This window comes from Pelobates fuscus, chromosome 1 (genome assembly GCF_036172605.1).
Source record: "Pelobates fuscus isolate aPelFus1 chromosome 1, aPelFus1.pri, whole genome shotgun sequence".
In the NCBI taxonomy this organism is placed as follows: domain Eukaryota; kingdom Metazoa; phylum Chordata; class Amphibia; order Anura; family Pelobatidae; genus Pelobates; species Pelobates fuscus.
Window position 1 is genome coordinate 95840281 of NC_086317.1, and position 60948 is coordinate 95901228.

The following is a 60948-nucleotide window of genomic DNA, read 5'->3' on the forward strand; positions in this document are numbered from 1 at the left end:
ACACACACACTAACAGACATTCACACACTCACACACACACACACACACTAACAGACATTCACACACACACACACACACACACACACTAACAGACATACACACATACTCACTCACTCACATATTTAACACATTTTTTTTTTCAATTTACCCCCCCCCCCCCCCGCCTCCTTACCTTTGGGAATGCTGGGGGGGTGGGGTCCTATTTCTCCCTGGTGGTCCAGTGGCTGCTGGGCGGCGCTGGCAGGCGGCTGGCGAGGGAGCACTTCCTCTGAGCTGTCTGCTCAGCTCCCTCGCGCGCCGCACAGTGAGGCTGGGAGGCGGAGCCGGAATACGACGTCATATTCCGGCTCCCAGCCTCACTCTGCGGCGCGCGAGGGAGCTGAGCAGACAGCTCAGAGGAAGTGCTCCCTCGACGGCCGCCCGCCAGCACTGCCCAGCAGACCGCCCGCCCGCCCAGACGGCATGTCAGTTAGCCGCAAGGCTAACAAGGCATTTGCCCTGGGCGTTTGGGGGCGCCTTTTTTGCCGCCCCCTGGAAAATGCCGCCCAAGGCAAATGCCTTGTTTGCCTCGCGGCTAATACGCCCCTGGTTATTCCTGGTGTCCAAAGACAGGGAGGAAATGGAGAAGCTATTTATTTTAGGGATGGGCATATAAACTGCGTAGTCTGCCATAATGAACAAGAGGTACACCAAATGATGTGGGCTGTTTCTCTTGTCCAATCAAAAGGTGGAGGAAGAAAAACAACAAGACTTCTAAGCAGGTTTCTTCTAGACACTTTTACCTTTGATATCGATGGAGACAGACCAGCAGACAGGGATTGCCTGGTTTTATCATTGTCTTGCCTATATGGGAGTGGGAGTCTATGTCATGGACACTGGTTTAATTATTTTGAGAATATGGCAGGTTGCTGTTTAACTGTTTCTACAAAGAAAATCCTTTTTTTCTTTCAAAGTGTGTTCAGAGTGTGCTGTGCATGTGCCCCATGCGCAGAGTAATATTCCTTAAATGTAAATACAGTAATATTACAATATTCATAAATCCACAAGCAGCAACTAATTTTTCAATGCAAACCTCTATTTGTCCTTATTAAAGTTGTGTTAGTTTACACACAGTGATATCCCAATTTATTTTAATAATTAGAAAGGTTTTGCACAATGAACATGATTTTGTCCCAGCATCGCAGGGGTTAACCTAAGTTGACCATGTTTTTTGTTTGGCATCCAGAGTTAACCCTAATTCTCTTCTCTTTTTTTTTTTGTGTGTGTTTCACATTTTTGTCCTTGTCATGAGGGAAATCCCTGTTGGTCAGAATAGCATTGCTGGGCTGTGTGAGGTAACACATTCACAGATAACCCCAGCTGTGTCTGCAGTCATAACTTTTTGAGTCTTAACAGATGAAAATCAAGTGCTTTGTATCAAAGATTTGGCTTCGCATCAGTAATCTAAATGAATCAGTTATCATAAACTGGTCATGTGGGCGGACTCTGCTCCTCTTTGTCTCTCTTTGTCAGCCCCAGTCCCACTGTGTGTCTCTTTGTCTCCGCTGTCACTTTGTGGTCTCTCACTCCCTCTGTCCCTTTGTGGTCTCTCACCCCTACTGTCGCTTTATGGTCCCTCATCCGCCCATCCCTTTGTGATTTCTCTTTCGACCCACTATCCCTTTATGGTCTCTCCCCCAGTCCCTTTGTGGTTTCTCTCCCACTCCCCCCTGTGCCAGCTCACCTCTCATGTAGCGTGGCAGAGCCGCCAGGGCCGGACTGGGGATACAAAGCAGCCCTGGAAAAAATAAATCTATGCCAGCCCCATAAGTCATTGCGCCATGTATTGTCGCATGTAATATGTTAGGCTATGTCTTGTCACCCCAGATGATTGAGTAATTTTATATATATATATATATATTTGTGGTCGGTTAATATCGTATAGTGAAGTACCTTATTATTGGAATTAAGTCGGTGTGGTGTGCCGGAACCGACGTAGAGGGTAGGCCTGAAAAAGAGGGCCCCCCTGAATGAATTGTATAAGAGGGAGAGGTGGGTGGGGTGAACAGCGTGCGTACGGCAAGGTAGGAAGGGGGGAGTAGCGTTTATATAGGAACGCTAACTCCTCCCACAAATACAGGCCTTACGGCCTTAAAACTTGTGGTCGGTTAATATCGTATAGTGAAGTACCTTATTATTGGAATTAAGTCGGTGTGGTGTGCCGGAACCGACGTAGAGGGTAGGCCTGAAAAAGAGGGCAAAAGGAAATGCCAGAAAACACACTTATAGCACTATATAAAATCCATTGTCTTGCTACTCCTGCGTTTGGGAATGTTCCTGTATAATATATAGCTGATTCCTAGTGCCTCTAATTGTTCCGGCGTACTGCTACTGGATGTCGTTCTTAAAGAATGGATGTGAAAATAGAAGCCAGTGGTCCTACTTACTCTAATGACAGGAGTGTGAATGTAGAATCGTATTTAGAAGTAGTTAGGGAATGATTAGTAGGTCAAGTGTCTCGATTGTCTGGTTCGAACGTTGACGTGACGCGGTGTAGTGTTTGTACCATCTTAAATTTTCCTTGGGGAGACATGACTTACCTGTCTGATTAGTTGTGATCGTGGAGTTGTAGGGTTCCCGAACCCTTGTATGGTTGCAGGCACATAGATTTAAGACCTGGTTGTGTGGCGCGAATGCTGTTTAGGGAGTCTGATACTGCCCGGTATTCCCATCTGTGTACGTACGTTACTGTGAAGCGATAACCAATTATCTTTGATATCTTGTGTAAAAAAAAATGGGGTATGGTTTGAAAGGCTTGTCAGAAACGTGTATGTCAGTTCGGAATAGTGCGATCATGTACGTATGAAGGTTTGAATAAAAGGTGGCAAAAATGTAGAAAAGACTACAGGGTGATCAGTATGCCTGTGGAAGTCCTGCTCCACTGCTACTTGGAAGAATGTCACGATTCTGTTATATGTATCTTAGAGCAAACGAATAATGTTCTAGATGATAACTTGTGTCGAGCCCCAACAGCCGAGTGACCGGAAGGGGATGCCAAAATGCAGATTATGCCTGAGAGATGTGAGTTGGGTGAGGTACGAGACTGAGCGACTCATGGATAGTCGGCCCTAATAGACACGAAAATGCTGCAATCCCTCGTCTGACGTTGCGTATGAAGGGCATCCTGAAAAAGAACATGACAACAACAATGAACTCAAACAACAACAATATGGTTAAGTAAAATAGAACTGGCTGGCTAACTAGTGCCGAAGCGAAAAGCTCACTACCCCGTGACAAGTGAGGCCCTGCTAGTAGCCAAGCGGCTGGTGAGAGGCTCTACCTATGATTTGGGCGTGGGGCTCGAGCCACTAGCGTGGTGGCGGGGTGGTGGCCTCTCGGTGACAGTAAAGATCCAAAACGTGTGGCCGTGTCAGGTGAGGCCCTAACTATAAACCCGATAGGTGGGTGAATGCGAGGCACTAACTATGATTTGGGCCGAGGGGCGAAATCTCTGTGTTGAGATTGGGGAGTTGGCCTCGCGGGACCAGCTACGGTGTACAGCTAAGGCCAGCTCCTAACCCTAGATAGCCAGTTCTCTGACCCTAGACGGGGGCTTGATAAGGGGGTAACGTAACGTGCTTGGAAACCCAAGTTGTAGTAAATGATAGATACCCGGATATTCCCAGATAGAGACAGAGGAAACGAAGGGAGAGAAAGGAGGAAGAAAGAAGAAGGAACTGAAGTCGAGGGAAGGAAAATAATGTGCAGTATAGTGAAGTACTATGGAGATATAGCTGATAGTGCAGTATCGATAGACCCCGAGGGTGCTGAAGATTCTCATGATGGTTACTATATAAACCTGAAAGGAGATGAAATGAAGGCGTTGTGCCAAGAAAACGTCGTAGCAGCTGACGGAGAGAGGAGGGTGAAATTAGCAAGGTAGTGAGTAACAAAACGATTGTTACGGGTAGTGAGTACGAAATGAAGAGTTGTGGAGTGGAGCCGTGGCCTGACGAGGCAAGGCAGGAATCAAGCCCCCGTACCCCAACATGTAACAACGTGGCCTGGTAGAGGCAGTTGTTAGGAAACACAATGAAACTAAACCTGATAGAAACAGGTGATAATCGTTTAACAAAGGCCAATTGTGTAACAATTGTAGGAAATGTGAACGAAAACACATTTATACCAGATAGAAACAGGCGGCAATAGTGAACCAGTAATTGTCTACTGCTAGCAGATGACAAAATGAAACAAATAGTAACTGTGATTGTCGGTTCGATACCTCATCGTGTAACAACGTGGCCTTGTCGAGGCGGTTGTTTGAAGTGTGGATGAAACAAAATTGTACCTGATAGAAATAGGCGATAATAGCGACCTAGTGACTGTCTAATGGTAACAAATGACAGTATGCAACATTAATAGAAATCAGCGGGGAATGTCAAATGGCGGTTACGCCTGAACCTGAGGTAATTCGATGCATGTATAACAGGAGATGCGTAAGTGTAAGCGTAATCTGGGAGATAAAACAAATCCAACATATACACAGTGTTTAGTTAGTTAGATTAACTTGACCCAATAAAATAGTACATGCATAGCGTCAGGCATTAGTGTTATTACGTTGGATGCACCAATAGAAGAATCACCATTAACAACCTGAAAACAGGACGGCAGAGAAGCTACACATTATACAGAATAAAACAGCAAATACCATCAAACCACTAGGTGGAGATACCAGCCGAATGACTAGGACTTTGCACTGATACGTTAAAACATAATGGAAAGTATGCCCAAAACCTCCAATTTAGAAATATTGCGCTGATCTACGAAAAACATTATGGAAGTAGGAGTGAAAACTTACGTAGCCAATATGTCGTGCATGATATAATAAAATTACTGGCATCCCTTCCTTTACCCCCTCCGTAGAAAAGCATAGCCACTATAACAACATGAGTCTGAACCCAAGTGGATTAATATATAAATAACCACAGCAAGATTAACGTTTGGACCGGAAATTAATGAGTCCGTGAAGGGGTGAGGGGGGGGGGGTGTAGGACCCCGACCCCCCCAGACGGGTGATTGAAAGTGACCGCCTAGGTGTTGGCGAGAGGGGAGCGTGGGTGGTCCCTGGTAAGATTTATGTGACTACCAAGTAGCAACAAATTCATAAAATACAACCTAACCTTTTAGCATAGATTAAGTTGACAAGACTGTTGTGCATTAACCTTGTTTGGTAATAACTGGCCACCTGCATGCACAGTGAATTCATCAGGCCGGCAATGGGTTAAACGGCTGGCAAGGAGCCCAGTTAGCTGCACACAATAGGCGTTAATCCCTGGAATGATAGCAGGCAATTCCAATGGGTTTTTAAGCATTTAGCCCTGAGCATACTGGGAATGTGACAATATGTAGAAGTGATCTACAGTGCATATGAGACAGCAATTAACACAATAAATCACAACCACTTAGTAAATTCAGTTAAAACCTTAACGCACAAAGATACTGTAAAATAACCGACAAATGTTCTCACTAAGTTCACTCTGTACAGTATAAAGCAACAATGTAAAAAGTTAAATGACTTAGACAAATGGACAATGACCACCCATGCATTATGTAATGTTTATCGAGGTTCCTCGTTTAAACGCTGAGGAAGGGGCATAGTGTAGGTGACATACACACAGTAAGTGACACAAAAGGCACAGGAGGCAAAGCAGAACAATAAAGCAATGTCCCCTTCTGAGATCACTTAGGTCACAGGGCTTTAACCCACGGAGAAGCACTTTATATAATTTGTATGCACTTTAAAATATTTTTATTGCCTAAAAGACACAGCACAGCTAGATATATAGTATTTGCATATGTGTTCCGGTCCCCCATGAGACCACAGCGATGTGGAGGGGACCGGAATGAGACTCACTGTTAGCAGGCAAGCCGGACCGCTGATAATACGGCTGGAGGTTTGTCGAACAGCAAATAGCCCGAGCGCGGCTATTTGCTGATTACCTAGCATTCGGATGTTAGTTGCCCAAAAGGAGGAGCGGGGGGAACGGAGAGGAAGCCGGACCGGAAGAGGAGAGGACCGGAGGAGCCCGAGTGAGGACCGGAAGTCTGGCTGTCACTGAGTGAACAGCGTGCGTACGGCAAGGTAGGAAGGGGGGAGTAGCGTTTATATAGGAACGCTAACTCCTCCCACAAATACAGGCCTTACGGCCTTAAAACATATATATATATATATATTGCTTTTTCTAATATAAAATATTGGTCCTTTCAGAGTAAAACGTTTAATTATACAGTAAGCATACTCACATGCAGACACAGACAATCTCACTGACACACACAAGCTCATTAATACACAGCCTCATAGACAAACAAGCTCACTGATATACATAAGCTCATTGACATAAAAACACAAGCTCACTCACTAGCAGGCGCACGCACACACACAGCTTAATGTAGTGGTTCTGGTGTCTATAGCCTATCCCTGCAGACTTATCAATGTAAATACTGACTTTTCAGAGAAAAGGCAGTGTTTACATTGCTTCCTAGTGACACCTCTAGTGAAAGACACTCAGACGGTCACTAGAGGTGCTTCCTGTGTCAGTGCGGATTGGTTGAGATCATCAAGCTTGATGATCTCAGCCATAAAGGCAGGGCCAGTCGACATGGGGGGAAAATAAAGGTGGGTAAAAACACTATACAAAAAGAACAACGTCTACTGGTAGTGGTTGTCTAGAACCAGACTAATCCACTAAACCAGTAGAAGATAACACCTTAGTAGACACTCCAGAGGTGTCATGGGGCATAACCCCTAAATCTAGAAACTACAAACAAGATACTCAAAATACTGGATCCAAGAACCATATATTTGAGTATCAACTGGAAATATAGTTACTGAAAAATAATGATGAATATGAATAGATAAAGGTGATATGGGTAAATAAGTTCAAACAATAATAATAATAATAATAATAAATGGTCAGAGAAAAGGAAAATACAAGCCAAATGGCTAACCTCCTCTCCTAGTGTCTCTAGAGCAGTGATGGCGAACCTGTGGCACGCCGGGCCCTCTCTGTGGGCACGCGTGCCACAGGTGGCACGCCGGGCCCTCTCTGTGGGCATGCGGCCATGGGTTCACCATCAATGCAGAGTAGGCACCTGCCTGTCCGAAACGGCAGGCGCCTACTCTGCTTCCGGGTCGGGAGGCAGGGGGAGGTATCTGTGATGCAGCTGCCCTGTCCTCCCGCGCGATGCTGTGTGGAGCGTTGTCAAGCGTTACCATGGCAACGCTCCACACAGCATGGCGTGGTGTTGACAGGGGAGCTGATTCACAGATCCCTCCCCCTGCAGTGCTTACCACCACCGGACCACCAGGGATGGCTGTGCCGCCCCCCCCCCTACTTCGTTAAAGGTAAGAAGGAGGGGGGGTGAACTGACACACAGCACCCCTACCCCCCACAACAGTACCCCTACCCCCCAAACACCCCTATCACCCCAGCAGTACCCCTCCCCCCACAGCAGTACCCCTACTCCCCCACAGCAGTACCCCTACCCCCACAACAGTACCCCTACCCCCACAACAGTACCCCTACCCCCCAGCACCCCTATCACCCAGAAGTACCCCTACCACCCCCCAGCAGTACCCCTATCCCCCCAGCAGTACCCTTACCACCCCCAGCAGTACCCCTTGCCCCCAGCAGTACCCCTACTCCCCCAGAGCAGTACCCCTACCCCCCAGCACCCCTACCACCCCCAGCAGTACTCCTACCCCCAGCAGTACCCCTACCCCCACACACAGTACCCCTACCCCTCCAGCAGTACCCCTACCCACCAGCAGTACCCCTACCCCCCAACATGCACCCCTACCCCCCACAGCAGTACCCCTACCCCCCACAGCAGTACCCCTACCCCCTCACAGCAGTACCCCTACCCCCCACAGCAATACCCCTACCCCACACAACAGTACCCCTACCCCCCCAGCAGTACCCCTACCACCCCCAGCAGTACCCCTACCCCCCCAGCAGTACCCCTACCCCCCCAGCAGTACCCCTACCCCCCCCCACACAGTACCCCTACCCCTCCAGCAGTACCCCTACCCCCAACATGCACCCCTACCCCCCACAGCAGTATCCCTACCCCCCCAGCAGTACCCTTACCCCCCCACAGCACCCCTCTCACACACACACATTACCCCTCATACACACACACACAGAACCCCTCTCACACACACACAGCACCCCCCCCACACACACACACAGCGCCCCACACACACACAGCACCCCGCCCCCCACACACACACAGCAACCCCCCCACACACTTACACAGCACCCCCCACACACTTACACAGCACCCCTCATACACACACACACACACGCACCCCCACACACACACACGCACCCCCCCACACACACACGCACCCCCCACACACACACACACATGCACCCCCCCACACACACGCACCCCCCCCCACACACACACACACAATTGCCGTGTTGGCACTTTAAGGAAAAAAAAGTTGGCATGTATTGTGGTTTGGGCACTCGGGCTCAAAAAGGTTCGCCATCACTGCTCTAGAGTAATCTCTAATACTCTCAGTCTTAGACTTTAATGTGATACTAGTTATGTCAATGTCTGAGATTAATATGAGCTACAAATCAGGATAGATGTAATGGGAGACCTAGGAAAATGCCTTAACCCTATGGTGTTCAGAGGTACTCAGAACAGCATGACTGTAATCAAAATATCATACAGCGTAATGCCACTTTTAGTGGTCTGAGTGCACGAATCACCTTGATGGGGTGAATAGGAGTATTTAGCAAAATTTAGAGCTATGTAAAAAAATATTAATGACAAAACATCAACTCAATATGACTAGGCATTGGATAAAGAATAATCGATTTTATCAAAAGATGATAACAGAACAGCAACCCAGTATAGTAATACGCTGGATAGTTTGCAATCAGCTTAATCTTAAAGACTGACAACAAAACAGTAGCTCAGTATAGCCAAGTGCTGGATAGTTTGTAATTGGATTGATAAAATGTATCCAGAATGCCTTTAGTTACAAATGAGGGAATGTCAGAGAGAATTATATAAAGGTAATGTAACCAATTATGCTCCCCTCATTTATAAATAGCAGAATGCTCAAATAGCTCCACTCAAATAAAGTATAAGGCAATAACGGAGGTAGAAAGAGTGTTAAAATAAAAGCGTGCTACTGTGCAGACCCATACTTATAGTGTTGTTTGCCTGCACATAGTGATAGAGTGCCCTGTGAAGTGAGAAAGTGAAGGAAAAAACCCTCAACCCACGCGTTTCGGTGCATCACTTAGGCACCGAAACGCGGGTTGAGGGTTTTAACCAATTAATGAGGTTACAGATGGGAAAAGAGTTCTAAATAAATATATATTTTTTTTAATATATAATATAGACTTTGTTTCCTCACATAGACTATAATCATCTCACCTACAGTATACATTGTCCAAAATAAACTCTGTTTTCAGTTGGGAATATGTGTGTTTGTAATATATCCCTATGTATATTGTATATGTTGCCACATTACCATGATATTTTCCATATCATATTACCCTCACATTGCAGTCATGTTACAACCCTGATACATGCATACACACACACACACACACACACACACACACACTGATGTACAGAGACACACAATGGCACACATGCATACATTCACACAATCATTGTGTGTCTAGCAGTGTTTATTGGTACCTGTGTTTGCATGTCTGGCATTGTGTAGCATGTATGTGCCTGAGAATGTATGTCTGGCAGTGTGTATCCTTGTGCATCTGTAAGTGTATATGTGTGTATGTGTATCCATGACTGTGCCTGCAATGCATGTCTTTGTCTGTGAACCTCTGTCTGTAAGTGTATGTGAAGAAAGAGCTACTTGAAGTGTGTTGTGTGTAGGGAAGGGGGGGGGCAACTTGTGGTCTTGCTATGTGAGAAGTGTTTATGGTGAGGCTCTATTGTGTGTGTGTGTGGGGGGGGGGTTGTTTGTGTGAGTATGAGAGTTACTGTCTTTGGGTGGGGCCTGTACCTAAGGGTTCCTGTGTGCTTGTGATTTTGACTGACAGGGTGGTTGTGACACAGTAAGTGTGACATGGTGACTTGTATGTGAGGAGTAAGTGTGGCGGGTGAAGTGGCATGGTGACTCTGTTAGGAATTAAAGTGTGGGTTAACGTGACATGGTGACTTTATGGGGGATGATGTGACAGGGTGACTGAGTATGTGTTTGGGTGTTGATTTGACAAGTTGGCTGAGTGTGTGTAGGGGGATGGTGGCTTTGACAGAGCTCACAGTCAACCCCTTACAATTTCCCATCATGAAATACCTATGTAATGGGTAGATCACATGGGCACTGTAACAACAGATGGACTGTTTCAGGTATCCAACAGTCTTCATGACTTCACATATATACTTTGGCTGCAGGAGTTAATTGCATGTCATTCATACAGAAACCTCTCCCACAGTTACCTGAGAGAGGCTATACAACCTTTCCAGTCTCCTGCTGGAAGTAATGAGGATTGCCTAGCATCCCTGCTCTGGTACTTCTCTTAACCCTCAAATGTCTTCCACCTCTGCAACAGGAGAAGATGCTGACTGCCACCTCTAGAATGTGAGCTCATTGAGCAGGGCCCTTTACCTCTCTGTTCCTGTACATCCAGTAGTCTGGTTACAATTACATGTCTGTTAGTCCACCCATTGTACAGCGCTACGGAATCTGATGGCACTATATAAATAATAAAATAATTATAATCTAGCTCTTTAAATTATTTTAGTTTCATTAGACCTATGTTTTTCCATGTGATTACTGTGTTAACTTAATGACTAAAGAACCTTTTGTATTGGAAGGAGACATTCTGCGATAAATGTGGAAGGTATGCTTTATAAAGATATTCCTATTGAACAAGAAGAAAATGAAATGCATACATCTTAAATGGTCAACTTACTTTTTTTGTACTTACAGCAAATGTGGACCGCTGTCAATATTACCAATTCAATTGCAGGCAGAGACCATCTTAATGATGCCCAGGACTCCATTCTTATGCATCAACAGAAAACAAACAAGACAAGAATTAAGTGAGTTGAACAACCAGAGAATGTGTTTTAATTTAATCTGTCTAGAGCAGGATAGGCAATCTTTGGCACTCCAGAGTTTGTGAACTCCATCTCCCATAATGCTCTTACAGCCATCTTACAGCCATAACGCAGGCAAAGCATCAAGTGAGATGTAGTTCACAACATCTGCAGTGCCGAAGGTTGTCAACCCATGGTCTAGAGTTTAATCGTTGGCGGAACAAACTGGAAATGATCTAGGGTAACATTTTCAACTGTCACAATCAATTTTAAAGGAAACTTGTTTGCTTAGCAGAACACAGAAACATGTTGCTGTATGCAGTGTGCTGTTATTATGGATGTTGTAACTGGGAAGATGTAGGTTAGACCCAGATATTCTTCTTTCTTAGATGTATTATTCTAATACATGATGTCTTAATGTCCTGATGTGAGTTTGAGATGGAGGGTTTGTGAATCAAATTGCTTTCAGATCCCTTTAAAAAAACTCTTTCAGACCACCTCCAAATGTGCAGTATGGTTGACTCCCAGCGATCTGCGGTGCATAGCTTAGATACTGTTGGTCAATTTCCAAATTTCTCTGCTTGAATGGCATCCAGCCTAAGCCACCGCAGATGCGTGTGTGTGTGTGTGTGTGTACATGGATGTAAAGTGTTCACACTGACTTGGCCTTATCCTGGCATGTTTTTTTCTTCTTAGGGTCCGCTAAAATCACCTATTTTACTTTAGCTACCTAGGACTAGCCAGCAATGCTAAGGACACTACTCCCAGTCAAATGACCTCGATCTAGTGCACACAATGACCTATAGTTTGATATCCATGACATTGGACATGTTTGTCTGCTACAATAACCAATTAAGAGTGAGAAAACAGGTTTATTAATATAAAGGTAGCATTATTAAGGTTATTTTTAATTATACATTACTGCCAATGTGAAGCAGAGTGGTGCATACCCATTCCTGACTATTAAGCAGAAGCAAACTCAGAATTTGGTTTTGGGTTTTTGTTTTATGGATTTTACATAAGTATCCATACTATTCTATTTGGAATCTACCATCCAATAGTTTCAATAAGCATCAGGCAAGATGTGACCTGCTTTAACATTTTACTGGTTAGCACTGTATTGATTACAAGGTCTAACCAAATCTTATCTTTGGTCCTCAACAAAACACTTGCACTCGTGATCATTTTTGTGACCTACCATTTTAGACAAAGTCGATTTTTGTCCTACACAAAGCAATGATCAATTGTACAAAAAGGGGGAAAATGTGTTGTCCAGCCATAATAGAGGTAAATGTAACCATTAACAAAACTGTCATAATATTAACGGTGAACTATACCTATTGTACAAAGACAATTCTACTGATACATTGGTGGACATTTCTTGAAAAGTAGTGGCAGCACAACTAGTGGTCACTTCTTGAATTGCTGTGGTGATTCCTGGCATTATTGTAGTTGGCAGAGGACAACTGTAGTTATCATGATCTGAAACAAATTTTGGTGTAGATTAGTTCAGTTTTTTTCATATTTAGACATAAGTAACATTCCGTTTAGTATGTTTAGATATAAGTATCACTATTATTGACCAATGGTTTTTAATTGCCAAGATGTGTTTCATTTAACCCCTTCCCAACATTAGGATGTTCCATGCTACCCTTTACAGAGTGGGTGTTAAAGGACCACTATAGTGCCAGGAAAACATACTCGTTTTCCTGGCACTATAGTCCCCTGAGGGTGCCCCCTTGCTCAGGGTCCCCCTCCCGCCGGGCTGGATGGAGAGGAAGGGGTTAACCTAACCTCTTTCTCCAGTGCCGGGCAGGGGACTCTCCTCCTCCTCTCCTCCTCCATAGCGACGTCATCGGCTGAATGCGCATGCGCGGCAGGAGCCGCGCGTGCATTCGGCCAGTCCATAGGAAAGCATTCTCAATGCTTTCCTATGGACGCTGGCGTCTTCTCACTGTGAAAATCACAGTGAGTAGCGCGGAAGCGCCTCTAGCGGCTGTCAATGAGTCAGCCACTAGAGGCTGGATTAACCCATTTATAAACATAGCAGTTTCTCTGAACTGCTATGTTTATAGAAAAAAAGCTAATCCTAGCTGGACCTGGCACCCAGACCACTTCATTAAGCTGAAGTGGTCTGGGTGCCTATAGTGGTCCTTTAACACTGTTATGACAGCATTGGATGTCCTGCACTTGTGGCATGATTAGGGTTAAATTCCTGCTTACACCAGGGAGTTACAGGTATCCGTCAATAACTGGGTCTCAATTTTTAGTGGCCCGAGACTTATAGTTGAGCTGTTTGCAGTGCTCCACGTGAGCGCTACATGCAGCTCTTTATTTGGGGATTTAAATCCCCATAGACGGTAATTTAGTTTGAGCAGGGTTAAATCCAAATAGATACCTGGGGCTTCCCTCTGTCAGCTGGGGCCATTTTTATTTATCCAAGACTGACAGATGCACTATATGCAGAGGTTGCAAGTCAGTGCAGCATGTACCTCTTTAAAAGGGCTTTCTAGGCAGCCAGAACACTTATTGTCAATGACATAGTCTGGATGCCATGTCCCCCCAATTTAACCCTATTAGGTTCTGCAGGAACTGCAATGATTTTAACCCCTTAAGGACACATGACATGTCTGACACGTCATGATTCCCTTTTATTCCAGAAGTTTGGTCCTTAAGGGGTTAAGGTTGACCTGTCTCGAGTGCCTGTCATACTGACAACAAATGGAGACTCTTCCGCAAAATAGTGGAGTAAAACTTCACTATTTCAATCAGATGGCCTCACAAAGCCCATCTAATTGGCGCACAATGACGTTTCCTATGGGAAAGTATTGGATTGGCTGAGAGCTTCTCTGAGGAGACAGGGTAAATAAAATCAGTTTTACCCTTGACAAGGGCCCAGTAATTTAAACAGTGACTAGGGCACTATGGTGTTAGGAATACACACTTATTTTCATAACTCTAGTTCCTTTAAATGTGGAATAGATCCCTATAGACACCAATGAAGTGTGATCAGGGTAAAATCCCTGCTCACATCAATGGATACCTGGGGCTTCCCTCTGTAAGCTGGGGCCATTTTTAACCCAAGGCCCCAGAATAACCAATAAGCTGTGTATGGCATAACAATCCTCCTAGGTGAGTCCTACACTAACAATTCACCTTGCTGTCTTCATATATAAGGTAACAATCTCTATCCCCTATACACTTATTAATCCTTAATAGAGAACACATGGGGTGGGTGGCAGCACTGTAACATGGCTGGCATATTAGAAAATCCACCCCCATTTTTTAAATTTTATTCACAGGTAATGTGTTAGGAATACATATAGGATATTAAAAGAATACCTTTTGTCTCCTTTAAAAACCAACATATAATATGCATAGGCAGTGGCGTACTAATGACGGTGCGGGGGGGGGGGGCTGTCCGCCCTGAGTGTCACTCACTGGGGGGTGCCATGACTGCCAGTGTCAACTCACCCCCATCCATTCTTATAGTGCGGGCCCGCAATATACTAGTACAGTTATGTAGAGGAGTGGAGGAGGAGTGTTGAAGGGCGCCGGCGCCGCATATCCGCCTTCATGGACCTCCAGTAGCGGAAGGATCCTCTTATGTGAGGGCGGCACTGCAGGCATTAGTGAGGCTTGAGCAGAGAGCAGCAATCTCCACTGTTTGAGTCAGCTATAATTGTGAGTAGAAAATGTAAGGGGTGTATGAATTTTATGTGAAGGGGAGGTGCATTCATTTTATGTAATGGTTTGCAGGGCTTTTTGTGAAGGGGAGGTGCATTTCTTTATGGAAGTGGGGTGGAGGCATTCACTTGTGAAGGGTTGGTGTATTCATATATGGAAGGGGATTGCAGGGTTTTATTTGTAAAGGGCGGGTGAATTTAATGTAAGAGGGTGCAGGGTATGTGAATGGGGGGTGGTGTATGAATTTTATGTAAGGGTGCAGGGTTTTATTTATGAAGGCGTGCAGGGTTTTTGTGGAAGGGAGGTGCATTCATTTTATGGAAGGGGGTGCAGGGTTTTTGTAAAGGGTGGGTGCAGAAGTTTAAATATTCTTGAAAACATTTTAAAAAGATGTGGGTATTTTGTAAATTTTAAAGACAGGGGGAGGGAAGAGGGGTGCCATACACATGATCCGCCCCAGGTGCCAAATGCTCTAGGTGCGCCCCTGTGCATAGGGCACTTCAAAATAAATGCTTAAATTATGGTGGAACAAACACAAATTCTAGATTTCAGGACTTGGATAATTACTTGCGTGCTTAAGGGGTTAAATCAAATACTGACAAACAAACAATGTAATGTGACAAAATTCTAGATAGGTTTTCTTGAAGTGCTCTAAGATCTAGGCATCTTATAATAGTGACCTCCAAAATATATATATATATATATATATTTTCTTTCTCATTTTCTTTTAGTATACAAGTTGTCATGCCATGGGCAGCCCAAAACCAAAATACACCACTGGCTCTAATACAGACCACTGATTCACATTTCAAATAGCTTGTTCCAATCTAGCATTAACATTTCTAACAATTAGTTCATCTTTAAATATTCTTATGATATTGTTTATTTATCATACCAAGAACAAATTATGAACACTAAATAAAATGAGTTTAGAGTCTAATTTATTTGTCAGAAAAAAGTACAGTAGGTTTTAAGAGATCTACCTGCAGCAATGTAATTAAATATTATCTAGTCTAATGAAGTTGTGTTGGACAAAATGGGCCTTTAGAACCACATTTTACTTAAAGGAACACTATAGGGTCATGAACACAAACATGTATTACTGACCCTATAGTGTAAAACTAACTATTTAGCCCCCTGACTCCCCTTTGCCCCCATAAATATAGTAAAATATGCCTTATTTCCAAAGCCACACAGGTCTGCCGATGTTGGCACCGCCCCTAATCCGTCTCCTTGGCTGACATCATAAGAATTGATTACCTCAGCCAATCACAATGCTTTCCCATAGGAAAGCATTGGATTGGGTGAGATTGTCAATTCTGTTGATCTCAGCCAAGAAGGCGAAGCAGTGGGGTGGAGCTAAACTCTGACCAATCAGCATCTTCTCATAGAGATGCATTAAATCAATAAGGCAAGTTCAGCATCTCCATGCAGAGCATCAATGCTGAACACTGTGCATTAAAATGCCTGCAGGGACTGAATATACTCACCAGAACAACTACAATAAGCTGTAGTTGTGTTCTGGTGACTATAGTGTCCCTCTAAGATTCAGCCAGGAAATGTACTGGTTAACATTTCATGCCATGGGAATGCAGCTGACATGTCATTCTTTAAAATGTTACCTTTTCCTAAGAAAAAATGTATTTTAACAAAACACATGCAGCCTGATTTCTTTCCACTGAGACCCTATAAAGTGTATTTAGGACAGACATGTTGATTGAGATGTACCTTGCAGTATTATGATGTACTTGCAAATATTGTCAGTTGAATCCAATAACTGAGCTCTAATGACACTGCTGAATATCTTACTCTTGTTGTTAGAGGCTTCACAGTAATATTCATCTGCCTGTGTAAGTTTGTCACATTGTATCTTCAATGTGTTGGAACCAATAACAACCCTATTTTTCTGGTTGTACCATGAATAATTCAGGTGGCGGCCAGTAGTGGATCTGCAATCAATGCTCACAGGAAGTCCTAAACAAGAATCTCTTGGATTACCAATGAAGGCGACCACTGGCTCTGAAACAGTTTCTGAAGAGAAACAAAAACAAAAAAACATGTTGAGATTACCTGTTGCTAAATCGTGAGAAAAAGACAGTATTTTTTTGTGAACATTGAGATTTTATATATGTATATATACACACCACAATATTTATACCAAAAGATAAAAACAAACCAATACAACAGAAATATCTGAACATATTCAGAATTTTTGGGAGCAGCAGAACTTTATTTATATAACAAGTGAAGACAGCAGATTGCAATGGACACCATTACATTGCTTTGCAGATTAAGGTCAGAGCTTTAAAAAATAGATAAATACTGTAAATAAATAAATAAATATTCTATAGCTCGCAAGAGCACTGGCTTTTAATGAACAGTTGGCACAACACTTATAAAATTTTTTGTTATACTGCACATTATAACTGTGACAACATGATATACAGGGTAAAAATGCTATTTCAACGTTTAATAGACTTACCCAGTATGTAAGGACGACACGTTTCTTGCAAAGTCATCAGGACTTTGGAGGAGGTTCTAACTACGTTTAATTAATTAATTGACTAAGAAAAAAAAAAAGTTTTTTTTGGCAAGTGAATTTTTAGTGCAGGGTCATTTTGTGTTCACAGACTATTCGGTTTTAAAAAGCTGTTCTTTATCTCACAATATGAGCGGCCTTGTAATTTCTATGCACACTAAAAGTTGGCTTTTAAATGTTATTGTTTTAACTTTAATAATATTTCATAGTTAATAAAGAGAATAAAGTAATTTGCAGAAAGTATATTATTTGTAAAATATTTGATTTATCTAACTGTTCACTGATCTCTCAAGTCTCGGTCTGGTGTTCCAACTGTTTTTCTTACAATACGTCGTGAGTTTATAGCCACAACTGCGTATTGCTTTGTGGAAACAAATGAAAGCCTGGCATTGAAATACGTGTATGGACATGCTTATAACAAAGCTTGGTCCCTCTCCTCATATAGTTGATCATTAACAGGCACTTTGATGCAATGTGTCTACCAACGCTATTCTGTTAAAATGGTCATTGGATCACAAAAACATACCCTGTCTCTCAGTCATGATGCAGAGTTTTTGCTTGCAAGGATAACCAAACCTAATCCACTTGGTTATCCACATAAATACTCCTATAATTAACCCCTCGTTAGAGGGGTTAATTATATGATAACCATTGAAAGTAATACGCTGGTTGTTCTTCCTGTAACGGAAAGCAACACTTGCCCTATAAGCCTATTCATGGCTAGAACAAGCTCATATAAATAGAGGTAATGTACTTCTAACTCCTGAATAGGAATATTGGTGGCCAAATATGGGAAATACTGTAGTTCTTGTCTTTAGTAATTGTAAGCATTTGCTTATAACTAGGCCACATTATTGATGTACTGTTTATTGAAATATCAATACCTAATGTACTTTTTGAATTACTTTATATTGGACATTTGCCCACATGTCATGGTTATAAATATGTTTTTGTATATCAAGGAAAAGAAAGGCTGCGCCAAATGACAATAAAAAAGTAAATACAAAAGTAAATATACGAGTAAAAAATTAATAAAAATTAATAAAAATTGTCCCAATAAATATCAGAGGATAAGTTGACTAACTTTTCCACAGATTCCACTGGTAGGGTATATTCTCTGTTTATAGTAGTTCTGACCGTCTCGTGATATGGAAAACACAAGAAGACACAATCGTGTGGAGTGTAAAAGCTGAATAGTAATAAATTAAATAATAAATATTACACTCACATTTAAATGAGCTATAGCCAGCTAAGGTGTAACAGGCATACAGCGTAATAATCCCTGCTTGTAGGATATATGGGTGCTCTTTCCGGAAAATGATGATGTCCAACTCTCAGAAGAAGGGGGAAAATAAAAACAGCAAATAGTGTTCTCTGATAATACGATGGAATAGTTGATAAAAATTAGATAAAATATACTCACAAGTGGAGTGCAGATATCGCTGCATTCTGGATATAGCGTAGGTGGTATAATCCCCACCTCAGGATAAGTAGATAAGTCAAATGCCAGGGAAAGGATAAATAAAATAAATATGTGTATACAAAAATATATATAGTGGCACAGTAATATAGCCAAAATTATTTATTATATAAAATACACAATATTTAAAACCATTAACGCGTTTCACCACTAGGGTTTTATCAAAATGGAATAATTTTAAAACCTGGCAAATGTACAGTATATATAGGAGCATTGGTACTTTAAAATATGGCGCCAAAATTACATAATCAATTAATAGCCAATCAGAGTCATGCATTAGACATATAAAAAATAAAACTTACAATAAGGGGTAAATAGAAATATTTATAGTATATTTATAGTACAACTGTTGCATATCTTAATAATTTTAGATAGGATGAGATAAAAACCGAAGCTTTAAACTTGATTAATAATGTATTATAAAAATATGGCGCGTCACGTGACTCGCATAGCACTATGGGAAATGTAGTGCGTGCGTCACGTGACTGGCGCCAGCAGGATATGCAGTAATGGAGAGAGGGGAGGGGAGCTTGTCCTCATCAAGGGTATGGGCGTGTGGCCGTTCTATTGGGGCGGGTTTATGTTCTACCATGTGACCCGCGACGAACATGGAAGTGTAGTGCGCGGGTCACGTGGTGGCGCATTGATGCATGGGAAATGTAGTTAAAAAACGTCCGATCGCCATTATAGGCATCAGGACAGAAAGAGGGGGGAGAAGAGAAGAACCAATTGATTAAACATGGAGCAACCAGTATATAGTCAAATAAAACATACATATAATGGTATTTACCAATGAATGAATTACTGAATGTCAGAAAGCATGAGGTTTAGAGGCCATTTTGGTTGTGGGCATATAGAAAATAAAATACATAGAATTATGTTAAGAGAATAAAATAATAAAAAGTAAAAGTATGTATAATAAAAAATATATAAAAAATATATATAATAAAAAATATGAAAATAAAAAACAAACATATAATGGTACAGAACATAATAAAACAGCATATATAAAGAGAATGCGGTCAAATTGGGGGTATCCTAGACTATAATGCCGTAGGTAACAACTATGAATAGGATAGCCCCAATGTGACAGCTGAAAGAACTAAATCCAGAATAACATAAAATAAATGGATAAAAACAATGATGGTATTATAAAAAGTTAAATACATCAAAATCAATATTCAAGCCTTGGGGTGCTAGGGTCTGTAGGTTGAATACCCACTCCATTTCGGATCTACCTAAGATATTTTTAATATTACCACCTCTCCAAGGGACTTTACATTTTTTTAATTCCAATACATTTGAGAAATTTGGGGTCCGGATTGTGTTTAATAAAGTGCTTAGACACGGAATGGTTTAGATAACCATTTTTTATATTTCTACAGTGTTCTGCTAATCTTGTTTTGAGGCACCTTGTGGCCATACCCACATATTGGAGGCCACAAGGGCACTCCAATAGGTAGATTACATTGGTAGTGCTACATCTGATAAAATCTTTTATGGTATAACTTTTATTGGTTATGTTAGATTTAAACCTGGTAACTTTGGAATGTGTGGAGGGGTCGGTACTCTTACACACAATACAGCGTTTGCATTTGTAAAAACCTGTTGCTCCATCTAAAAAAGTTTGTTGAGTGTTTTTAGTTTCTCTAGTGTAGTTATTCGTTAGAATAGATCTAAAATGAGGTGCACCTCTAAAAACAATTTTGGGTTGTGTGGGTAATATATCTTTAAGGAGGTCATCTTGTCTCAGAAGGTGCCAATGTTTTTTTTTTTTTTTTTTTTTTTTTTTTTTCCTTTTATTTTATCACAGTATAAAGTGCGTGTTTTTTTTGTTTGGTTTGTTTTTTAATCCATGTTTAATGGTGGCTCGGTAAAGACCCTTGCTCTGCTGGTCCTTTTTTTTTTTTTTTTTTTATAATTCTTTATTTTTGTAGTGCAAGGATGAACAGACATGTTGAAGAGGACATGGATTATTATTGCATTAAATTTACATCAATACAATATTGCTTATCTTGTTGTGGTGCGTGGTAGCATTGCACTCTTTTTTTTGGTTAACTTGTGTGAATATTAAAAAGAGTTCACTTTTGCAGTGGGTTGGTTGTCAGGGTTCTCACATGCTGTAGTAGTTCCGAAGGTAGGTCAGGTGAGGTAGGGTGGGCTTTGTGCCAAGTTCGTTGTCTAGGGAGGGGTCTAAGCTTGATCTGTGTGGTAAATACCGTGTTCAAAGGGGCTATGAGGTGTGCCTCGGGTTGTGTCGGGTAAGACTTTTCGGCCTTGTCGGGTCTAGTCCCGTTTTGCGTGATTGGTTGTCTAGGTGGGTACCTTGCAGGGAAAGGGAGAGTTTGGGGATTGCTTCCTACGTCCGTGTAGACGGAGACTGTATGCTGTCAGCCCTGGAGTGGGGGAAGTCCCTTTTATGTCATTAGAGTAAGCCCGTCCTGTTTTACCTTTCTCTTCCCTCTGGGCCCTCTGTTCTCCGGATGGTCTATTGGCAGGTGTGAAAACTCGGGAGGTCGGTCTTGTGGCCTCCGGAGGGAGGGGGTGGGTTGCACCCGTGTGCGGTGGGGCCTAGGGGTAGATCTCGGTGGTAGTGTGTATGCGGGTTTGTGGGTAGGAGTGCAACCCTCCTCTACCTGTACCTCGGTTTCCTGTACTTATGTGGTGGAGAGTGACTGTTTGAGTGTTGCAGGCGTGGTCATGTGTGCGTTTCCCCATAACCCTGGAGTGGGGGGGGGGGGGGTGGAGGGGTTGTCGGGTGCTTTTTGTGAGTACCGTGGTAGGGTAACAATAAAACAATTGTATCAGCCAGATATAACAAAATAAGCTAAACAGAGTAAAATTACTAGTAACTGAAGTAAGAAAGAAACTGTTCATCTATGGCTCAGTCCCTTATTTGAGCATGAGCTGGGTCAGAGTTGTCCCCTATTCAGGTCTCCGATGAGGGGTTGCTCCACTGTCGCGGAACAAAGGGGGTCACCGTGTCGGGGTTCCATGTTCCTTGCGTGGTGGCGCCCGGGGTGCTGTGGACAGGTGCTTCCATGCCTAGTGCTGTGTAGAGTGCCTGCGCCTCCGTGGGTGCCTGGATTACGTGGGTGGCTCCATTTTGGGTGACGAGTAGGGTGCCTTGTGTTCCCCAGCGGTACGGCACTCCCTTGTTCCGGAGGTGAGTGGTGATGGGGCCCATTTGTCTGCGCCACTGCAGTGTTGCTCTTGTTAGGTCTTGAAAGAAGTTTAGTGAGGCGTCTTCAAACTGCAGTGGGGTTTTGCCTCGTATTGCCGCCATGATAAGGCCTTTGTCGGTTGCTGAGACGCATCGGATGATTACGTCCCTCGGCTCAGGGGCGGAGGACCTGGTAACGCTGGTGAGTCGGAAAATGCCATCCAGCGTGATTTTCTTGGCTACCGCTGATGGGAGTAGAGCTGCCAGTAGCCTCCTGACATAGTGTGGGAGTTCTTCAGCTTCCACTGCCGCTGGAATGCCTCTTATTTTTATATTGTTCCGTCGTAGTTGGTCTTCGAGGTTTGTCAGCCGTTGTTGCAGTGCCTGGTGGTGGTTGTTGAGCTGTTGTATTGGGGTCTTGAGACGGGACATTTCTGTTTGCACATCCTGGATGTTTCCCTCCATGGCCTGGATGCGATCTGTGTTCGCCTGTATTTCCGTGCGTACACGTGCAAGGTCGGCAGCCATCATTTTGTGGAGGTCTGCGAGGAGTAATTTAAGGTCACCTTTAGTGGTCGGTGCCATGCTGTCCTCTTGCTGTAAGCTGAGGGATGTCTCAGGGCGGGGTGATTGCCCGGTGTCCCTGTCTCCGCTCCCGGTTTGTGGAAGTGGAGTCGTTGTGGTGTAGGCGGCCTCCATTGTTGGTGTCTTTGGGGCTGCGGGTTTTTGGAGCATAACTCCTATGTCCCTGTCAGGTTTTTGAGTCCGTCGTTTCATTGTGGGGTCGTCTGGAAGCGGGGATGACCAGAGCTGCTCCGGGGAGTCTGTGCTGTGTACTCCAATGAGGGAGTTGAGGAAGGAGTTTAGGCCTTGAGGCGTCTGATGGTGGTAGGCCCCAGATCTGCGCTTCTGCCTGTTTTTCCCCGGGGTGTACTGAAAGGGCATCTGTCGATGTGGGATGAAGCCCTGAGTTCAGTTTTAGTATTTTTGTAGTTGGATGGCGTGTCGGGTAGGGGATATTTGGTAGATTTTGTCGGGCCTGCAAGGAGCTCAAAGAAATGGCGACCGTTCAGTTTCATGCGTTGGCCACGCCCCGCCAATGTTTTTTAATTGTTTTTTCAATAAAACCACTTTTGTTATTATAGTTAAAAATTATAGGAAGGGTAGGGGCTTCTGAACAATTTTTGTCCTTATAGGTTAAAAGGTTTTCTCTATATTTATTTCTCACTGTTTCTATGGTATTGTCTAACTGTGTGGGTGAGTAATTTTTTTCTATACATTTTTTTTTTTAGAAGCAGCGATTGTTCATTAAAATCATCAATGTGAGAGCAATTGCGACGTATTCGTAAAAATTGGCTTTTAGGAGCACTCTCAAGCCAGGGCTTGTAATGACAGCTAGTCTGGTCAATTGCTGTATTGGTACATACTTTTAAAAAAAATTTTTTGGTGTGTATTGTTCCTTCTTTAATAAAAATGCTTAGATCTAAAAAATTAATAATTTTTTTGCTATATTCGCAAGCCAGGACAATCCCTCTATTATTAGAATTAAGATGTGATATAAAGGAATTAAGTGAATCTTCCGAACCCTTCCATATAAAAAACAAATCATCAATGTATCTAAAATAGGAGACCAGGTTTTGCTCCCAGGTATGCCGTCCCCAAATGGCACTGGATTCCCAATCCGCCATAAAGAGGTCTATGAAGGTTTGAGGGCCACGGTTAGAGCTTCTATGGTCAAGGGCTGTTCTAGCTCTTCCTTCATCTCCGCCGTGAGTTTACTTCTGGCATGGCGCGATAGGCGCAATATTCTATGTTGACGCTGGGCAGCTGTGTGGTCCCAGGTATTGGGGGCTAGGTTATACAGGCCTGTGTAGTACACCCGAAAAGCCTGTAGGATTTTGGCTGGGAGTGTGTATATTTGGCGTTGTCTCTGTCACTGTTGTAGGGTGCGTGAAAGGAGTCTGACGCATTTTTTTGGAGTATTCGTAGTAGTGTCTGTTGGATTTTCAGATTGTATGGAGGAGTTTCTGGGAGAGTAGGCCCTTTAGCTCATTAGGCCCTTTAGTCGTTGCCCGTTTCTGGAGGGTCTCTAGCGTTGCTATTTTGTGTGTTAGTTCTGTCATGTGTTTGGTAAAGTCTTTTTTGAGTTGAGTGCAGAGTTTGATGAAATGTCCTCAGATTATGCATTTGTGTGCTCCCCACACCGTCAGCAGGGCCACATCAGGTGTTGCGTTGGTTGCAAAGTATCCGGTAAGTGTTTGTGTGTTTGCGTTATGGACTCTATATCTCTCAGCGTGTTTTCGTTGAAATTTCCATTGTTTGATGTGAGGCGTGGTCCGACTCTCCCTGAATCCCTATGGAAGATGAGATCAGGAGAGGGAGGAATTCCTGTGCCAGGAAAATATAGTCAATTCTACTGTATCGGTTACGCAGAATAGCATGTGTGGTCTCTAGCGTCTGGGTGCGCCACCCTCCAGCAATCAGCTAACCCCATTCTGTTAAGGGCTTGCTTGGCCCAGCATATACAGTGTGCTATGATGGTGCTTATACCTCTAGAAGAGTCCATTTGGGGGTCTAGTGGTAGGTTGAGATCTCCGGATAGCACTAGGAGGCCCTCCCTAAACTTTTCCAGGAGGGACAATGTTTTTGCTATGGACAAATATTTTCCCTTATTGGGGCAGTAGGCTGTGGCAAAGGTATATCTCTGTTCTGCTATTGTGCCATTCACAAACAGATATAAACCTGCGTTGCTAGGCATTGGAATGGGACCGTCTGTGCGATAAGAATCACCACTCCTGAGCGTTTTGCACCGAGGTGATTCGCGTAAAGCCTAGGGAAGTGTCTGATATTAATCGTGGTTAAAAATAAAGGGGGGGCAAGGGTATGGAGTGGATAGAGATAGAGATAGAGGGAGGGGAGGGGGGTTACCAGTTGGGTTGGTTACCAGTTGATGGGGAATGGGGGGGGGAGTATTGGTATTTATGTGTATCTTGAGGCAAGGTTGACCCTGGGTCGTTTAAGATTTTTGCTTGGGTGCAGCCCACTGGAGGTTTGCACTACACCCTCACTCTGACCAAACGTACAGGGGGGATTATCTGTGTCTTATGCATTAACAACATAAGAAGCCGGGTCAGATTAAGAGCCCAATGAGCCTGGTGCTGACATTTATGATGGGGCCTAATTACAGAATCTTATCGACTAAAAACACTAAAACAGTCATACCTCTCAAGCGTCATGTATCTGATGGAGTTGGTGTTGGAGGGAAACTCAAAGGATGCAGCTATAAGAAAACACATACTCTATGCTAATCTCTCTCTAATTTATGCTTTCATCTTTCAAGTAAATCCATACCCCCTAACAGCAGTGTCCAGTGAAGCAGGAGGTCAATGGGCGGGGTAAAAGGGTGGGTCACTGACGCGAATCACGTGACCAGAACTGCCAAAATGGGCGAACATGCCCAAAAAGGGGGCATGTCTGTCCAAAGAATTGGAAGGCCTGCCTGGCATCAGTGTCCTTATGCATCACAGTGTCAGTGTCCCCATGTCGCATAGTCTCCCAGTGTCTGTGTCCCCATTTCTCCCAGTGTCCCGTGTCACTAGGATACTAGAAGACACTGAGAGACATGGGGACACAGAGACCCAGGACACTGAGAAACTTGGGGACACTGGGAGACATGGGGACATTTGTGGATCCAGACATGGGGACACTGGGAGAAATGGGGTAGCAGACACTAGGGACACAGAGACACTAGGGACACAGATACTGGGAGACATGGGGAAACAGACATTTGGGGAAATTAAGACACTAGGGACACTGAAAGACATTGGAACACAGAGACTGGGAGACTATGGGACATTGGGAGACATGGGGACACAGACACTAGGAACACTGGCTGGAAGGCATGGTGACACAAACACTTGGGGGCACTGGGAGATATGGGGGCAATTGTGGACATAGACATGGGGACAATGGGAGATGTGAGGATACTGACATGGGGACATGGGGACACAGACATTTTGGGACACAGAGACATGGGGACACTGAGACACTGGGAGACTAGGGGACACTGGGAGCCATGGGAACAATGAGACACTAGGGACACTGGCTGGGAGACATGGGTACACTGTGTCCCTAGTGTCTCCATGTCTCCCTATGTCTCACAGCATCCCCACGTGTATCAGTGTCCCCATGTCTCACAGTGTCCCCTAGTGTAACATGTTTCCCCTAGTGACTCCATGTCTCCCTGCTGCCTTTCCCTCCATCCTTCATTTACCTGAGCTGTAGTATGTTTCTGCAGGCTAGGAGCTGCTGTCTAGACTCTCTGTGCTGTGTAGCTGCTCCCCCGCGGATCAGTGAGTAGAGAGAGGCAGGGAGATGCTGTAACTTCCCATCCCTGCCTCTCTCCATACACAGTGACCCCTACTGGCCGGTGCTGGTATTTAAGAGTAATCTCTGTTTATACTGAGAAAAATATTTGTATTTGTATTGCCGGTATTACTGCAATACCGTCACAGCCAGGCAGCCTCAAATACCAGCTGTGCCTTAAAATGCGAGTCATGTGGCATACCTAAGAGTAGTGTGTATGTTTAAAAAAAAAAGAAAAAGTTTACTTTTTCTTTTTTTTTTTTTAAATGGGCCTATTCCATGGGCCTCGGCATGGGCCTGGAGCTGCAGCTCCATCAGCCCCTATGTTAAGTCGGCCCTGATGAGAAGCATGAGTGAAGTAGGTTGTTTTGCATATGAAGGTAAAAAGGAAGGAACATTAAGAATCCTTTATATATGGAATAAAAAAAACAAGGCTTTATATATAGTAATAAACTAATGAATAATTGCTCTATTTAAAAGTTATAAGCAACGTCATTTTGCCTTCATATATTCATATCAGAGTGTACTGTATTTTAATGAAATATACAGTTCATACCCTTGAAGAATTGCATAACACATTTATTTTATTTCTTATGGGATTCATATTCAACTGTAGGTTGTAACAGAAAGGCACAATCATAAAACAAAACATGACCACAAAGAAAAATATGAAATGACCCATGTTTAAAAGTCTGCATACCCTTAGTTCTTAATACTGTGTATTGCCTCCTTTAGCATCAATGACAGCGTGCAGTCTTTTGTAATAGTTGTCTATGAGGCCCCTAATTCTAGCAAGGTGCATAGCTGCCCATTCATCTTGTCAAATTGCCTCCAAGACATGCAAAGCCTTTGGTCGTGTTGCATAAACCGCATGTTTGAGATCTCCCCAGAGTGGCTCGATGATACTAAGGTCAGGAGACTGTGATGGCCACTCCAGAACCTTTACTTTTTACTACTGTAAACACTGGAGGGTCAACTTGGCCTTGTGCATAGGGTCACTGTCATGCTGGAAAGTCCAAGCGTCCCATGCGCAGCCTTTGTGCAGAAGAATGCAAATTGTCTGCCAGTATTTTCTGATAACATGCTTCATTCATCTTGCCATCAATTTTCACAAGATTCCCTGTGCCTTTAGAGCTCCGACCCCCAACAAAAACAAGTGAACCACCACCATGCTTCACAGTGGGGATGGTATTCTTTTCACTATAGGCCTTGTTGACCCCTCTCCAAACATAGCACTTTTGGCTGTGACCATAAAGCTCTATTTGGGTCTTTTCACTCCAAATTACAGTGTTCCAGAAGCTGTGAGGTGTGTCAAGGTGTTGTCGGGCATATTGTACCCAGGCTTTTTTGTGGCATTGGTGCAGTAAAAACTTATTTCTGGCAACTCAACCATGCAGCCACCTGAGGCAGTCTTAGTCCTGCAATTTAATTATTGCAGTTTCTCTAAAACTGCAATGATTTACATCACAGGGCTAAGGAGGACAGGGACAAGGCATCCAGACCACATTAATGAGCTGAAGTGGTCTGCATGCCTATGGTGTCCCTTTAACTAGAGAGCATGCAGCACAAATGATATAAACTGTTTATAGCACATAACATTGTTTAGACTATATTATATTAAAGGGATACTATAGACGCAAAACAACTTTAGGTTAATTAAGCAGTTTTGTGTAGATACATGCTCCTGCAGTATCACTGCTCAATTCTCTGCCATTTTGTTGTTCTAGAACAAAAATGGTAATCTTCTCTCCATTAAGCTCCATATACTACCCATCTATTTTCTTACAATTAAGTTTTCTCTTGACTTATTTTTATACCTCTGTTACCCAGGGCCAGATTAAGAGCACACTGGGCCTGGTGCTGACAATTATGATGGGCCTAATTACGGAATCTTATTGACCAAAAACACTAAAACAGTCATACCTCCCAAGCGTCATGTATCTGATAGAGATGGTGCTGGAGGGAAACTCATAGGATGCGGCTATAAGAAAACACATACTCTATTCTAATCTCTCTCTAATTTTTGCTTTCATCTTTCAAGTAAATCCATAACCCCCCTTCCAGTGAAGCAGGAAGTCAATGGGCGGGGTAAAAGGTGGGCCACTGGTGCGAATCACGTGACCAGACCTGCCAAAAGGGGAGAACATGCCCAAAAAGGGGGCATGTCTGTCCAAAGAATTTGAAGGACAGCCTGGCATGAATGCATGTCAGGCTGCCCGCCAATCCTGCAGGCTTTCCAACTAAGGGCATACTATGCAGGCAGCACCCTAAGCTTGACATAAATGCGTCTAATGTTGCGCTCACTCCATGCTTTCTAAGGACTGTCCCCTAGCACTCACATGTCCACTTGTCTCCTTACCTTTTTACTAGCAGGCAGAAGTTCCTGGTATATAGTCTGAAACAGAGAAAAGGTGTATGTAGTGAGTGTAGAAGAAAGGGGACATGCCACAGTGTTAGAGAGACCAGCGTCTGCATTACCTAAACTAATTTTATTGTCAGCCAGTCCACACAAGTTTTGTTCCCATACATCCCTCTTAAGCTTTCAAACTTAAAGGAACACTATAGTCACCATAACAACTACAGCTTATTGTATTTGTTCTGGTAAGTAGAATCATTCCATTCGGGCCTTTTGCAGTAAACACTGTCTTTTCAGAGAAAATAACTCCACTGGCCACTCCTTAGATGGCTGCTAGAGGTGCTTCCTGGGGCAGTACTGCCTAGTGTGCAGCACTGCCATTCAGTGTCTCCACCCTCTGCATGCAGACACTGAACTTTCCTCATACAGATGCATTGATTCAATTTATCTTTATGAGGAGATGCTGATTGGAATTGTGCTGGCTCTGCCCCTGATCTTCCTAGTTGACAGTCTCAGCCAATCCTATGGGGAAGTATTGTAATTTGCTCAGACCACCACTTCTGATGATGTCAGCAGACAGTCAGTTCAGAGGCAGAGCCAGCAGCTGCAGACTTGAATACAAGTTATATTTTACTATACTTAGGCAGGCAAGAAGGGGCCAAGGTGGTGGTTTTAACATAATAGGGTCAGAAATACATGATTGTGTTCCTGACCCTATAGTGCTCCTTTAAGCAAGAGTATGTGAAGAGTAGTTAGGGTTGCCACCTTTCTTGGAAAAAAATACCAGTCTTAATCATTTGTTTAATCACAAGGAGTGACATCAGAGAAAATTCTGTAAAATCACCAACAAACTACTCACAGTTTGATTCTGCTATATAGATGGATTGCTCCCAGTGTCTCAGTCTCGCAAGTCACCCAGTGTCTCAGTGTCCCTATGTATAACAGTGTCAGTGTCCCCATGTCGCCCAGTCCCCTAGTCTCTGTGTCCCCATTTCTCCCAGTGTCCCAATGTCTCAGTGTGTCCCCATGTCACTAGGATACTGGGGACACTGAGAGACATGGGGACACTGAGAGACATGGGGACACTGAGAGACCCGGGGACATAGAGACATGGGGACACTGAGAGACATGGGGACACTGGGAGACATGGGGACACTGAATCATTTAGGGAAACTGGGAGAAATGGGGACACTGAGACAATAGGGACACAGACACTGGGAGACATGGGGACACTGAAACATTTGGGGACACTAAGACACTAGGGACACAGAGACATGGGAACAGACACTGGGAGACTAGGGGACACTGGGAGACTAGGGGACACTGGGACACTGGCTGGGAGACAGACACTTGGGGACAATGGGAGACATGGGGACAGTTGTGGACATAGACATGGGGACACTGGGACATATAGGGACACTGGGAGACATGGGGACACTAGGCACACTGAGACACGAGGGACACAGACACTGGGAGACATGGGGACACCGAAACATTTAGGGCACTAAGACACTAGGGACACAGACATAGGGACACTGGGAGACATAGGGACACTGGGAGACTAGGGGGACACTGGCTGGGAGACAGACACTTGGAGACACTGGGAGACATGGGGACAGTTCTGGACATAGACATGGGGACACTGGGACATATAGGGACACTGGGACACATGGGGACACTAGGAACACTGAGAGACATGGGACACTGGATGGGGGAAATGGGGACACTGGGAGAAATGGGGACATAGTGTCTCCGTGTCCCAATGTCTCAGTGTCTCCCAATGTCCCTATGGCTCACAGCATCCCCATGTGTCCCCTAGTGTCTCAGTGTCCCCATGTTTTCCAGTGACCCCTACTGGCCGGTGCTGGTATTGCAGAGTAATCTCCATTTATTCTGAGAAAAATACCTGTATTTATACCTGTAATTTGTATTGCCAGTATTACTGCAATACTGGCACGGCCAGGCAGCCTCAAATACCAGTCAGGTGGCAAACCAGTAAAATACCAGTCAGATGGCAAACCTAAGAGTAGTGTGTGTAAAAAAAAATAAATAAAAAAAAAAGTTTTTTTTTTTTTTTTTAATGGGCCTATTCCATGGGCCTGGGCCTGGAGCTGCAGCTCCATCAGCCCCTATGTTAATCCGGCCCTGCTGTTACCATTCATTACCAGATCTTTCTACCTATAAATGAAGAATATTGCTTGGATCTAACTCTTTCTACTGCCATCTTTCTACTGCCATATGTTATGAATATTCCCATACCAGGGGTGGTCTGCCCCAAGTGACAGGATACTGCCCAAGCCAGGGCCACTAGCATAGAGGGCATTGTAGGGTGCAGATTCATAACACCATTCTTCTGATGATTAAATGTATGGCGAATGGCATAATGTTGCATGACTGCCAAATGACATGTAACCAACCATCCCAAGTCACAAACCCCGACCAATAAAACACCAGGCACCTGTTTTACATTATCAACCTAACTTGTTTAACTAAACCTGCCGTCTGTGGGCTGCCAGCCCCAGGCAGGTATAACAGTCCCAGAATTGTGTTCCCATCACCTATGCCATGAACCCCGTCTTCCATTTCTTAGCTCTTAAACCACCATTTCTTCGGGGGCTGACCATGGCAAATTATGCTAAATTCAAGCTGTGACAATAGCTGAAAAGACAACAAGCAGACCAACAAAAAAGGAAGGGAAGAAGTGAAAGACGATAGGAAGTCAGAAAAGAAAGAAAAGAACAAGGTATAACTAGAAAGGCTAAAATTTCTGGGGAAATTGTGAAGTGTTCTTGCCTCCACCAGTAGTCTACAACTGGAGTGGGCGGAGTAACTGTTATTATTTATTTATATAGCACATTTAATTGCAATGTTGTTGCCCAAAGTGCTTCACAGCTACATTAAAACATACAGTTATAAAAACATTAGCAGGTGCAAAAGGCCCTGTCTATGACATCACTTGCTGCTGCAGCCTGGCACAGGTCAGAGTATTTTTGCGGTTGCCATCTTCAAACGGTCGTATTTTAAAAACTATAAATCCTACAGTGAAGAGCTTTATATTGTGAGAATCACAAGACCCAGAGCTACATTTTGATGTATAGTATGTCTCTGAGATATTAACAATGAAGGCACAGTCGCAGTTTAGAAATTGCCCTTCAAATGTGAGCTTTGCAGAGTGGAGTTTCAATGAATGTCAATGGACTGCGTGAGTTGCAAACAAATGGTCATATTGTGAAAACGATCAGGACTATGGCTTAGCTGTTGACATTTTTAGTGACAGCAGGGATAGCTGAACGTTTTGATATAAGATTTGTGTAGGTGGGCCTGAAAATGAAGGTGTGGTGGCAGTTTAGAAATCATGTCCTGATTTTTCAGCTTTTGCCAGCTCCCACTCTAGCTTTGCCATTCATTCCTATGGGACAAATTTCGCCAGAAGAACGACGATATTCCGAGAACCATTCGCCGAAACGTTCCACAAAGTAATAGCAATCCGATCGGGAACAATCTGCACGTTTGGTATATTTTTGTCTATGTAGTGTAAAAACTGTGGGAGGAGTTAGGGTGGTAAATTTGGCTATAATAAGAATAATAAGAACTAGAAAAGCTACAATTTCTGGGGAAATTGTGAAGTGTTCTTGCCTCCACCAGTAGTCTACAACTGGAGTGGGCGGAGTAACTGTTATTATTTATTTATATAGCACATTTAATTGCAATGTTGTTGCCCAAAGTGCTTCACAGTTACATTAAAACATCCAGTTATAAAAACATTAGCAGGTGTAAAAGGCTTTGTCTATGACATCACTTGCTGCTGCAGCCTGGCACATGTCAGAGTATTTTTGCGGTTGTCATCTTCAAACGGTCATATTTTTAAAACTATCAATCCTACAGTGAAGAGCTTTATAATGTGAGAATCACAAGACCCAGACCAGACCTACATTTTGATGTATAGTATGTCTCTGAGATATTAACAAGGAAGGCACAGTCGCAGTTTAGAAATTGCCCTTCAAATGTGAGCTTTGCAGAGTGGCGTTTCAATGAATGTCAATGGACTGCGTGAGTTGCAAACAAATGGTCATATTGCGAAAACAATCAGGACTATGGCTTAGCCGTGGACATTTTTAGTGGCAGCAGGGATAGCTGAACGTTTTGATATAAGATTTGTGTAGGTGGGCTTGAAAATGAGGGAGTAGTGGCAGTTTAGAAATCATGTCCTGATTTTTCAGCTTTTGCCAGCTCCCACTCTAGCTTTGCCATTCATTCCTATGGGACAAATTTCGCCACAAGAATGACGATATTCCGAGAACCATTCAGCGAAACGTTCCACAAAGTAATAGCAACGCGATCGGGAACAATCTGCACGTTTTGGTAAATTTTTGTCTATGTAGTGTAAAAACTGTGGGAGGAGTTAGGGTGGCAAATTTGGCTATAATAAGAATAATAATAATAACTAGAAAAGCTACAATTTCTGGGGAAATTGTGTGAAGTGTTCTTGCCTCCACCAGTAGTCTACAACTGGAGTGGGAGGAGTAACTGTTATTATTTATGTATATAGCACATTTAATTGCAACATTGTTGCCCAAAGTGCTTCACAGTTACATTAAAACATACATTTATAAAAACATTAGCAGGTGTACAAAAGGCCCTGTCTATGACATCACTTGCTGCTCCAGCCTGGCACAGGTCAGAGTATTTTGGCGGTTGCCATCTTCAAACGGTCGTATTTTAAAAACTATAAATCCTACAGTGAAGAGCTTTATATTGTGAGAATCACAAGACCCAGACCTACATTTTGATGTATAGTATGTCTCTGAGATATTAACAAGGAAGGCACAGTCGCAGTTTAGAAATTGCCCTTCAAATGTGAGCTTTGCAGAGTGGCGTTTCAATGAATGTCAATGGACTGCGTGAGTTGCAAACAAATGGTCATATTGCGAAAACAATCAGGACTATGGCTTAGCCGTGGACATTTTTAGTGGCAGCAGGGATAGCTGAACGTTTTGATATAAGATTTGTGTAGGTGGGCCTGAAAATGAGGGAGTGGTGGCAGTTTAGAAATCATGTCCTGATTTTTCAGCTTTTGCCAGCTTCCACTCTAGCTTTGCCATTCATTCCTATGGGACAAATTTCGCCACAAGAACGACGATATTCCGTGAACCATTCGGCAAAACGTTCCACAAAGTAATAGCAATCCGATCGGGAACAATCTGCACGTTTTGGTAAATTTTTGTCTATGTAGTGTAAAAACTGTGGGAGGAGTTAGGGTGGCAAATTTGGCTATAATAATAATAATAATAATATATATGTGAGATAACAGTAAGTGGTCTTGCTATGCAAGAACACTTAATAATATATATGTGAGATAACATTAAGTGGTCTTGCTTTGCAAGAACACTTAACTAGGATGGGTGGAAAAAGGACCTGAAACTGTGCTGCTTGAAGTTCAAGAGGAGAAGGGAGGTCATTTGCAACAATTTTAAAACTTCCCAGGGACATGCAAGCAGAAGAATCATTTCCTGCCTAGGAGGATGGCCTAAGATGAAGACTGCATGTAAAAGGTTCCATCCCTGCCTGCGAAGGAGGTTGCAATCAGAGGACAACATAGGCAGAGGGACACATATCTGCCTGGAGGACAACACAGGTAGAGGGACCTATACCCGCCTAAAAGAAGGCATTGGCAGAAAGACCTACATGCTGAGACCAGCCTGGCTTTGGGATGATTACTCTCTGCCGGAGTAGCAAATAGACATCTCTTGTGGTACATCCTAGCAGTTGATGAGCCCATTGCAAGACGTGACATCACACCAGTATAGTGAATTAACCTTTTTTATACATTTATGTATAAAAGAAAATGTTTATTTAGAGATAATACAATTTGCTACCTGTCGTTTACTCGCTAAACATTAAGTTGTGGTCACTTGCCAATGGGATATAATTTTATGGCAAGACAGGAGGCTTCATATTTGCTTTATCCTTCTTTACTGAACCTCCCAGCAGCAAAAAAATAGTTAACAATATTGTAAAATAATTCAACCAATCAGAGTGTATATCAGTATTATATAACATTGTGAAGCTCCTCCCAATCCCTCTTTCTTTGCTGCTTGCCTCCCAGGTGAGTCTATTCCAATTATTGTGCCTTAATTTCATGCACTTAATACCTTTGATTTCTTTCATTGTGTCTTTGATACAATTTGTTTTTTTTCTTTTTATTAATTAGTTTTATACCATTTATTTACATTTAATATATATGTTCTTTGGTAATCCTGCATATTACAAGTCTGATCTAATTTTTTTATTTTCGTTAGTGTGTCTCTTTAAGTCACGGATTTCCGCGACTTGCTTCTGCCTATTGTTGGTTTTTCCCTTATGTCCCTTAGCCGCGGTACTTCCCGTTATTGGGGGACCGCGGCTTAAAAGTTTGCCACCTCATCCATTCACTGCCGCGGACTCCATTTCCCAGGAGTCCGCGGCTCACCCTATTCGCGCCCTTTTCAGCTCCCCGCCCTCTCGCATCCTTACTTACCAGACGCTCTTCCTCCCGCCTTTTGCTTGCGGCGCCCATTTTTTGCATGGTCTTCTCGCTCTCACGGCGCACTTGCACCCTCTATCGCCAGATCCGGTAAGTACACCATTCATTCATTTATTTTCTAGCACTTTTAAAGTGCCAATTCCTTTACAGTTTTTCATTTTGTTTTCTTCTCCTTTTTTCTTACAGCTTTAACCTGCTGTATTATTATTAATAAAAGGCCTTGTAGGTGACCCCCACCTTTCTTTTTTATTGCTCTGTGTATGAGTATTTACTGTGGGTGACCCCCACCTCTATTGCCACACTTAATAATCTATAATAATATAGGTGTCCTCACACCGTTATTCAAGGGTGACCCCCACTGCTACTATTCAGTACTTAAAGTGACCAAACACTTGTTTTATACTAAGGACATAACCACCTGTCCAACTACTTTAGTGGTGAACCCCACTTAATATTATTATAGTGGTACAAACCACTTGTGTATGTTTAGTGGTAACCCCACTATTTATTATTGTGCCGCCCTTTATTCATTTATTGTGCGAATATTTGGGTGACCCCCAATTTCATAGAACTTATTTTATACTGTTGGGTGAACCCCATCTTATACGATATATTTTCTGCTTAGCTTCAGAGGTCAGATTACTATAAAGACAACATGTCCGATAATACCGAGCCAGCAATTTCACAGGAACTTAGTGTCAGGGTACCTGAAGTCTCTACCTCTGAGAGAGGCAGAGACTTAGAAGTTTATCCGTCCAGAAGGGCTGTTTCCTCCGTTCCTCGCGGTCCTTCCGGTCATTTACACGCCGGCCGCGAGGGATCCACTTCCTTTTGTAACACGACGCCCAGCACTCTACGTCATGACGCCAACCCGGACCGACCTGTCACTCAATTGTCTGGAGACTAATCAGGACTCGTCAGAGGCGTGTCTACTCTCCTGAGCCAGGGTATTTAACAGTGCTTCTTCCATTTGCTCATTGCCCTGTCGTGGTTCTAGCCTGTCTAGTCACCCAGCGCTCTTGTATTCCAGTTATCCTTTTGGTTCCGACCCGGCTTGTTTGTATTACTCTGCTTATCTCTGTTACCCTTTGACTCGGCTTGTTCCTCGCTTACCTGTCTTCTCGTTCCCTCGACCTCGGCTTGCCTTTGACCAGTCTCTCTATCTCCGTACGTTAGTCCGGCCATTCTAAGGTCCGGTATACGTACCTTTCTACTGTCTGTACTCTGCGTGTTGGATCCCTGTCCCGATCCTGACATTACGACAGGGCCAATGGATCCTGCAAGTACAAACAGTCAGCTTGGTCCTTCCGATCCTAGGTTTGAAGCCATGGAACACAGAATGGATCAGATGGCCCTAGCACTACAGGCGTTATTATCTCGTGCCAATAACCCACCAGAGGAGACGCGTACTACTTCTATTTCCTCTGTGAGTTCAGGCCTAGAGGTAGCTACTGTAGGTGCCTCTTCCCGTATTACCCCACCAGTACGTTATGGTGGTTCACCTGAGAAGTGTCGTGGTTTTTTAAACCAGATCAGTATCCACTTTGAATTACAACCTCGCTCCTATCCTACAGATAGGGCGAAGGTTGGATTTATTATCACCTTACTCGTTGAGAGAGCTCTGAGATGGGCCAACCCATTATGGGAGAATGATAACCCGTTAGTATATAATTATAATGCCTTTGTAGCTGCCTTTAGAAGAACTTTTGACCCTCCTGGTAGAAAGGTCAATGCAGCTAGATTACTTTTGCGCCTGAGACAAGAGAACCGAACACTTGTGGATTATGCACTAGAGTTCAGGTCTTTGGCGGCAGAAGTTAAGTGGAATGAGCAGGCTTATATAGATGTATTTTTGAACGGGCTATCAGATGTAATCCTTGACGAGGTTGCTACTAGAGAGCTTCCTGAAAATTTGGAGGATTTAATTTCGTTCATTTCTCGTATTGATGAGCGTTTAAGAGAGAGACAGAACACTCGAGAGAGGAACTTTAGACCTTCCTTTAAATTAGCTCCCGCATTTCAAAGTCCTGATTCCACTACCTCACTGTTTCCTGAACCTATGCAGATAGGCAATACTCGCCTCTCAGAAGAGGAGAGACAGTACAGGAGAAGGGAGGGATTGTGTATGTATTGTGGAGTCAGAGGTCCGTTACGCCTGAATTGCCCTAATCGCTCGGGAAACGCCCGCACCTAAGTTTCTCTAGAGGACAGGCCTTGGGTGTTTCTATTTTGTCCTCTACTCATAACTATAAAGATCACAGGCTTCTGCTACCAGTTTCTTTAACTTGGGAGAAGGGAGTACTAAAGACCATGGCTTTGATAGATTCCGGAGCTGCTGAGAATTTTATCGACCAGGCCTTTGCTACTAAACACACTATCCCATCCCAGTTAAGGGATACACCCTTGGCCGTTGAGGCCATAGATGGTAGACCTTTACTTGAGCCTGTTATCTTTCGTGAAACCATACCCGTTAACTTAACTGTTGGTATCTTACACGAGGAAAACTTATCGCTAAGGCTTATTTCGTCCCCTTCTGTTCCCATAGTCCTGGGTTACCCATGGTTGAAGAGACATAACCCTAATATTGATTGGGAGTTAGGGAAGATACTCTCATGGGGACAGGGTTGCCAGGAGAGGTGTTTACGGAGGGTTTCTCCATTGGGTGTAATTAACACACCAGGTAGTTCTACCCAGTCTACAGATTTACAGATACCGCCTCTGTACCTGGATTTAAAAGCAGTATTCGACAAAAGGAATGCTGATACTCTACCTCCACACAGGACTTTTGATTGTAAAATTAATCTACTACCTGGTACCATGCCTCCGAGGGGCAATGTATATCCTCTATCCACCAAAGAGAATTCAGTTCTAGAGGAATATATTCGGGAGAATCTAGACAAAGGATTCATTAGGAGATCTTCTTCTCCTGCCGGGGCTGGTTTTTTTTTTGTTAAAAAGAAGGATGGTTCCCTAAGACCTTGCATTGATTACCGAGGTTTGAATAAAATAACCATCAGAAATGCCTATCCGATCCCCTTGATTACCGAGCTGTTTGATCGCCTAAAGGGCTCTAAAATTTTCACCAAGTTGGATCTCAGAGGGGCATATAACTTGGTGAGAATCCAGCAAGGACACGAGTGGATGACAGCGTTCAATACCCGTTATGGGCATTATGAATACACGGTCATGCCTTTTGGTCTTTGTAACGCAACGGCAGTATTTCAGGATTTGATTAATGAAGTTCTCAGGGAATTTCAACATGATTGTGTTATTGTGTACCTGGACGACATACTTATACACTCTAGAAAGATTGAGACCCACCACAGACAAGTCAGAAAGGTATTACACAAACTTCTTCAACATGGGTTATACTGCAAATTGGAGAAATGTAGTTTTGACCAGTCTCAGATAGACTTTCTTGGTTACGTGATTTCTGGGGAAGGCTTTAAGATGGATCCCGACAAACTCCAGTCTATTTTAGATTGGCCATTGCCTAAGGGACTCAAGGCTATTCAGAGGTTTATTGGTTTCTCCAATTATTATAGGCGCTTCATTAAGGGATACTCTTCTATTATTGCGCCTATTACCAATATGACCAGACAGGGGGCTGACACTAAGACTTGGTCTACTGAAGCTCTCGTTGCTTTCAAGACTCTCAAGGAACGTTTTGCCTCTGCTCCAATTTTAGTCCACCCTGATACGACTCTGCCGTTCCTACTCGAGGTCGATGCCTCTGAGACAGGCGTAGGTGCTATTCTGTCACAAAGGTTAGGGGTGGACAAACCACTACACCCTTGTGGTTTTTTTTCCAAGAAACTGTCTGGGCCTGAGAGCAGATATGACATCGGTGACAGGGAATTATTAGCGGTCATTATGGCTTTAAAGGAGTGGAGACATTTATTGGAGGGGACCTTACATCCTGTTACCATTTTAACGGATCACAAGAACTTGTCCTATATTGGGGAGGCTAAGCGACTGTCCGCCAGACAAGCTCGTTGGTCCTTATTCCTGACCCACTTCAATTATGTGCTTACTTATAGACCTGGTTCTAAGAACTCTAAAGCCGATGCTTTGTCTCGCCAATATGAACCTTCTACTATATCCGAACCTGTTCTTTCCTCTATAGTTCCGAAATGCAATATTATCGCTAACACGAATCTCAGGATTCACTCTCCGTTACTTGCCGAGATCTTAAAGCTGCAACATCTAGCCCCTAAACAGACTCCCGGGGGTCGACATTTCGTTCCTCCTGCTCTTCAACTGGAACTGTTACAATGTTTCCACAACAGCAAGGTGGCTGGACATCCTGGCATTCGCAAGACGTGCGCTTTGATCTCTAAAGGCTTCTGGTGGCCTGCTTTACATAGGGATATCAAAGATTTCATCGGTGCGTGTGAGGTTTGTACTAAGACCAAGCAACCTCATACGCTTCCATGTGGATTTCTGCATCCCTTAGAGCAGGGGTAGGCAACCTTCGGCTCTACAGATGTTTTGGACTACATCTCCCATAATGCTTTTACAGCCATATTGCTGGCAAAGCATCAAGGGAGATGTAGTCCACAACATCTGTAGAGCCGAAGGTTGCCTACCCCTGCCTTAGAGGTTCCAGAAAAGCCGTGGTCCTGTTTGGCTATGGACTTTGTCGATTTACCTATATCTAAAAAACAGACTGTTATCCTCACCGTGGTTGACAGATTCACCAAGATGGCTCACTTCGTTCCTCTGCCTAAACTTCCGTCTTCTCCCGAGTTGGCAGAGATATTCGCAAGGGAGATTTTTCGTTTACATGGGATACCCTCCCAAATTGTATCTGACAGAGGTTCCCAATTTGTTTCTCGTTTTTGGAGATCCTTCTGCTCTCAACTGGGTATCAAATTGAATTTCTCTTCCGCCTATCATCCTCAGTCTAACGGAGCTGCTGAACGCACCAACCAAAAGATTGAACAATATTTACGTTGTTTTGTTTCCGAACACCAGGACGATTGGGTCGGTTTGATTCCTTGGGCGGAGTTCGCGCACAACAATCTCGTTTGTGATTCTACTCATTCAAGCCCCTTTTTCATGAATTATGGCTTTCATCCATCCATTCTTCCCTCGGTTTCTCCTTCCCAAGGGGTACCGTCGGTTGATGTTCATGTTGCCAATCTGAGGAAGTTGTGGGATCAGACTCGACAAATTCTTCTGCACAATTCTATGCTGGTTAAGAAACACGCTGATAAACGTAGAAGGTCGGCTCCGGTTTTTGTTCCAGGCGATAGAGTATGGTTGAGTACTAGAAACATTCGTTTAAAAGTGCCTTCCATGAAGTTCGCTCCTCGTTATATTGGACCTTACAGGGTTCTGACTCGAATTAACCCAGTTGCGTATCGTCTAGCTCTCCCATCTGCCTTACGCATCCCTAACTCCTTTCATGTTTCATTGCTGAAACCGCTAGTCTGCAACAGATTTTCCTCCACGGTATCCTCTCCTCGCTCTGTTCAGGTGGAAGGTCAGGAGGAGTATGAGGTCAACTCTATCATCGATTCTCGAATCTCCCGGGGGAGAGTACAATATCTGGTCGACTGGAAAGGATATGGTCCTGAGGAGAGGAGTTGGGTACCTCAAGAGGATGTTCATGCTCCTCGCCTCCGCAGGGCGTTTCACTCCCGCTTCCCATCTCGTCCCGGTTCCTTCCGCCCGGTGGGCGTATCTGAGAGGGGGGGTACTGTCAGGGTACCTGAAGTCTCTACCTCTGAGAGAGGCAGAGACTTAGAAGTTTATCCATCCAGAAGGGCTGTTTCCTCCGTTCCTCGCGGTCCTTCCGGTCATTTACACGCCGGCCGCGAGGGATCCACTTCCTTTTGTAACACGACGCCCAGCACTCGACGTCATGACGCCAACCCGGACCGACGTGTCACTCAATTGTCTGGAGACTAATCAGGACTCGTCGGAGGCGTGTCTACTCTCCTGAGCCAGGGTATTTAACATTGCTTCTTCCATTTGCTCATTGCCCTGTCGTGGTTCTAGCCTGTCTAGTCACCCTGCTTATCTCTGTTACCCTTTGACTCGGCTTGTTCCTCGCTTACCTGTCTTCTCGTTCCCTCGACCTCGGCTTGCCTTTGACCATTCTCTCTATCTCCGTACGTTAATCCGGCCATTCTAAGGTCCGGTATACGTACCTTTCTACTGTCTGTACTCTGCGTGTTGGATCCCTGTCCCGATCCTGACACTTAGAGCTTGGCTGGTCTCAACCATCGCCGAGTCTATTCCTAAGGCGTTAGCAGCCTTCCAAGAAAGGACTTCTACCGAAGCCAATCCTACCACACGCTTGCCTTCTGACTCCGAGGACTCTCAGCCCTCAGATCAGGAAACCACATGCAAGCGCCCCTGGAAAAGGGATAGTAGGTCTGCTGGCAAGGGCAAGGCTCCTGCCAAGTTCCTGAAATTGTCTGCCCCTCAACCTGCCCACGTAACCACCAATCCCTTAGAGGGCTCTGCTTTCCACACAGGCGATAGGGTTGAGGATTATTACCTTGACTATTCTGATGAGGACCCCTCGGCGAATGCGCTAGGGGATACCCCATCGGAATTTGTCAAGGAGACTTTCCTTATACCTAAAGATTCTGATACTAAAGTACCTACCCAGAAGGGAACCGACTCAGACATCCTTCTGGATGCTTCGGGTGTCCCCTTTTTTGACCCAAGAATCATCAGACATCCAAGATCAGCCGAATGGTCTCCACCAGACCATATCGCTAGCTTCTGTAAGATGTGGTTACGTAAACCACTTGATAAGGAAGTCAGGGCGAAACTCAGAGCCGAGTGCCCTCGACCAACCATCCCAAATAAGGTAGCTCTCACACCAGAGTTCGACCCGTTATTTGTAACCTTCCTAAATAAGACAGGGAAGGATCCCCGCAAGGGAATAGAACAGGGCCTCGAGACAGCCCAAGATAAACTTCTGGACATATCTGGTCCAATCGTCCAAATCTTTATTCTGGCAGACGAAGCCATAACCAGTGGGGAGTTTGATCCCAATACGGTTAGAGAATGGGCCATATCCACGGAAAGGCGCAGGGCGGCACTATACAAACTAGACGCTAAACTAGCCGATCTGAGCTCCCGAGAACTGGGACCAGAGGCCAATGGTTTGTTATTTGGAGACTCGTTTATGAGGGATCTCTCCAAGCATGTGGCTGTATTTACCACACTTAATAAGGGACAATCCTCCTTGCGCAGGGTTTTTCGTTCCCAGTCAACTCGTTTTTTCTGGGAGAGCTGGACGTTTTAGAGGCCGAACGTACAGCAGAACTGCCTTCACAGGCTACAGGCCTCGCCCAACAGAAAATTACTGGCACTCGGGACAACCCCGACCCTACCACAGGCAGCTATTCATAAACAGAGGATCTTTCCGGGGACGTGGTTCTGCCTCCCTACGCGGACGAACTGCTCAAGGTAATCAACCTTCCTTTTTTACACACACCTATTGCAGGTCGACTAATCTATTTTTTCCCACAGTGGGAGTTACTGTCACAAGACCTATGGGTTCTGCACACAGTACAAGGGTTCACAATAGATTTTCTTTCCACTCCAGTCCAGGACACACCTCCTACACCACTACAGATGTCCACATCAGACAACCTCACATTGCAAACAGAATTGCACAAACTTCTACAAAAAGGGGCGATAGAAAAATCCCCTTTTCCCCAAACTTTTCTCAGCAACATATTTCTGGTACACAAAAAAAAGACGTCCAATCATCAATTTAAAACACCTGAATCGCTTCGTCAGGTACCGTCATTTCAAGATGGAAGGCATCCATCTACTCAGGGACCTCCTTTGCGTGGGAGATTGGTTCTCCAGATTCGATCTCAAGGACGCATATCTCACAGTCCCAATTGCTCGCAACCATCGAGCTTTTCTTCAATTCTCCTGGCAAGGCGAAATCTGGCAATTCACATGTCTCCCGTTCGGCCTTTGTTCCGCACCATGGTGTTTCACGAAACTGATGAAACCAGTGATGGCGTTACTCCGATCTCAAGGGATTCGGTCCATCATTTATTTGGATGACATCCTAATAATCGCTCAGGATTCAGACCTCCTATGCAAACACACGGACCTGACAACAACCTTACTACAAAACCTAGGGTTTGTGATCAACTTTCAGAAATCGGCCCTGGAACCTTCTCAGAAGGTTCAGTTTCTCGGATTTCTGATAGACTCCGTACAGGCGATTTTACAGCTTCCCTCCACAAAGGTCAAATCCATAAAGAAAGAGATTTGCAAACTGCTGTCAGCCCACCAGATTCGCCTACGCGACCTGGCCCATACCATAGGTCTATTGTCCGCCTCTATCCAGGCCATTTACCTGGGACCTTTACACTACCGAGCCATGCAACGGCTCAAAACACACTACCTACACCGATCCACTTCTTACGATCAGTACATTTTCCTGACAGACGAGGTTCGGATAGAACTTCACTGGTGGTTTCACAACATGGAAGCATGGAATGGCAAAGCCATTTTCGGATCGCAACCAGATTTCATCCTGGAATCCGATGCCAGTCTTTTGGGATGGGGTGCCACGTGCGCAGACAGGTCCACCGGAGGACTATGGTCCCCCTCGGAACGAGCACTGCACATCAATTGTCTAGAATTGATTGCAGGGTCCTTTGCGATTTGCAGTTTTGCTAAATATTGTTTTAATTGTTCACTAGTACTGTGCATAGACAACTTCTCTGCAGTGCATTATGTGAATCGGTTAGGGGGTTCCCGGTACAAACTACTGTCAGACCTTACCATGGAACTCTACCAGTTCTGCCTAGAGCGGAACTTATCCATCAGAGCGGAATATCTTCCGGGCACGGACAACCTAGTCGCAGACTGGTTCTCTCGCCATTGGAGAGATGTGAGCGACTGGCAATTGGACCCCCGCTTGTTTTATCAAATTCTTTGTCTTCGCGGGCCTCTCACTCTGGACTTATTCGCATCGCGACTGAATCGCCAGACCGAAGCCTTTATCAGCTGGCTTCCAGATCCACAATCCTGGGCAGTCGATGCCTTCCTACATCCTTGGCCGGAGACAGGAGCCTATGCGTTCCCGCCTTTCTCCATGATCCAACGCACCCTTTACCGGGTCAGAGCCCTAGTAGTGACAATAGTCATTGTCACTCCATTATGGAGAGCCCAAACCTGGTTCCCAACCCTGTTAGAAATGTCAGCGAATTACCCAATCCTACTACCCCGATCTCCCAACATTCTAATGAATCCAGCGGGGTATTGTCACCCTCTCGCCCTCCAAGGACGGCTCCAACTTGTAGCTTGGACCGTTTCAGGGGATCCTGGAATGTCTCAGGACTTTCGGAAACAGCTCAGGCATTCCTATGGGATTCCTGGGCCCCAGGAACTAGACGAGCTTACCTCACTGCATGGCGAGCATGGGTCAGCTGGTGTCTGGAAAGGGACACTGATCCCTTTTCAGCTCCTTTGACGATAATATTAAATTTCCTGTCTACCTTATTTAATCAAGGCAAATCCTATAGATCAATTAATGTTTTTAGATCAGCCATATCCGCAGCACACGACCCTATTGACAACACATCAATAAGAAAACACCCTTCAGTTTGTAGACTGCTACGCGGGATCAGGCTAGCCAGACCCCCTCTACCTAAATATTCCAATTTCTGGGATGTTGCTCAGGATTTTTCCCTTTTGGACTCATGGCCCTCTAATGAGAACTTGACGCTACGTCAACTCTCTGCCAAACTAGCTCTACTCCTATGTCTAGTATCCTTCCGTAGGGTCTCAGACATTCAAGCATTCAATCTCCACGCTATAACCTTCTAACCAGAAGGCGTTACTTTTCGCATCTCTAGACGCACCAAGACTAATTCTCTCTCTGTATTCTACCCCTACTTTCCGAATAGACAGTCACTCTGCGTGGCGCTTTGCTTAAGGCACTACATAGCTGCCACGACCACCCTGCGTCCCCCTACAGGACCCCTTCTAGTGTCCTACGTCAAACCACACAAACCAGTGTCCGCTCCCACAGTTGCACGGTGGATCAAATGGATACTAGCCCAAGCTAACATTGATCCCTCATTTGGTGCGCACTCAGTTAGGGGAGCAGCCGCATCCTCAGCCTTTCGTGCAGGTAGCTCTCTTGTCGTCGGCAGATTGGTCCAGGGAATCTACCTTTCGTACATTCTATTTCAAACCTAGATCACACGCGGCATCTTCCATTGTACAAGAGCATTAAAACAGCAAATATGAAGCCTCCTGTCTTGCCATAAAATTAGGGATTATTCTAGCCCTAGTGACTGAACAATCTAAATTTTATTAACGACAGGAGGCGAATATTTTCCCACCCTTGTCTTCAATAACATGTCGACCCATCCTGAGGTAAGTTACTATCTCTTCCTACTCGATATGTCTCACACAATTCACTCATCATATGTCATCAGTCAGGTTTACATCACAACACTAACCGGTAATATGATATACTTCAGATCAGTTCCATGAAATACATTGAAATAATCTGTCATTTCCTAATATACGTGCCATAAACTTGCATTCACATAGTATGATAACCTATACTCTCATGGTTTTTCTCTCTTCTCTTCTCTAGTGTGAAGATCCCTAACGTTCATAACAGGTGGATTCAGCAATCCACGCACGACTTAGTCCACAGTTCCAGTTACAGTTTCCAGTTCAGTTTACATGGTTGACACTCAAATACTGTCGGCAACAACAAGAAAGAGGAATTGGGAGGAGCTTCACAATGTTATATAATACTGATATACACTCTGATTGGTTGAATTATGATACAATATTGTTAACAATTTCTTTGCTGCTGGGAGGTCCAGTAAAGAAGGATAAAGCAAATATTCGCCTTCTGTCGTTAATAAAATTTATATTATTCAGTCACTAGGGCTAGAATAATCCCTAATTATCATGCGTTTATTGATGAATAAAACAATAGTTAGTCATTCATTTTTTTGTTATATATTGTTAAGATTTATAGTACCTTAGTTGTCCTCACAGTACTTAATTTTATTATTTTATTTAAAATTATTTCCTGTGCTGGTAGCAAGCGTTCCTGTTCTGCCTAATCTACTTGCCATGCAAATATTTTTATAAACTATTAGACCTGGTCAATCTACAAAGCATATATTAGTTTAATTATCAGTCCTGGTCTGGTATGTTTTTCTATACATACTATTGTGTATTGTTATACCATCTTCACTTGCTTTAGCAAAAAAAAAAAAAGCTATTAGTTATTTTCATTGGATGATCATCTTACCAGCTGTAGTCTTCTCCACAGAGGTTAGAGTATAACATATACCATTGTTACAATTTCTAAAGTAGACTTTCAAGCCCTTGCACCATAATATTTGACAATAAACTGCATTTTTTCACACCCACCTTCTATTACTGTGAGTTTCACTGAAATCATTATGTCTGCATATGCTTTTTCAATGCCGCACCAGTATGTCCCAGAATCTTCAGGAACCAAATTTCTCATTGTAATAGATAATGTTCCCCATTTGTTATCTGCAATATGGAGCCTCGCACTAGAAGCTCTTTTATCATTATCACCTAACACATTGCACTGGGTACTGAATTCCCCGTGGCACCAATACTTCTTGGCAAAAACATATCTGGTTTTGTCATAGTTGCATTTTATGAATATTTCTTCTCCTTCTCTGACTGTTATCTCATTTCTTTCTGTCCAGAGGGTCCTGGCTTTAACACCTGAGGAAACATATTTTGTATTTTATTAAAACATTAAAAACATTAACAATTTGTTCCCATGGCAAAATTGTTTGGGCCCTTCTGATGCCCGACCTTTCAGGTTAATTGTCTCCCTTTTATGCTGGGCTCCCGTACAGTAAGCAAGTGCCATGCAAAAAACACTTAAAATATATTGGTATGAAATAATGCAAAACTCCATGGAGAGGTGGTGATTTTAAAAAACTCTTGGGCAAAAATTAAATGAGCTGGGTATTTCTTTTAAAAACTCTTGTACCAGACGGTCTAAATGATGACTTCGATCTTTTCAATTTCCTTTAATAGTTCATAACTATGCATTGCTCACATTAATTGGATTAACAGATTATTATTATTATTATTATGATTATAATTATGATATTTATATAGCGCCGTCAAATTCCGCAGTGCTTTACAGTGGGTGGACAAACAGACATGTAGTTGTAACCAGACAAGTTGGACACACAGGAACAGAGGGGTTGAGCTTACATGCTAGAGGGAGTGGGGTAAAATGACACAAAAAGGTAAAGATAGCATTAGACTAGTGACAGTTGCATAAGAGGATTGTCATATTATTGACATATATTTTACTTAATATCCTGTCATCCTATATATCCCAGGACCAGTTGGTATATTTATTCTGCTTTGATCTTAACTTTTATTTTTTTTATTTTTATTTTTTTATAATTATATTATATTTTTACATATATTTGTATTTAAAATAGGTATTTTAATTGTTATAATATTTTGCAGATATGTATTTGTTTCACAATTGCTTCATATATAAGCAGCTTGTTTCACCATATTTTTCAAATATGCATTTGTTTTAACATTGCTTCCTATATAGAAGCAATTTTCCTCTGTCTATACTATTTCCCCAAATGTATTCTCCCTCTAACCTCGCCCCCCTACCCTACCTTAGCATCGTTCTCCCCTCCCTTTTCCCTATACACACCCCCAGTGACTCATGTCATTAGAACGCATCATTAGGAAGCGCATCCACGCTAGTACTGGCGTCTTCCCTTGGAGGTTTGCGTCATTAGGACATGCCACCCTACCTGCGCCGTACACAAACGCGCATCTGTCTCCGCATAGGAGGGTTACAATATAGACTCGCCCATTTTTCGTCACTAGGACAATACTGGCGGCTATACTACAGTCCCCATGATCCTTAGTGTAAAATGACCGCTGATCACATGACCTCCTTTCCTTCAATATACATACTTTCGGGGGCGTGGCCGGACCGTGCATGAGAGCAGACGTGTAGTCTCCGAGCTCCGTGCCCTCGGCCTATACTTACAGCTACCAAAGCCTGCAAAAGACCCCTAAATGGTCCGTACAAAGAGGCACCTGCTCCTGGGTACCCCCCACACCGGTTCCCCGAGGAACAGTAGAGGTACCTTAGACGATTTTGTGTCCACACCGTCGGACTCTCGCTCCGCCGGGCCTACTACAAAGATGGCGTCGGCTTCCCCTGATGCAGAAAGCGCGGGAGCCCCCTCCGAAGACGGGGAACAGGCGGATGCGCTGACACTGATCCGGCAAGAACTCTCCCGGATCTCGTCCAGCATGCTCACTAAAGCAGACTCTACCGGGATGCTGAAAGAGTTTCGCGCAGCAATGCGAGAAGAGATCGCCTCCATGCGCACCGAGCTGACGGCGGTAGAGGTGAGAGTTGAGGCCCTTGAGACTGAAGCGGAGGCGAGCCGGTCCCAACACAGGTCTGCTGAGGTTGCCGCCACAAGACAAGGTAACCTCTTACTCACTCTAAGGCGGCAGGTAGAGGACTTAGAGAACCGGAGCCGCCGCCAGAACATCCGCATCCGAGGCCTACCTGAACCAGACTCAACCCCGCTGTCTGAGAAGGTACAGGCCCTGTTTAGGCAGATCCTAGGCCGCAACTGCCCAGAGACCATCCAATTCGACAGGATCCACAGAGCCCTGGGCCCCCCGAGGCAAGATGGGAAACCCAGAGATGTGCTATGCTGCCTACACGCCTATAGCCTGAAAGACGCACTAATGGCTGCCACCAGGGGCTCAGACTCCATATCGTTCCAGGGCGCAAACGTGGCGCTGTTCCAGGACCTCTCCAGCCTGACCTTAGACGCTAGGAGAGCACTACGGCCCATAACTGCCATACTACGGGAGAAAAATGTGCCCTACCGCTGGGGCTTCCCGTTCAGCCTACAGATTCGACAGGGCAATACCTGGCTACACATCAGATGGCCGGACGACGTGGCCCCCACTCTACGTGCGTTACACATCCCCTTCATACGCACCCGTAACTGGCTTCTAGAGACACCATTGGCACCCAACCGGAGACGAGGTACGGGCAGCCCACCGCCAGACGCGAGGAGAGAGCGAGACTCCCCGGCTCGGATGATTGGAGGCCCGACGGGATCTGAAGAGTGACCCAGAAGAGATCTACTACTGAGGTACCTGGGATGGGCATCGAGGTTGACCATAGTGGGCAGTAGTGGATAGGTTGGGAGGGGGGCCTGAACCTCGGACACTGGCCTAAGGTGACTCTGCTGCTGCCCCCCCCCCCCCCCGTGCTGGTCGGCATCGCCATGCACTTGGGACGCTATCCAGTAACTACGCTCCCCACCTCACCCCCCCCCCCCCCCCCCATATTGATAACTTTGGGTTAGCGTATTTACCAAGCGTCAGCCCCTCCCTGGGATTTGGGTGGGGGACCGGTTTCCGGACAATACCACCCGGATGGGACTCGGGTGAACTGGCTAAAACGACCTAATAGGCCCAGTAACATATGGTGTGCCTCGCGGCCCGGGGGGTTGGGGTTTGAAGATCAGTCCGTTAGCCTTGATTTAAGCCCCCTGCACTGTAAAATATTAACCGAACCCAGAGAAGTACCTAGACCTTAACCCTAGTTTTGCTCAAATCAGACCGGCCGAGGGCCGGACGTTGTAATATACGACACACTAAATTTATTTTTTGTTATCACACTGTACCACATTTACACTGAATGCATTGAGTATACCTGTACGGTTTCTGTTCACGACCCCGAGGACAGACTGCGGGTTACAGACGGGAGGACCGCGGGCGACTGAGTCACTTAAAGGGCTTGGGGACTCAGACCTGTCGGACGCCTTCCACACAGTCAAGTCCATTCACTTTTGATAGCGGTAAAACCGCTATTTCCTGACCTCTCTCCCTACCTCACTGACCCCCCACACCCCCCCCCTGACAGTTGCCCTACCCTTCCCCCCCCCCCTGACTGCACTCCTCCCTCCCTCCCACTCTCCGAACCCACCCCCCCCCCCCTTGTCGGCTATGGCGGGGAGCCCTGGTGGGGGTTTCGGCCCGGCCCCTCTGCGCCTCTGGACCAACAATGTGAGGGGCCTTAACACCCCGGAAAGGAGGTCTCATTTGCTCCGGTCCCTGTGGACGGCTCGGGCCTCCATAGCGTTCCTCCAGGAGACCCACTTTAAAGGTGCTGCTCCCCCCCCCCTGAGGGACTCGAGGTTCCCAACTGGGTATTTCGCAAACCACCAGTCAGCTAAGAGGGCAGGTGTGGCAATTCTAATCGCCCAACACATCCCGTTTTGCTGCCTGGATACGAAAATAGATCCGAACGGGCGCTACTTATTCCTAAAAGGTACAATTGCCGATAAGAAGTATACACTGGCCACGATTTACGCCCCGAACTCGGGACAACACCGATTTCTATCAAGGACCCTCCAACTCCTAGACAGGTTCCGAGAGGGACTACTCATAGTAGCTGGGGACACTAATGTCCCATTAGACCCACGTCTCGACACCTCTAGAGGGTGTAGCTCGCACTCCGGTCTCTGTGTCCGGACAGTAGGGAAGGCCCTGCGTGATTCGGGTTTGGCTGACGCTTGGAGAGTGCTCCACCCGGAAGACAGAGACTACTCGTTTTACTCGCAGGTCCACCACGGTCACAGCCGCCTGGACTATATCCTGATTGCTCAGGAATACCTACACCTCCTTCTGACCTGCGACATCCAGACGACCGTCTGGTCAGACCATGCCCCGGTACTAGCCACGCTGCGCTCTCCCTTATTTAAACCAAGTGACAGACAATGGAGACTAAATGAACAGGTGCTTGGAGATTCAGTTGTGTGCACAGACACGAGAGAGGTCATCCGACGCTACTTCCTAGAGAACCCGGCCACGGACACCTCCCCACAAGTTCGATGGGAAGCCCACAAATGTGTCCTCCGCGGCCACTTTATTAAGACCTGCACAAGACGCAAACGGGACCAAAATCACGCACTGAAGGACCTACACAAACAAACAGCGCAGCTGGAACTGGCACACAGAGCCGATCCGACCGAAGACAACCTCCGCCCCCTGCTAGAGGCGAGGAGGAACCTACGCTCCCTCTTGTCCAGGAACCTGACGCACACACTCCGCAAATCCCGGAGATTCTTCTATGAGAACTCGAACAAATGCGGTCGCCTTTTGGCTCACATGCTCCGCAAGAAAAGGAGACAGTCCCGCATTACTCTCCTGCAAAAGGCTAATTCGCCCCCTGAACGGAGGCCACAAGCCATCATGGAAGAATTTGGAGAGTTCTATGCGAAACTATACAACCTACCGAAGGAGGAAGGAGCAGAGGCGAAACTTCGGAGACGTGCCGATATTCGGGAATACCTGGAACAACATCTCACCCAGAAACTCACGCGGACCCAAGCCGAGGACCTGGACGCCCCCATCACCCTAGAGGAGCTCAAAGGAGCCCTTAAGGCAGCAAAAGCGAACAAGGCGCCGGGTCCAGACGGCTTCCCGGTGAGATATCTGCGGACATTCGAAGAGTTGCTCATGCCCGAACTACTGACAAGCCTTAATTCGTTGCTGGATGGTGGGAGGTTCCCAGAGGATACATTGATGGCCACAGTAGCGGTGGTCCCCAAAGAGGGTAAGGACCCTACATCCTGCGCCAGCTATCGACCTATCTCCCTCCTTAATGCGGACCTTAAGCTTTTTACGAAGATCCTGGCCCGACGAGTAGGGGAGGTTGCACCAGAACTGGTGCACCCGGACCAAACAGGCTTCATCCCAGGACGTGAGGCGAAAGATAATACGACCAGAGCCCTCAATATCATCCATTCCGCTAAAACCACCTCCCGAGGGGGCCTCCTGCTCTCCACCGACGCCGAGAAGGCTTTTGACAGAGTCGACTGGCAATTCATGGAAGAAACCCTCCAGGCTATGGGTTTCGGCCCCAACATCAGAACTTGGATAGCAGCCCTATATACGTCACCGAAGGCCCGCCTGAGGATTAACGGAGCACTATCCCCCGCTTTCCCCATCAGCAACGGCACGCGACAAGGGTGCCCCCTGTCCCCCCTCCTGTTTGCCCTCACGCTAGAGCCCTTTCTGGCGGCGGTCAGACAGGATGGGGGTATTACGGGAATACAGGTAGCCAAATCGGAACACAAAGTGGCCGCTTATGCGGATGACTTACTCTTCTTTATCGGCAACCCGATAGTCTCGCTCCCCAATCTGCTACGGTCCTTTCGAACGTATGGAGCACTCTCCAACTTACGCCTGAATACGGAGAAATCCGAGGCTCTGCCCTTGGGGCTCCCCCCCGGCCTAACAACCCATCTAAAGGCAAACTTCTCATTTCGTTGGTGCACGCAACGCATTAAATACCTCGGCATCTGGTTGATGAGCGACCTAGCAAAGATGTTCGCGGAAAACTTCCTTCCCCTCCTACGGACACTGGCCGCGGACATGAAAAGATGGGGGGGATCCTGTATTTCATGGTTCGGGAGGATAAACGCGGTGAAGATGAACCTCCTACCGCGCCTCCTGTACTTGTTTCAGACGATCCCCATCAAAATCCCCAAAACCTTCTTCAACGAGATGTCCACGGCCATCAATCGCTTCGTCTGGGCTTCAGGAGTAGCCAGACTCCGACACACGCACCTGATTAGACCAAAACGCCAGGGTGGAGTGGCACTTCCCTCGATTCAAACATACTACCAGGCAGCTCACCTCCTCAGGGTGATAGAATGGCACGTGCAGGACTCAGATAAACAATGGGTTAGTCTAGAGCGAGCTGCTTCCAAAGAGCGCCTGCCCTGGATTACCTGGTTGCCAAAACCCGCACAGACTAATGAAATCAGGTCTCACCCACTCATTGGAGCTACACTGCAGATCTGGGCGACTCTACGGTACAAGCTCGACCTCACCACCAACCCCAATCCGCTGACCCCAGTGATCTATAATCCAGAGATTGCCGGAGGTTTGGCCCCAGGGGACATCACAGGCCTAGGTAACCCGAACGCCCCATGGCTTGGAAACTGGTGTGCAGACACACACTTGAAACCTTTCGAGACACTAACCTCCTTAACACCTCCAACGGGGCTAGCCCGTTTCCGATACCATCAGATCCAACACTACCATAGCTCCCTCCAGGGAAAGCAACTACTATCCAGGAAAAAGACGGGCTTTGAGACTCTCTGTACGGAGAATCGACACCTTCCGCGAGGTATCTCCACGCTGTATTCTATGATATTGCAAGCTACCAGGCTCCCCCCTGCGAGATACCAATCTAAATGGGAACAAGTCACGGGAACTACTCTCACTGAAATGGAATGGGAAAAAATACACGTCCTCGCCCATCAAGGTTCGACCAGTGCGAAACTTCAAGAAACCAATTACAAGCTTATGACGAACTGGTATCGGACCCCCAATAAGCTTTACCAGATGGGGTTGCTACCATCGGCTAGGTGCTGGAGATGTGGAGCGGACGATGGCACGGACCTACACATCTGGTGGTCATGCCCGCCTATCGAGGCATTCTGGCGACAAGTACACGAGAAGCTACGCGAGATCCTTGACTCCGACATACCACTACAACCCCTACCGATGCTACTCCACCACTCCACGATGCCCCTAGGAGCCTACAAGAGATCTCTCACGCGACACTTCCTAAACGCTGCCAAGAGCCTCATCCCCGCCCGCTGGAAATCCACAACAACCCCCACCATGGCTAACTGGATGGAAGCAGTTGAAGAAATATACAGTATGGAGAGCCTCACAGCTGACCTACAGGGGACGGCGGAGAAGTGCGCCCGGCTTTGGGCCCCCTGGATCGAATACATGGCTCGTGTACCGGCGGGTTCCCGGAGACGTGGGGCCGAATAAACGGGAGTGTGGGTGGACTCGGGTTGTTGGGCTATGGGCCGGGGTGTCGCTGGCGGACCCTCCCCCAGGTTCCCTCCCTGCTGCTGCCGACCCTCTCCTCCCCCCCCCCCCTGTAATCCTTCCCCATCTGCCCTATACTACCTTGCCTATGCAACAGTCCCCCCACTGTATGGCCATCTGACCTAGCTATGGTTACGGATGTAACATACTGTATATAGACGACGAATCTACCCGCCTTCTCTTGAGTTGTATGGACCGAGGTGCCTACCCACACCACCGGGCGCCTAATTGACGTTGACAAGTCCTGACAAGGGACCCTTGACCACTCAGACTTGCCCCCGACCTGTTTCTCACTCCTTTCCTCCCCCCCCCCTTCCCCCCCCCATAGGGGGACAGACAGAGACCGACTAGGGACAATATAGTTGCGCAGTTGCGCCTGTTCAGGGCATCTCCAATTAGGGTCTCAGTAGGGTGACAGTTCCAACATTGATCTAAGTGATTAGTCAACCAAGCTAACATACACCTGGGCTTAAGTTTGAAATTATGTAATAGAGCTGAGTTGGGTGGCATATGAGACCTATCAGGCAATCTCTGTGTTATAAGCAAGACCCCCTAAGCTGAAAAAGGTCCTATATATCCCACCTGACTCTGGGTGACTAAGCTGAGCCTCCCCTTTACAAGACGGGGCTGAAAATTCCTGGTTGAGTCTCCTGTTCCCTCAATGTAGAGGAGAACACCCAACCCGCTTTGTTCACCTATTTCGATATACTACTCCCACTGTGTATGTTTACGCATTTTCCCTTATAACTGCTTATATGTTTGTTATGTTATAATGTCTTGATAAAATCTAAATAAACACTCAGATTGTCAAAAAAATATACATACTTTCACAACCCTCGTTTTCTACTACTACTTATTTATTTCAATCATATATACACTTCTTATACAAACACAAAGATAAAGCACCGCGCTTACAGCAGCAGTAGCTTAGTATCCAACAGCTTAAAATACATAGTAAAACAAAGAAAACGTTACCTGCGCTCTGGCCTAAATCCCCATGTACATTTAAACAAAATGGAGGCTCTTTAGTTTTATTCCAATGGCCATTTGAATGTATAAGCTCACCAGCCACGTCAAGCCAAGCCTCAATAGGTTCCTACACTAGCCATTAGATATGCTGATGTCAGCCAAGAATCTCCAATGAGACAGTAAGGGGTATTTTATAAACCCTTTCACATTTAACCCTTTATAGGGCTTCTACACATACAATAAACTTGCTGGTATCAGACAAAGTGTAAACAACTCTAATGAGACATGAAGGGGTGTTTTATAAACCCCTACATACTTAACCCTGAATAGGGCTATAACACATACAAATCACCTTGCTGGTATCAAATGGCCAATGGAATAAAACTAAAGAGCCTCCATTTTGTTTAAATGTACATGGGGATTTAGGCCAGAGTGCAGTTAATGTTCTCTTTGTTTTTACTATGTATTTTAAGCTGTTGGATACTAAGCTACTGCTGCTGTAAGCGCGGTGCTTTATCTTTGTGTTTGTATATGAATTTTGTATCACACAGCTATGTTACATTGCTGCCAGCCTCCCCACGTTTGTCTTATTAAGAGTTTATAAGTATGTAGGGGCAGCACCCCTTCCTGTCTCATCAGAGACATTTCTCATTAGAGATGTTTACACTTAGTCTGATACCAGCAAAGTTTATTTAGTTTAAATGTACATGGGGATTTAGGCCAGAGCGCAGGTAACATTCTCTTTGTTTTTACTATATATACACTTCTGTTTCTCAATATATATGAATATATGAATTTCTAACTTTGTTTTAATATACTAATTATGTAATTATGATGTCATTTAGGTGCCATTTTTAATTACGCAAGCTGTCTCATTCCCTTTATAAACCCATGCTTGCCAGGTTATGTTCTCTGCATTTCCCCTTGATAAAGCCTGCTGACGAAACGCGTTGTGGACATTTTAATAACTGTATTGTATTTTATTAAAGATGAGAAGGATCATATCAGACTTTTTACCAGCTGCTACCTGATTGTTGAATATATTGCACCAACACCATTAGTTGCTTCTTTTATCTCCACATACGGACTTTAAGTACATGCTTACTTCATAGAGCGGCTTCCCCTTGATTGAATTACCGTTGGCTTTGACATACAGTATTCTAAAGGTTTTCCTGGACTCTACCTCTGAAACTCTTATTTTTACTTAATTTTTTTTTTCTTAAGACTATATATCTGTTTTACCTGCTTTTAGTACATATTCACTGGCGCCGCCTACCTCCCACCTTTTTTCTCCACTACTATGATGTTCATAAGAGCTGTAGCTGTAATTAAAGGGACACTTTAGGAACCCAGACCACTTCAGATCTTTGAAGAGGTCTGGATACACTGTCCCAGGTCCCTTAACCCGGAGCAGGTAATTATTGTAGTTTTTAAGAAACTACAATAATTACCTGCTAAGGTTAACTCAATTGGTTTGCTAGGGTTGCAAGCCAATTCCTGCTCTACCAGACAGCCACTGGAGACTTATGGGCTGTTTGGTGACTTTTGTCATCTAAGTGACGCTGGATGTTATCACGCTATACATGGGGGCATCCAGCATCACCCAAAATCCTAATGCGACAGTGGCCAGGGGCGGACTGAGAACCCTCAGGGCCCCCGGGCAAAATAAATCAAGGGCCCCCTTACAGGCCCCACCCATACTCCGCAGCAAGCGCCACCCATGTCCCGCCTCCATGCACCGCCTCCAGCCACACCCTACACAATCTTTAGACACAAGGAACAAAAGTGCAATAATCCCTTCAAGGCCCCAGTAGAGACTACAATTGAGGGCTAATGGGCCATGGAGGGGGGTCTTTCTAGCAGAGGCTATCTGTGTCCTTTAGAGAGTGTGTTAGAAAGAGTCCCCTCCAGGCCCTATTAGAGACTACAATGGAGTCTAATAGGCTTGGAAGGGGGTCTTTCTAACAGAGGCCATCTCAGTGTCCCTGCTGGAAACAGTCGCCTCCAGGCCCCAGTAGAGACTACAATTGAGGGCTAATGGGCCATGGAGGGGGGGGGAGCATTCTAGCAGAGGCTATCTCAGTGTCCTTTAGAGAGTGTGTTAGAAAGAATTTCCTCCAGGTCCCATTAGAGACTACAATGGAGTCTAATGGGGCCTGGAGGGGGGTCTCTCCAACACTCTGGTTCCTATTCACAATATAGCAACACAACATAGCTGATACCTAGGCCAAGTTGGCTCCTCTTACCTTAATTACTGTTGCTGGCTGGCAGTCTGTGGGCTTGCTGGAAGGCTGTGGGCTTACTGGCTGCGGCTGGCAGGCTGTGGGCTTGCTGGCAGGCTGTGGGCTTACTGGCTACTGCCGGCAGGCTGTGGGCTTGCTGGCTGCGGCTGGCAGGCTGTGGGCTTGCTGGCTGCGGCTGGCAGGCTGTGGGCTTGCTGGAAGGCTGTGGGCTTACTGGCTGCGGCTGGCAGGCTGTGGGCTTGCTGGCAGGCTGTGGGCTTGCTGGCTACTGCCGGCAGGCTGTGGGCTTGCTGGCTGCGGCTGGCAGGCTGTGGGCTTGCTGGCTGCGGCTGGCAGGCTGTGGCTTGCTGGCTGCGGTTGGCAGGCTGTGGGTTTGCTGGCTTTAAGCCTAACTGGTGGCCTGTAGGCTGGCTGGCCTGTGGGTTGGCTCGCTTGCTGGCTACTTGGTCACTCGTAGATTATTCAAAGAAATAATCCATGCACAATAACCACTACTACTCTGTGTAGTCGTTATGGTGCCAGGAGGGCCGGGCCCCCCTCCCAGAGTAAGTAGTCAAACCGTTTAAGAACAGTTTGACAACTTACCTGGGGTCTGCTGGGATATGAGGCTGTAGTAGGGTATAGGAGCAGTGGTGCAATGTGTAAGGGGTGCAGTGTGTGTGAAAGGTTCAGTGTGTGTGAGGGGGTGTAGTGTGTGAATGTGTGTACGAGGGGGCTGTGTATGTGTGTGGCAATGTTAGTGGGCAGTGTATGTGTGTGTGTGTGTGAGGCAATGTGTGTAAATGTGTATGGTGTGTGTGGGGGCAGTGTGTGTGTGTATGGGGGGCAGTGTGTGGATGTGTATGGTGTGTGGGGGCAGTGTGTTTATGGGGCTAAAGTTCACTCTCACCACTGCGACCACCAGGAATCCCTGGTGGTCACAGTGTTGAGAGTGAACTCTAGCCCGTAGCTCCAGGGCTAGAGTTTACTCTCGCAAGAGCCGTAACGTTGCCGTGGTAACCGCGGCAACGATCTGTGCTCGCGCAAGAAGGACCCAGAGGAGCTGCAGGCTGAGCTCCCGGGTCCTCTCTTCCTCCCTCCCCTGCCGTCTGCCCGCACGGTGCCTGCGGACAGGGGAGGGGGCAATTGCCCTCCTCTTACTCCCCCCTCCCCCTCTTCTTACCCCCTTCTTACTCCCACTCTCTTCTTACCCCCCTTCTTACTCTCCCCCTCTTCTTACTCCCCCCTCCCCATCTCCTTACTCTCCCCCTCTTCTTATTCTCCCCCTCTTCTTACTCCCCCCTCTTCTTACCCCCTCCCCCCTCTTCTTACCCCCTCCCCGCTCTTCTTTCCCCCCCTCCCCTCTTCTTACCCCCTTTACTCCCCCCCTCTCTTCTTACTCTCCCCTCTTCTTACCCCCCTCCCCCTCTTCTTACTCTCCCCTCCCCCTCTTCTTACCCCCCCTTCCTCTTTTACTCCCCCTCTTCTTACCCCCTTCTTACTCCCCCTCCCTCTTCTTACCCCCCTCTCTTCTTACCCCCCTCTCTTCTTACCCCCCTCCCTCCTCTTACCCCCCTCCCTCCTCTTACCCCCCTCCCTCTCTCTTCTTACCCCCCTCCCTCTCTCTTCTTACCCCCTCCCTCTCTCTTCTTACCCCCCTCCCTCTCTCTTCTTACCCCCCTCCCTCTCTCTTCTTACTCCTCTCTTCTTACCCCCCTCCCTCTCTTTTTATCCCCCCTCAGTCTCTTTTTACCCCCCCTACTCCCCTCTCTCTTTTTACCCCCTCTCTCTTTTTACCCCCTCTCTCTTTTTACCCCCTCTCTCTTTTTACCCCCTCTCTCTTTTAACCCCCCTCCCTCTCTCTTTTAACCCCCCCTCCCTCTCTCTTTTAACCCCCCCTTCCTCTCTCTTTTAACCCATCTCTTTTAACAACCCCCTCTCTCTTTTAACCCCCCTCCCTTTTAACCCCCCTCCCTCTCTCTTTTAACCCCCTCCCTCTCTCTTTTAACCCCCTCCCTCTCTCTTTTAACCCCCCTCCCTCTCTCTTTTAACCCCTCCCTCTCTCTTTTAACCCCCCCCCCTCTCTCTTTTAACTCCCCCCCCCTCTCTCTCTTTTAACTCCCCCCCCTCTCTCTCTTTTAACTCCCCCCCCTCCCTCTTTTTACCCCCTCCTCTCCCTCCCTCTTTTTACCCCCTCCCCGTAGCGTGGCCGAGCTGCTCTGCGTCCGCGGTGCCGGCCGGAGTGATAGGAAGGTGCACACACACTGAGTGTGCACCTTCCTGTCAGTCCGGCCGGGTACAGGAAACAGAAACTCCTGTTCCGCGCGGACATGGTCCGAGGGCCCGGCCGGTCAGTCCGCCCCTGACAGTGGCCATAGCTGAATTAGGTGGGGGAGGAGAGAAGGCGGACCCAAGCCAGAACCGAGGGACATCAGTGCTGGACCCAAGTACGTGACAGAAAGGGTTTTTAACCCCTTGTACGGGGTGTCACCTCCCCCCCCCCATGGTGTCACCTTCCCCCCCATGGTGTAGAAGGGGTTAAAAAAAATGTCTGCCGCACTATAGCTTCTCCCTTTGCTTGTTTTCCTGGCGCTATAGATTCCCTTTAAATCGGATTGTAAAGGGGAGATGCACAATGAGAAAACAACATTTTTAAAAATAGAAGAGTAAGGGGGATCCTAAATGGTCCAGCTTATACACAAAAACTACTTATAAGCAGGTAAATAGAACAAGGGAATATCATTAAAGGCCACCTTAACGCTCAATTTATTTATAACTACCACTCCTCACACTACAGGACAAATAGTAATAAAAAATAAAAAAAAACAATAACAAAAACTTAAGTAGTCAAACAGGTGGTGATCATGTTCTGTTACATGCTCCTATGAATAACATTATAATTCCAATATGATTTATAATGAGCCATAATCCAAGGTAAATTGCATGCAATCAGGGCATTGTCTTCTTTAATTCATTTAAAAAGACACAAAGGTGCTTTAAATATTACAAACAAAGCATGCTGGATAAGTCTGCTGCTAAGATTTTTCATAGGCTGTCACTTTATAACTTGATAGATTTTCTAAGAGTTATGCCTTCATACACGACTATTAAAATAATTGAATATAAAATAAATAAATAATCCAGTTTTATTGTATCATCACACCAGGCAAGCTTTTAACCTATTCATTATGGTCTTTACCAACACAGGAAGGAACAATATTTTTAAAGAGATTTAGCAAGGTAAAACAGGTGTAACTCTGGAATAAAGTGCTACTAATTGATTACTAATTGGATTTTACATGTAATTACAAACTAGGCAGGAATAAATTATACATTTTTGTGGACTTACCTAGTGTACAGGATCCTAGCAAAAGTAATAGTGGAATCATCTCAAGGTGCAACTTTTCCTACAGATGTTGTAAATATGGAGACAGTAACAGGGAGTATAACCTAATACAGATCACAACCACAGGAAATGTAAGCACTGCGTGGTTTGCTGTATAAATTTAAGCCTACAGTTGTTATGCAAAATTGAGTGAAAATGAAAGATAATTGTTTGGTGTAATTTTATATGCCAATCTAATTGCAGTTTTGTTGTATTCTACATAGTTTCA

General features: G+C 45.3%; 1 protein-coding gene across 1 annotated transcript; it reads right to left on the bottom strand.

Annotated features, from left to right (window-relative positions):
* Positions 1-10820: 10820 nt before the first annotated feature.
* Positions 10821-60741, bottom strand: LOC134590500 (uncharacterized). Its single transcript, XM_063444408.1, has 6 exons — positions 60684-60741; positions 46593-46922; positions 16492-16794; positions 12414-12558; positions 10993-11041; positions 10821-10898 (listed from the first exon to the last, which is right to left on the bottom strand). The coding sequence occupies exons 1-6, from the start codon at positions 60721-60723 to the stop codon at positions 10821-10823; spliced, it is 945 nt and encodes a 314-aa protein (XP_063300478.1). The 5' UTR covers positions 60724-60741.
* Between the last annotated feature and the right edge of the window lie 207 nt (positions 60742-60948).

What these genes read in the sequence shown, in the direction of transcription:
- LOC134590500 (XM_063444408.1), bottom strand. Translation starts at nt 60,723, where the DNA reads ATGATTCCACTATTACTTTTGCTAGGATCCTGTACACTAG. An exon ending in GAATTGTCTTTGTACAATAG is followed by an intron (nt 11,042 to 12,413) that starts GTATAGTTCACC and finishes TTGATGCATAAG; the next exon opens with AATGGAGTCCTGGGCATCAT. An exon ending in CTCTGCCTGCAATTGAATTG is followed by an intron (nt 10,899 to 10,992) that starts GTAATATTGACA and finishes CTTGTTCAATAG; the next exon opens with GAATATCTTTATAAAGCATA.